The sequence below is a fragment of the Culex pipiens genome, chromosome 1 (genome assembly GCF_016801865.2).
Source record: "Culex pipiens pallens isolate TS chromosome 1, TS_CPP_V2, whole genome shotgun sequence".
Lineage (NCBI taxonomy): Eukaryota > Metazoa > Arthropoda > Insecta > Diptera > Culicidae > Culex > Culex pipiens.
Genome location: NC_068937.1, coordinates 129,478,018 through 129,550,106, shown reverse-complemented (window position 1 = coordinate 129,550,106; position 72,089 = coordinate 129,478,018). Strand labels below are relative to the sequence as shown.

Here is a 72,089-nt window from a genome sequence, read left to right as displayed (position 1 = left end):
TGGTGATATTAAATCGGGGTTTTGATGTAAAAACAGCGACATTAAATTGTTTATTTTTTTTTGAGACAAATATTTATTTAGACGCCATCCACAAGTGACAAATCTTTTTTTTTTTTACTACATTCGAACTTCAGATAATCGAGTCTGGACTGTACCTTAAATATATTAATCCGATTTGAAATGTCTTAAAAAGTCTCATTTTTTTTGAAAAAAAAGTGTATTTCCAACTTGCATTTGGAAAGAGCCGAATTAAACAATTTCTATTATTTTTAAATGAGACTGTGGTTTTAAAATTAGGTAGAGTGCATTAAGTGCATTTTTTTGCTAAAAATTTAAGTTTTTGATCAACACGCGGAAAAGGGCGGATAAGCATTTTGACAGTTTGAACTATTTTGATAATTCTCAAGCTTCTGGAAACTTTTCACAAAACTCGAAGTGTAAAACTATAGCTGGCATACCCAGCTACCTCTCAACACTTCGGGGTTTGCTAAATAGTTACTCGTTGTCTTGGAATTTGCAAAATAGTTGCAGCTGTCAAAATGCTTATGCGCCCTTTTCAAATGTTGCTCCAGAGTTGTTGATTGCCTAATAGAAAACCAAAGACATTTTTTTTAAATTTAATCACTGCACTCTTGGATATAAAAATTCTAATCTATTTTAGAGCATGTTTGAGGTCATATGCAAGTGCAACGATCGAAAACAAGACATCAAAACCATTGTTTTTTTTTCGTGGTTCAATTATCCGAAGTGATTTTTTCTGAGGTCTTCGGTAAATCGAGTCTGGACATTATACAGATTAAACTCAATTATCCGAAATCCTCGCCAAAATTTCAAAAAGGGGTTTTTCACTAGGTTTTTCATGACCGATTATCCAAAGCTTCTTAGTAGTTTTTTTTTTTTGATAATCGAAGCTTTGGATGTTAATCGAGGCTTCAATGTATCAGCACAGCATATGAAAATTTCCTTTTTTTGTTTGATAAATTATCTAGCTCTGAAAATGCCAAATACATTTAACTGAGAGATAAACTTCGTGGTAAGTTTGTTTTAAAAATATACCAAATCGAGATTCAATGTAATAAAATCACGGATAAAACGTTCAAAAATTCAAACCATAAATCTTGCGCAAGAACCGTAAAACCGTGGGACAGATCTGTCCCACGCCAACCGGGGCTTCTTCCATCCAGCCAGAATGAATGGACTTTTGCACGCCTTTTTATTGTCATTCTGTTCATCCTATTAATGGTCCTCGTTCCACTTTACAAAAAAAAGGATCCTTCTTACCTCTGGTCCAGGTCAGGTCAAAGTAAAAAAAAAAAGCAACCCGAAACGAAAGAGTATCAATATTCTCGTCTCGCGCGAACTCTCTGTCCAGCACCATCCTTTTGGACCTGGCCTCCCTCAAAAATTCTTAAGGTCCAGCCAGGACAAAACGACAAGTTTATGACCCTCTCCTGCTTCGATCCTTTCCCAAATTTGTACTTGGAAAAATGTGGCGTGGAACAAAAAGCTGAATGAAACAAAACAACAAGCGAAAGAAGGAATTCAACTTGTCCGAGCCAACTTATGAATGAAGCCCAAATAAAAAGCTCAACCAACTTTGCCAGACAGTCTGGCTCGGCCAAATCGAAAAAGAGCCCGTCGCAGCGAGTGAAATGATGGAAATTTCACTTGAAATTATTGATTCTTTTTTGTTTGCGTGAATCAAGTCTTTTACAATAAATCAGATCAGGTCAGGTATCCTAGTCTCCCTCAGTTTATTCATTCATCGATGCTTTTTCATTCAGCGCGAAAAAAAGAAAGGTGAGAAAAGAGAGTTACTTTTTTTCTTTCCTGGTCCTTGGCGTGGGAGCGATTTATTGATAAATTGTGTGATTCGTGCGGTTTTCTGTGTTGGCCATTATCAATGATCTAATTTATTGGACCTTTTTTTTTTTTGCTTGTTGCTTCGCTGAAACGGTTCTAGGAAATCTTTTCGATTAGTCGGTAATTTGAGAAGCGGCCTTTGGTGGTCGAAAATTTGTCTCGCGTAATTTTTAGGGGTACACTGAGGAAAACATTTACCACTTGATTTAAGATTTCGTTGGGCTCTCATATTTTCCATTAACTATCTTTTGATCGTCACTCAAGATTATCTTATCTAGTGATTTTTCACGCTAAATAAATGCAATTTTCACGGGGACCACTATTCTAAAATTTAATATTTTACGGAGTTTGAAAAATGATAAAATAACCTAAAAAATCTTATGCTGATCAGTCAGACAGATTTTTGTACACTTTATTATATATTTAATCTGTATTAAACATCCAAGCTAAGTGAGTTTTCAAGCTGAAAATTTCAAGTTAGTTAGTGTCTTTGGCCGGGTCCGGTGGCGCAGTGGTTAGCGTGGTAGCCTCTCAACCCCAGTATGGCCTGGGTTCAATCCCGGACGGACCCGGTGGCATTTTTCGAGACGAGATTTGCCTGATCACGCCTTCTATCGGGTGGGGAAGTAAAACGTCGGTCCATTAGCGTAAAAGAGGTTTTAAGTGACTCACCACACACCTTCGGACGCCTAAAAATGAGCAGAAACTTGCAACAGAGACCACAAAAGACCCGGGGGTCGTTAAAGTGGATTGCTTTGCTTTGCTTTTTTTGCGGGGACCTTCAAATCAAATATTGTGGGTTTTTTCAAGGGATTAAGAAAAAAACAAAAATAATCATGAAAAGTTCTGATTTGTAATGTTAAAAGAATAATAACAAATTCAAAAATCTCGTTATTTGTTATACTGATATTTAAAAAAAACATGGAATTTTTATTAGGGTCATAAAAAAACTCAGTAGGCGGTTGAATGAAAATTGGAATGAAATTTTGGAACAGGACACATTTAATTTAAGAAAAATGGGCATATCAATGCTTATATTGCAAAAAATGAGACTTTTTTAACGAAATTGATGTGGAAGCTTTTCTCTACAATGTGATTGATTCGAATATGTTTTGAAATGTCCTGGTGTAACATGGTAGTAGATTAGATTATTTTTTGGGAAAAAAATATAAAAATAAAAATTACAAGCCAGAATTTGAACAATTCAATAAAAAAAAATGTTGCAAAATGCATTATACACCTGTACAGTTCATTTGCAATCATCCAGCCTTCAAAAAATTTAAGATTTGACGAAAAATAAAATTTTGCGAAAAACAAATACTTTTGCGCTACCAACAACGAAAATTCACCAAAATACAAATTTTTGTATAAACCCGACCATGCTAAACATTATTCTAAACGCAGAGGAATAAATATAAAATTAATTTCAACTGATTCCTCTTAAATTTTCATAAAAATTTAAGTTTCATAAAAAAAAAGAATTTGCCCCCTGATTTTTCGTGGAAATTTTGAACAGGGAGGTGACAAAAACTTTAAAAAATATTTGCAACAGTCTAAAGAAATGAAAAAAAAAATAAACTAAAAAAATAACAAAAACGGTAAATTTAAAAAAACAAAAACAGATAAATAATAAAATTTCAATTTAAAAAATAATGATTAAAACAAAAAAATTAATTATAAAATAATTAAAGCAAATATAAAATTGAAAAAATTTTCTCATAACATTATTTTTATTAGGTCCTTTTCGGTACTGGGACCTGGTTAGAGCGTTATACGCACTTCGGAAGGTCCCGGTCAAGAAAAAAAATCAAATGGGCAGCAGCGGCAGCTAAAGCAAGCCAGAGAGGGTGAAGAAAAGCCCCAAGAAATCGCTCCCTCTCCTTTGTTCTGCTGTTCGTAAAGCCATTTCTTGACCCCTTTCCTTCCGATCAGCGTACTAGCCTTAGAACCGAGTCGGTTTTTGTAATTACATTTTACTTAAACAACCAATCAATCAAAACTTTTCACTAGCCAATCAATTTGATCAAAGTTTGACAAATTGCTTTATTCTCCTAGATTTTTTTTATTTCCAGCGCATCACTTTTTCACACCAAGATGCACTCTGTTGCTAAAAAATAAAAGTGCAACTGCCATTTTGTCGCTCGTTATCCTATCTCTCCCCGTAAAATACATTTATAGTCGCGCTATAAAACTTCTTTTCTTCCCTTTCCCCCGCTTCCCCTTGAACGTGCATCACCGTCACACAAAAGGATCCGCAAAAACCGTCACATAACCACAACTTTGCGTCCTTCGGCATGGCACACTGCGCGACCTTTTTCCCTCTTTTCCCAATTGTCAAAGTGTGTGACACATGCGACACAAGTCGAGGGGTGGTTTGGAAAAATATCGTCACATTTGCTTATTATTTATTTGTTCGAATCAAAAGCGTTCAACAATAGCAGAGAGAGGGACAGGGTGATGGAAAAATGGTCGCTGTCGAGTTAATGGTGTGATTCTGTGCTTGTGTGTGCGGGGCAAACCGCGACATATACACACATGCACGCAGAAAGGACCAATTTTGATCGAAAGATGCAATATCATACAGCAGGGAAAAGGGCGAATTTAATGCAAAAGGGAGCGACCGTGGGTTTTGTCGCGTTTGGGCCCTTTTTGGGAGCGTAAAGATTTTGGAGGGTTTGCTGAAAATGCGTGATGAATAAATCGTGAGGCTGTGGGAAAGAGGGTTTGTTAAAGGAGGTTGGAAAATTGGAGTGAGGAAATTTACGCTGGATGAAGATATTTCTTGCATTTATGTTCAACTAAAAAAAACATTTAAAAAAAATATGAATTATCAACAAGTCTTTTTGAGTTTTTTCTTACTTTTGTTACTGTCTTAGTTAAAGCAATAATTGTTTTAAAATGGATTATGATGCAACACATATCTGAAAGGAAATCCAAAACCTGGCTGCAGCACAAATTCAAAATCAGTTTGTTTTTACTTAATATCATATAAATATATTTTTTCGGTCCCATTTGGGGTCCCAAACAACCTCCCAAGATTTTGGAGAGATTTGACGCGAATTAATTGAAATTTGTTCGTTTGAGAACAATGGGTATCAAACCATCCGGGTTTCAGTGTACATAACTAACTATTTATTTTTGGAACTGGATAATTTGTGTTTTGATAAGTTTTTAGTAACAGTTCAATAGGGCGAATCTGCGATTGTAAACAAGCAGTATATCCCCCTCTTACTAGACGTGAACTGTCACTTGAGCAAAAGGGATATACTGCTTGTTTACAATCGCAGATTCGCCCTATTGACTGTTACTACGGAAGTCTTCTATGTATTATTTAAAAATCATGTTTCAAAAATGGAGCTTCTACAACTACAATATATCTTAAAGAAGATACTCGGACCACCTGCATGTTTTCCCTTTGTGTGTCTTACTTCCCAAGTAGCATGCTGCCAAAAATGAAAGGTAGAAAAATCAATTATTTACGATCAATTCAAGTTCACTTCCTCTCTCAACGATAAGTACTAATTGATCAATGATCTCCTCGAATTGCATTCACCCTCTGGATAATGCAACGGAAGAACATTTCAAACATGATCGACTGACCTTTTTCTGCCAAATCATATAATTCCAACCTCGCTTAATTTTTTTTTTCGTTATCCAAAAGTCACCTCAATCAGGGCCAAGGAACCTCAAAGAAAACAAGTTAATTCTTCCTGATGGACGATTCTCGGTATTGATCGTCCGTTCTGTAAAACGGACAGCTCACAATACCTTCCTTCCTAACGGAAGTAGAAGATGATTGTGTTTGCTTGTGGCCTTCTTTTTTATTTCTGTAGGCCCGTTTCGGGCACCTCCGGAGGTGACGTTTTGTGTGTTTGTTTACATTTGCGCACATTCAGTGTTGTTTTGTGCAATTTAATCCTCCCGCTGCAGTAGGTCCATTCTTCCGGGACATATTGAGCTGTTTTTGGGCCAGCCCTCCCACAGGGATCGTGTACACAGCGCAGTAGGCCATCGTTGCAATTATTTGCAACGATATGGTGATCGAGGAATTGGGTGGTAACAATTTAAAATAGTCTTTTGTGAGTACAAATTTGTGAAAAAATATGAATTTAATTTGGAATTTTAGAAAATTTGAATGTTTAAATTTAATCAAATAAGAGTAAAAAGAAAGAAGTTTGAATAAATTTGTGTCAGTCCTTTCAAATTGTTACTACCGAAAATTTAAACAATATTGTACGAAGATGTTAAACTTGGCGTAAAGATGAGCTACTCTTTCACAGCTGGACAGTCTCGTTTGATGAATGGTTACTTGGATCTTATAGAATTTTTATTTTGTTATTGCAATGGTTTATGTTGTGTTTACAAGATTTTACTTCACGCTGGTGGGTAAATTTTCAAATCAATAAATGATTTGTTTCAGATCGAATAGAATATTGGTTTCAGATAAATCTTAAACTATTTTAAACGGGAAACATTAAATGATTTTGTAATTTTGGCAATTATCAATTCATTTCTTTAAAAAAGTTAAAGTGGGAAGGAGTAAATTGAGCTTGATTTTATTTTCTTTATATCAAAATACAGAATCCGATGATCAAATGGTGCCAAACTGTCTGGCGAGACTTTCATTCAACCGTTCACCATATCCCACCCCTGAAGCCATTCATTTAATTACAGCCTCTCACGCAGAACTCCCACCGAGACTAGCTGAAAAGTGTCAAAAAATGTTTTATAAAATACTGCAAAAAACTGCCTTTTGTCATCGCAACGCACAAAACAAGCAGTTATCTTGTCCCATCGCATTTTGCTTTCACCTGAAATCCCATCGACTTGGATTTTCGTATGACATTTCTCATTTCTCCTTTCACCTTTCACACAATCACATGACACGGGAATTGTCTCTTGTCTATGTTTTGCAGCGTTTTTGATGAGGATACCCTTGCGTGAATTGGTTTGCAACACTTTTCATTTCTTTCCTTTTTGACTCAATTTTGCTACAGGGAAATAGTCTAACAAAATTGAATCGTAACCCGAGATCAAATTGAGCTTGAATTACAGCATCGCATTCTGTTTGGTTCTGACAGATTTAACAGTAAAAGTAACGGAGCACTTAGCATAGACCGATATTCTTGACATGAACCTCTCAATTCTACTGACTGTTAATTTTAGGAATTTGATTGTACATATCTGGAGTTTTTTTTTAAGTTCAATAGACTAAATTTGATTTTTTTGATTCTTGAGTGTTTTTGAAATCGTCTTGCGTTGAAAAACACCCAAAAAGCAAAAAAAAAAAAAAAATCAGTTTACATGACCTGTTGGTCTGACCTTCTTTGTGATTTTTCATATGAATCACGCTTGGAATCACGTCAAATCGGAGTATCTTCATGACTCACTACAGCTTTTTTGGACAGAATTTTTGTCAAAGTTATTGAGTCTAACAAACCGATCTATGCCCCGGCTGATCGATTCGAGGTTCGCAGACAATGCGGAGCCGAGATCCTCGAACAAAGCATGAATGAAGCAATGAAAGGACCCTCAAAAATCGAACCTATTACAACTTTTTTGCACGGTCTTTATGCGTGTCTAAATCGGGTTGTATTATTTTCACCCAGAACCTGTGGAAGATTCCAAGGATCGACTTTCTTCACGTTTTCTATTCAACCTTCGATTTATTGGCTGCTAGTTGTCCAAACAGAGCGAAGATCGATCGGACTTATCTCGGCGATCGAATCTCTTCCTGGGTGGTTTGGCGGGGGTCGACTCGATTGGTCCTTCCCCTTAAGGAGGACCTCTTAATTGCACCGTTTAGCGAGCGTGCGTGCACAACATTGGGCAGAGGGAAAGGTGTTTTGTGCGCGATTTGAGAACCCTGGGTGAGGGAGAGTCCTTTTTTTTGTGGTGGACTCTCGAGTTTCCAGTCCCGTTGGCCGCGAAATGAAAGGTGATCAATTTGATATAAAAGAATTTCGTTGGAAGGAGACAGACCACATTTTGTACAATTTATTGTCGGGCTGTTGTCGTTGGGCTTGCATTGTGCATTTTTTGATTGAATTTGTTGTAGAAATGAACACCTGGCTGGGATGACCGCGTGATCGTGGGCTGATTTTTTTTATAGAATTATTAGTTTTGTCTTTGAACGGCAATTGAAATTGATAAATTTTATGTAAAATTAGCTTTTTATAATTTTTATTTTAGTAATAAGCGATATTTAGCAAAATAAGTTCGTCCATACAAGACTGTATATAATTTTGATAGTTCTACACTAGGGTGACAATAAAAAATCGCCATCATGGATACCACCTGGCTCGATTCTTCAGGTAAAAATAAGTAACTGTGCCAATTTTGAGCCAAATTGGGTAGGGGAGAGTGGGGAGACTTGATCCCCGGGGACACTTGATCCCAAGCCTGTATCTCGTCAGCATGTGGGTAAAACAATTAGCTTTGTTCTAGAATGTTGTGCGAAATTAACTAAAACTCATTGTAGAAAACAAAGAAAAAAATTAAAAAATGTTTAGATTGAGTTACACACATTTTTCTAAAACGAGCTGCAAAAAACTTCCAAGAGATCTTTTTTTCTTTGTTTTGATATGTATAGAAAACACTCAAAAATTATTCAAACATATATTTTTTATACATGAATTGTTTGATAAACTTATCAACTCCAAAACCCTTACGCATTTGATGTTAAATTTATCATCATACTATTTTTACAATCAATTGTTTAAAAAAGTGCGTTTAGGGAGACTTGATCCCTGCATTTTTACAGTCACTGGAATCAGCCTCAAGATTAATTAATTGGGCTGGGTTTTCATACATAGTTTCCTTTAGTATAGTTGTACATAACTTACTGCAGTTTGAACCTTTTCAAAAGTTTTGTAAACAAAAATTTCCAGCTTTTGTAAACATGCTTAATTTTGGTCTAAAAAATAATAATTTAAGTTTTTAAATATTTTACATACTTAACTTGTTATATTTTGAACACAAACGTACAGGTTTTATGTGAAATTGCTGTAACTTATAGCAAAATATAAGTTTGGATAAATAAGAAACATTTTGCTTAAGATTTCTTCAATATGTTGAAAGGGGGATCAATTTACCCCTAACATTTTTAAAATGCCGGTTTAAAATATTTTTTTAAAACGCTTGGCATGATTCGAAGAGTTCATCTGATGCAATACCCTTATTAGCCAAACTTAGATGAATGTTTAAGCTTTCAATTCATGCAAAAAGTTTATAGTTTTGTGAGAAATTGACAGAGTTATGATCGATACAAAAAAAGGGGATCAAGTCTCCCCACTCTCCCCTAAGGTTGAAGAATCGCTATGGATCGTTATAGTTGGTGAAAAAAAATCTTTTCATACAAAAACGTCTTCTTTGAATCGATAATAACTCGTCAGTGTTAACTAGGATCGTTTTGGGGTCTTCGACAAGTTGTTTGTCATAAAATTATAATAAAAGAATCTCACACTTGACAATAATCCTACTCATTTTACGCCACCTTTTTCTTACATTTCAATATTTTTATACATTTCAATATTTAGAACTTGCAAACTGCGTCCTGCGTTTTTAGTACAGAATCGCAGCACCACAACATTGCCTGATATTAAAATCTTCAAAATACGTAAAAGTTTTGACAATTTAACAACCGTCAAGTACATGATGCTGAAAATCGGACCAAAATTTTCCGAGCTATCATTAGATGGAAAATGAGAAAAATAGATTGGTTTGCTCAGAATCAGTCTCCTCGAAAATTGGGTGGATTTCGGTTTCAATTTAGATTTTATTTAACGCGTATGTTTAAGAACTTCTTTGACATTTACCTTTTTTTTTCGTTTTCATGAGTTTTCTTTACAAAAGTCCAGCGAAAGGATATGAATCTAAGTCATTGCGGTAGGTATCGTTTTTTTATGGTTTGAATATGTTAAACATCATAAGCTTAATTATTGATAACAGGTTAAGTTAAAGCTTTCATCTTTTGTTAGAAAATTGATCGTCATTCTTACACGCAGAAAAATAAGGCATATTTGAATCAACAAAACGTTTTGTTGATTTGAAAATCAAGATTTTTGCTGAAACAACGCTAAATGCCAAAGCCACTTTTTAAAATGGGTAATTCTCTACCAACTCACACGAAATCGGGAAAAGTTGCCCCGATCCCTCTTCGATTTGCGTGAAACTTTGTCCTAAGGGGTAACTTTTGTCCCTGATCACGAATCCTTTTTTTGATATCTCGTGACGGAGGGGTGGTACGACCCCTTTCATTTTTGAACATGCGAAAAAAGGGTGTTTTTCAATAATTTGCAGCCTGAAACGGTGATGAGATAGAAATTTGGTGTCAAAGGGACTTTTTTCAGAATTCCGAAAAAAGTTTTAAAAATTCTCCCATTTTCCGTTACTTGACTGTAAAAAATTTTGAAACATGTAATTTTAACCTTCGGGAAGTCGCGTGTTTTCGCCTTTCTTACAAGTGCCCTTACAAACTGTGTACAAAGTACACGTACGCGACCTCCGGTGGGTTAAGGGAAATTTAATGCACTTTTCGAATCTACATTGACCCAGAAGGGTCATTTTTTCATTTAGAACAAAATTTTTCATTTTAAAATTTCGTGTTTTTCTAACTTTGCAGGGTTATTTTTTAGAGTGTAACAATGTTCTACAAAGTTGTAGAGAAGACAATTACAAAAATTTTAATATATATACATAAGGGGTTTGCTTATAAACATCACGAGTTATCGCGATTTTACGAAAAAAAGTTTTGAAAAAGTTACTTTTTGCGTTTCTCTTTGTTTCGTCGTCCGTGTCTGTCGTGTGACCATGAACGGCCATGATCAACGACGACCTGCAAAGTTAGAAAAAACACGAAATTTTAAAATGAAAAATTTTGTTCTAAATGAAAAAATGACCCTTCTGGGTCAATGTAGATTTGAAAAGAACATTAAATTTCCCATAAAATGAAATGTTCCAAAAAAATTTACAGTCGAGTAACGGAAAATGGGAGAATTTTTAAAACTTTTTTAGTGTTTTTTCGATGAAAAATACGTTTTTTCGGAATTCTGAGTACGCCATCAAATCGGGCGTCTAATTTTACATAAAAGTCCCTTTGACACCTAATTTCTATCTCATCACCGTTTCAGGCTGCAAATTATTGAAAAACACCTCTTTTTTCGCATGTTCAAAAATGGAAGGGGTCGTACCGCCCCTCCGTCACGAGATATCAAAAAACGGACCTCGGATTCGTGATCAGGGACAAAAGTTACCCAGTAGGACAAAGTTTCACGCAAATCGAAGAGGGGTCGGGGCAACTGCTGTGTGAGTTGGCGGAGAATTACCCAAATCAAAGAAAGATTTTTGTGGAATTGAGAAAATCAAGGTTTGTTTCAACGCAAAATCGGCGTTGATTATATTCAACACACATTTTGTTGAATCAAACCTCATACAGGCTGATCGTACAACATATTTTTCTGCGTGTAAATTCTATCTTCTTGAAGGTACTGGACGAATTTATGCTTTAAATCAATTGTGTTCAAAAATTATTTAATTTTGTAATTCAATCACTGATATCCTGGTTGACAACCATTTGCCAATGATGATTTTCATAACTTAACAAGAAAATTAAAAAAAAACTTCACCTAAAAATATCAAGGGTGAACAACTTGTAGAAGGAATTTAGCAAAATTTATGTTGTCGAAAGAAAACTCATGACAATGATGGAAGTCATCGCATCAAGATTACGTAGTTCGCATCCTTTTTTATTTCCTTCGAAAGTCAAAGAAACAGATAAATTTGTCCATCATGCTCGCGTGTTCCTACCCTGACCTATTCGAGAGAAGCTAATAACCCTCCAAAAGATACGCATAAATACAACCCAGGGAGTCCTCCCCGAAAATCTACCCAACTTTGGCAAGTTTTTCCGAAGCAATTTTCCTTTACTTTTTCTTCCGGAGGCAAAATCGATGAATCGAAGTAAAGCAGCGAGAAAAAAAAAGATGGCAGAAGAAAATTGTAGACTCATTCAACCGTTCAACCGGAGCGATATAAATGTGTAAGTTTTTGGCCCTTTTGGCGCGGAGGACTGCCGGAGGATGGAAAACCTGCGTGACGGGGCCAGAAAACTCACCCCATTGTGAGACGAGCTCACGTTAAATTGTCTGTGTTCTGTGTTGGGTGTGTGTGCCGGGCCTATTTGGGAAGCATTATCAGTAAGATTCGTTTTACAAAAGTCCCCCTTTTTTGCAGGATTCTTCAGTTGATTGCACGGAATTTCCGAATTGAGGAATTAAAAGAAAATTATTCCGGTAGAAAATACTCTTCTTTTCAAATCTTCAAATAAAAGTACTCGAAATTTATCATAAGAAATTAACCAAAACAAATAAAAATAATATTTCATTATGTCCAAACATGTCATAGATAACCAACCGTGCGACTCCATCGAATACTTCAAACTTCATACTATTTGGTGAAGACGCATGGTTGGTTTCCTTTATTTCATGCAAATTAACAAATTCTATCTTTCCGTTCCAAGCCGCACCGGTTAGAATGATGGCGTCGAGCGCGCGGAGGCCATAACGAGGCGCGCAGCGAGGGTTTGCCACTGCTGTCACGAAATTGCTTTTTGGCTGCCGAAGATCGCATAGGGAGTTATTTTTCTTCTTCCCTATAGCTCAGCAGTCAATCGCGCGAAGGGGACTTGTTAGCACTCCTTCCGGCAGGCCTTAATCTGGCATGTTGTCCCCTCTCTGGCTCTCTATCTCTATTGCTCGAACTGTTTTTGGACCGGTTTTTGGTTACGGTAATGAAAAAGAAACAGGGGCTGGATTGGATGCTGGCCTGGCCTGACTGGGCTGGACTGGGTTGGGTGATATTCAATTTAGCTTACAGAGATTTCCCCCTTTCTAGAATGGCAGCGTAAATGTTGGATTGATGGAAGTTAAGTGGAATCTTCACTGCTGTACTTTTGGAGTTGTGTTGTGGTGAAAGATTGTTGGACTATTTTCGGTTATCAGAATCAGAATTGCCTAAAACACACATTTAAGCTATGAATTGAAAACGTTTTATTTTTCGATTCCTCGAGATGTATCATATAAACTATTTTAGAAAGTGTTTATATAAATATAACCTAAACAATTTTGTTTTCTATTTTTAAATTTCAATCATAAATTATAAGACTAAAATGTTCGATTTGCAGGGCTGAGATAGCTTTTTTCGCTTGGAAGATGTTGGCGTTTTACTTGAAAAAGAACATTTCTCGGGTTAGTTTTCAAACTTTTGTCAACAAAACCATTTTTATCGGTTTTCGATCAATTTACGGACTACCAAATTCGAAAATGTTTTGAATTGATCATCTGCATGTCCTATATTACTCTTTATTGAAAAGCAATGACAATTTGAATTATTTCCGAGAACAAAAAAACAAATAAGTGACGTGTTACAAACTAATCAGCCCTATAAACAAATTTAAACGTTAAGTGTATCTCTTTCACACCTTATGTCAAAATTACATGCAATATGTGGGAGTAGCGAACAGCACTAATTCTCCATACAAACTTTGGAGAAAAACCATTCGGCCCTGTCTAAATATTTTTGAAAAATTCAAAGTGCACGTGTTTCTGGGGACCCCAAACTTCATGCTTCCCCTCGAGTTGAGCCTGCGCAGAAATTTTGTTGGTCGGTGTAATTTCTAGAAAGATTTTTATATTAAAAATAAAAGAAAATCAAGATGAAATTAAGCAGCATCGCTGAAGGCTATGTAGCAAAAGATAACCAAATATCGTTTGATTTTTTTTAAATTATATGTAGACTAAATTTTTTGAAATGAATAACTGAGATAGCTTTGTTCCTTGAAAAATAACATTTCCAGAGTTTTTTTTTAAAAAACGTCCTATAAACAAACACAATAGCTTATAGGACCTTTTTTTTTAAAAAAAAAATAAACTCTAGATTTCTATTCTTTTTAAAAGATGCTATAAGCTATGGAACCTTTTCGAATAAAAATCTTTAAATCATGACGTGCACGCTGATTTATTTAGTTTTGATATTCGTCTAGTAATAAGAGAATCGAAGGCTGAAGTTTGAAAAGAAATCATCGACAGATGGAGCAATATTGAGATCAAGAAGATCGACAACCAGAAAGTCAATTGTAACTTCATATCACTCCAGATTTAGACAAACCCATTTACAGAAAAAATAGACAATTAAATTGGATTTGTTGTTTTGGCCATAAATAAGAACGGCTGAGATGCCGGTAATTTCCCTTTATTTTTTTGGTAAATATAGCCGATTTACTGCTTGAACTTTAATACAAAATAGCCTTAAATTTGAGTATGAAAGCGAATGGAGAAGCTATAGGTTTGAAAATGTTGGTTTCAGTTAACTTGTAAAATCTTAAAAAAACGTTACTTAATCCACCTTTAGGTGCTTGGTGCCTTCCTCACATTTAGAGCGTAATGCTATCCAAAACAGATACAAAAGGGCGGACCTTCAGTGTTCTATCAACTTGATTCATTATTCATACCATCAGATTGGGTAGTCAGATCTTCATAATTCAGGGCTCTTATGTGCTTATAACTTTTGATAGGGTTGTCAGATCTTCAATTGTTTGAACTCGGTCTGTTAATTACCTATCCAACGACAGGTCGCATGATAGATCCGGACAAAGTTTTCATCGAAATATATGAGATCCGGCCTCTAAAAAGTTCATAAATAACACTTAAGTGCTTATAACTTTTGATAGGGTTGTCAGATTTGCAATCTTTTGGACTCGTTGGAAAGATCTTTCGAATACCTTTCTAAAAATGTATAACATGACGGGGTTTCTTACAAAAACCACCCTTTTTACAATCTTCCGGACATTTGTTAAAATCAAATAGCCAAATTTGATTTTTTTTAAATGTTCTAAAACGTTTGTTAGCACAAACAAATATAGGAGCTTGTGAATGGACCACGTGCATCTGGCCCTCCGTTTTTTTTTCTAGCGAAATTTCAACTTGTTGTATGGAGCGTGAGTTTTTGCCTGGTTTTATTATATTTAACTGATCAAACGATCCCCCTCATCCGCACTCCCCCGGTATTCCACGGTATGTCCACGTATCCTTCCTCTTCCGTTGATTCTGTGAAATGTCTGTTTTCATCATCGTCTCTGTGGTAGAGGCAAGGTAGTAGGCCTTGTCGCTTCAATTGTTATACGATTTCGGGATTTTTTCGGATGCTATGCAATCATAAAAACCTATATTGATAAGAAAGGACTTGGGGAGTAATCCAACTTTGAAAACTCCTGAAACTGTTCTCAATATTATAAAATTTCAGATATGTCCATAAAAACAAAACACCAGGAGGTTTTAATTATTCATTCTTTTATATTTTCTTTTTAAAATACTTAAAATATATACATCTACAACTATTCTCTGTACAAAAAAATACCTCAGTCAATACATTTCTGCGCACTTTATCAAAAATAGGTTTCATCTGGTTAAAAAAGTTGCCACTTCACTGGTCCCAACACATATCACTTGACAAGTTCACTTAATGCTACCCCGCTCTCTCCCGCTCAATACCCATAAAGTTGCGTCGCAACGGCCGCGGCCGCCGCCGCCGCTCCGTACATCGGCATCAGCATCGCTGCCGGCGCAAGTCCGTACGTGTACCGCTCCTGGGGCATGTGCGTCTTGGTGTGCTTCTTGAGGTGATCGCGGCGGCCAAACTTCTTTCCGCAGGTTTGGCACGCGTACGGCCGGATTCCGGTGTGGATGCGCTTGTGGCGGGTCAGCTCCTCGTTCCGGGTGAAGGTCTTGCCGCAGGTCGGTTCGTCGCACTTGAACGGGCGCTCTCCTGTAGGAATTGAAGTAGAGGGAATGGTGGGTTAGTCACGAGAAATGAGGTTGAGTTGGTATGTGGTAACTTACCGGTATGAATCCGGATATGACCCTTGAGTTGGCCGTTGTTGGAGAAGGCGACATCGCAGTGGGGGCACTTGAACTTCTTCGGCCGTTGCTTGCGACTGCTGAGCAGCTTGGCCTTGGCGTCCTCGCTGAGTACCCGGAAGTATTCCTGCTCCATCTGGTCGTACGTGAGCGGGTTCACCGGAAGTCCGGCAAAGTTGAATCCGGCAGGAAGTAGTTCAACGCCAAGTTTCTGCTGCTGTTGACTGCAGTAATAGTAGTACGAGGCAAGATCCGTCGGGTGGTTCAGGAAGGCCGCGGCGGTATCCAATTCCGGAGTTCCGATCAACGAATGCTTAGCCGGACTGTACATCGGAGACTTGGGCTCCGACGACATCGGACTGTCCAAGTCCAGCCGAGCACGGATGGTCGCTTCACACGGTTCACTTTTTATCGCGGTACGATCACTTCCACTATCACTGGCCTTGCTGGGGCTGTTATCCCTGATGCCCTCAGCCGCGGCATCCCACGGACGGAACAGGCGCGAATAGGTTTGCGGTGGTGCGATCGTTTTCACAGACATGATTGCCACACTTTAATCCTCACGAAGCACGATCGAAACGTCGAACGGAAAATAAGAAAGAAACGCAACCGAAAAAAAAACAACTAAGCAGGCGATGTTGACACTTTGCGATCTGGCTGCAAACTGAACATCTCGGTGCAAAGTCAACAAATTTAACCCAAATCAAACAATAGCCTAACAGGAGAAGACTCAGACGAAAGGACGAAAAGGAATCAAAACCAACAAAAAAAAAAAAAGGACGAAACTGCAAGAGCCTAATTGAAACATACGCGCGCCAAACGAACGAACGAAGGCAAGCCCATTCAAGTGTGGTGAAGAAGAAGGATGCAATGGAGGGCACTGCAAAACAAGGGGAAGTTGCTCTGACTGGAGTCCAAAAGTTCTAGGAGGGAGAATGAAAGGCAGAAAAGATAGGGCGATTTGCCTCCTCCCATTTTTTGGTATTTGCTTTGAGGGTTTCGTTTTTCACCCCCTAGTCTAGTCAGATGATGTGTGATGACGACGCGGTGATGAAAATGTGGTGAATTTGAGGAGGTTTATGGATGCTGAGTGGTGTGTTATTTGCAATTTATAATGGAGTCGTAAGAGTTTATGCTAACATTTGTTTAAAAACGATCAAAAATTATGTTACAATCGTCCTTACAAAGTGTATACAAAGTACACTAACGCGACTGCCGGTATGTTAAAAAGAAAGATGATCTTCAGGAAAAGTCTAAAGGCAGCACAAAAACTATGGATCTCACCTAATCCTTTTCGAGCTAAAATTTAAATTTATTTATCATGTTGGATTTGCTTCGTTTAGTCTCTCTTTGTAGAGATTAACAATCTAAAGTTCAAGCCCTATTTTCGAAATTTTAAATCAAAAAGTATAGCAATAGTATAGCATCATTACATTTATGCTTTTTTTTATCAATTTATCATTGAATTTATAATATTTTTTTACACCTGCCTTTTTCGAATCGTGGTCCCAAAATTCAAAATCTACTTATATATAAAAAATTTCGACGGTTTTGTTCGAACGCAAATCAGTTCAATACGGAGCGTCGGGTTGAGGTGCTCTTTGTTGCGTTGGGTTCGTATAAGCCCACACGGAGAAAAAAGAGTTCCCAAAATCGTGAACACCCGTTCATGAAATTGGGAACCACAAACAAAGATTTTCAAAAACGTACCATGGAATTTGAACACTTTGTTCGTGGTTCCCAATTTCATGAATGGGTGTTCACGATTTTGGGCACTCTTTTTTCTCCGTGCAAGGAAGGTTTATATGCTAAAAAATTCCCACTTTGGCCACTCTGAGACCGATTCCGGGGCATCTGCAGATTGTATGGGAAAATGTACGTAAACTCAAATTTTGATCACAGGAGGCTGAACAAGCAAACAAGCTATACGTCAAGACGTTCTTTGTCGGGTAAGGCTTGTTTGTAATAAAATAAAATGTATAATTTGATTTAAAATGCATTTACAAGTGTTATACAATTTATTTGGGAAAGTTTATAATCGATTTTACAAGATTGCTAAATAACAAAACTCAATTTTAGTCAACAATTTTTGTTGCCCTTGAAACTTGAAGTAAAATCTGCTATGGAAAAATCGTCACATAAAACCATGTTTTTCTAGTGTGATCTTCTGTCCGAGGCTGTATCTCAACAACCATTGGTCGAATTTTCAATATCTTTGAAGCAAATTTAAAGGAAATTGTGTTATCTTAAAAAATCAGAGGTGGTCTAGCTTGCTCATGACCTTTACAGATACAAAAGTTACGTTATCAACAAAAAACATTTTTAATTGATAGCTCTCGGAAACGGTGCATGATATCCAATTAAAGTTCTTTTCGATTGCAAATTTAATTTTACAACTCATAAAAATTGGCAACACTGCCTAATGAATTTTGACCTCGATTTTGAGCAACTTGGGATTTTTCATAAATGATTTTTTTAGCGCAATCCGTTTTTTTGTATTTTGCATAATAAATATTGTAATATAAAGTGAATTTACGAAACATGGAAAAAATACAAAAATAAGAGATGTTAACATTAAAAAAAATCAAAAATTTCTGGCAGACAATTAACAACCCAAGAAAATACAAGGCAAAAACATTGGAATATATTGCATGCACAGTTCAAGCAAAAACAAGAATCTCACAAAATAACGTGCAATTTGAGTTTTCCAAGCAATTGGGATGCCGAAATTTATTATTTTCAATTTTATACACCCAAAGTTTAAAGAACGAGGGGATATTCCTCACGAAAAGAAACGTGAGGAATGTGCTATTTTGCGAGAGTATAGTCCTCTCGCGTGTTCATTCGTTCATTGGAACAGTTCATCCTATTGAGTGGCTTTTTTGGACAAATGATCGCCAATTAGTCACTGAACCATGGTGGCCCATACGGCAAAGGCACGGTTCAATATGCCGAAGGTCTTGGGTTCGAGTCTCGGTACCAGTACTTTTAATCCATGAGTAAAGTACTCTCGGTAATTTCGGGATTTATCCTCTCAGTCCGCACACAGTACCATTTTACTACCGAATCGTGCTCCTTATCCTCTCGTTTGCCGAAGTCCAGTTCTGGGTGTATGGAAAGTTAGGGAAGTTCGTCACTGCTGTTCACAAGGAGTTAAATTTTACGTGAATATGTGATTTTTCAAATGCTTTCCTATGAATTTAGAAAGCTCAAAAGCAATTTGTTAGGTGCTCTCTTTCGATTCGGTTAATATTTAGAAATAGAATCTAGATGAGGCAACACAAATAAATTATTGAAAAAAAAGTCCAACTTTCTTATAAATACCACAAATTAAGGCAACATTTCTCTTTAGATTGTCTCAAATCCGATCCATCATACGCCAAGACAGCCGTCTTGAGGCGTACTTGGGCCTTCTAGGCTAAACCCACCTCTCATAAAACGGTCCTTTTTCGCACTCCCGCCAAAATCCAGCCTAATTTTGACGGATTACGCAAAGTGCATCCGACAATGCTGGACCTAATTGAATTTTGCTCTGTAACGCATCTTCAAAAAGCTGTCCAAAATGGTTTGATCGATCACCAGAAATGGGCGAAAAAAAATCCAAATCCAGAAATTTTTGCTCTATTCGATCCGAGTTATGGATTTTATTGCCACTTCACTTTTATGGAAGGGATCCTATTTTTTGCTTTTCTGCGAGGACGATGCCGCTTTGTCTGGCCGAACCGCATGCTCTATTGTGGTATCCGCAGGACATTCCGAAAAAAGAGGACCAAACGAGCATCGAATGATCGATGAATCTTTTAGCGTTTGGGTTCGCTTTTTTTCTTTTTTGGTGCATCGAGTATTGTTCGCAGAAGTGTTTTCAAAAGAAAGCGAATCAAAAATTGGATCATAAATTGTCATTTTTCCAGTCCCTAAATGCAGCATTTTTTTTTGTTGGGTCGAATTTTGGCAAACAGTTTGAAGTGCCGTGACGGGGAGGAACCCAAAGTTGGCCATGCCAGGACCGCGCGTGGCTAGCGGCTACCTGAGCACACGATTTCGGCGATCTTCGGAGGATTTCTTAGGAAGGATTTTGATTAGAAGAAGCTAGATCGCAGCAGGCTTTGGCGGCTGCCATCGAACCGGGTGTTTAACTCATCTGTTAAAATGGAGAAAAAGAAGGTAAAGGAGCCCTAGAACCAGTCTTTTTCTCTAAAGAATCAGTATTTTTTTTATTTTATGTTTTTGGTTACCGGAAACTGAATCCGAGCTAATATTATGAGATTCATTATAAACATCAAACATTATGGATTATGAATATTTTAAAATATTTTTTTTATTTTCCTATTGTAGAAACATCAAATTCGAGTTCTGCGACCCTATTTTAGTCAAATTTTAACAGTAGATTGCCAAATACGGATCAACCAATGTTCTGTACATCATAAACATTGATAACTTAACATAATAACTCGCTTTATAATGAAAACATTCCAAGTGATTTTTTTACCGATAGCAAATTATGTGACTTATGTATTTTTTTAACACCTAAACTCCCATGCTCGGGTAAAAGGTGGAACTCCAACTTTGAACAGCTGTATCTCGGCTTCCTGTGGATGGATTTTCGATATCAAAACAGCAAAAGATGCGGACAGATCTCTAGATAACGTAGCTTTTTTTGAAAAGTCAAAAACAGAGGCATTTACCCTAAGCTATTCCCGAAACCATAGCACCATTTTTTTTCAGCCCTGTTATTACTACATGTTTTACATGCAGTTATAAATATTTAATGATAATCTATGCCAAATCCATGTCAGAATGGTAGATTAAGCTCATTTATTATACTCATTATTATACTGCATTCAGAAATTCCGAACATTTTTACTCCAACAAAATAATGATATTAATGGCTGAATCTAATCAAACTCATGCTTAATTATGGTTTTTTGAATTGTCTTATCATTGATTTGTGAAATTATCATTTAAATTCAGATGTTTCGAAATTGTGGATGGCAGTATAATACCTTACTTAAAGCAGTGATTTGCTGCATTTGATTAAATAGACTAGAAATGCAATATTTTATTTAAAAAGAACAACTACCATCAATGAAATTTCAAAAAATGGCCTAAATCTCTGAAAATAGTAGGTAAATTATAACAAAAGTGTTGCAAGAATGAGCCTATTCCAAATATGTCGTAGGACCGTTTTAGTTTAGAATAAAACAAACGCAATAAGATTTATGATTTTCCAGAGACCTACTCACAAGTCTTCGGAAAGGTTTCTTTCTTACAAAATGCAGCGGCCTGCTTCGATCAAGCACCATAGGCTTAGGGCGCGCGTTTTCCTAGAAATGTCGCCACTCTCTATTGTGGTGTCCTGTTTTAGGGCTTTTATTGGGTCGGTCCCGGGCGCGCGGCATTGGCGGGCACTTCGAAGTAGGACTCCCGACTCCCGGAACAAAAGCAGTAACACCCGGGACACTGGTGACGGCCGAAATCGAAATCCATAAATAATCCTAATTCGAGTTACGCGCGGCGATACCTTCACACTTTTGTATGACCGAGGAGGGACCCCGCCAGAGTTTGGGTTTTGCGGTTGCGGCTGCCGGCCGGGTGTTTGTTTAGTTACGTGCGTGGCCAAAGTGGTCGGGATGGTTCGATTTCGAGAGGGGACCACAAATCGAATAAAACTAATCATTTATCATCGGCCCGGGATCTTTCAACGCGCGCGCTTGGATTTATGACAATTCCGGCCATCATCATCGTTGAACATGGCCCTTTGGAGAGGGGTTCGTCGCGGAGGATCGGGGCTGGGTTCGAGAAGAGGCACACATCGCCGCGCGTTGAATGGCTTTCGAGCATTTTATTAAGGGGTTTTCGGTCAGCTGTCTGTCTTACTGGGGTCTTTTATATTTATATCCATGGTGGTTGAGTGCGTTCTTTTAATTCAATTGGGTAATTTGTAGAGCGGTGGCGGTGTCGCGTTGGGGGTTCCTTCCGTGGCGTGTGCCATTCCAAGTGAACCACGTGGTATTTTGGTGGGTTGGTATTAAACAGTGTTGTGCTGCAGTGCTTAGTAACTAAACGGTGTCAACAAATTCAATCACTGTTTCATTTTGATTTGAATTCGATTGCAAAATCCTTTGCTGTTTTAATATATTCCGTTATCTTTCCAGTTAAGCTTAAATATTCATTAGCATCATGAAAACTGAATAAATTGTCTTGTAAACCTGCAATAAAAATTGAATTTTGGTACCCAATGTCAATTTTTTGAACCACCTTAACACAACGTAGGTCACCCAAATGACAAAAAATAACGGGTCTAATTATTTTGGCCAAGGAACCCCCAGAAAAATGTTGAGCCTGATTTTCTAAAATAGGTGATTGTAGATATACCATCCCAAGTAACATTAATTTAGGCTATATCAAAGCTGTTACAACCGCTATAAAACCTATCAGCCAAAACCAACATTTAAACCACATAGTCGTAACAAACTCCCCAGAACCTCGATAAACCCCACTTAAAACCCAAAAGGACCCCCGCAAAAGGTTGTTACGGCCTATTTATAAAACCCACATAGGAGTTCAGGGCTTTACAACTGAATCCAAACAACCTCCTTAAAACCATGATAAATCCTTTGTTAAAACCTTGTTGGGAGTTCGGGAGAAATGACATTTCATACACCTTCATGCGTCTTATGACAAATAGACTTTATTCTGGCAAAAAATAAGTCTTCGTCTTGCTAAATGAAATAATGGAGATGGTTGTTAAACATTGCGACGATGATATTATGGATATTGAAAGAAATTAAAATAATTTCAAAACTTATTCCTCGCAATTGGTGACTCAAATTCAGCTGCAGTTGAAATTTTATCGATAAATGTGGGGGAGATGGCGGTCAATCATATTCAATCAAACCACACGTTTAGCGCCATATTTAAGCATTACTATTTTGCTGCGTTAAATGCTCTTTTAGAAGCTTATGGTTTTAAGTGAGTGGGTTCCACCAAACTGAACTTTCACACTGAGCAATTCCAGCTCAAATCAGGAATTTTTCTGGTACTTTTGTACCCGACCCTCTCCGATTTCAATGAAACTTTGTAGACATGTTATCCTAGGCCTATATAAGCCATTATTGTGTATATGGAGCCAATAATACTCGTAAATAACATTTGAGAAGGGCGTGAAATATTTAAATATTTTTGTATTTTGCAATTTCAAAATTACTGTATCTCGAAGCCGTTGCATCGTATCAAAAAGTGGTCAAAAAAAAAACTTGTAGGAAATTGGACGAGCTTTCTGAAAAAGATACACTGAAACAAAAATACACGCCACTTCTATGAGATTTTTCAGTATTTTAGTTTAAAAGTTTAATTTGATGGTGATGTCACGATTTTTTTTCGCTCAGAATTTTTGAGGAAATAGCCTAAAATGTTACAAAAAGACTCACGAAAAATGCAGGATGGTATGTCATTCCTAAAAAAAAAATCATTTGCTATAACTGTTTTTTGGAAAAGTGGTCTAAACGTCAAAATTATTCAGAATCGATAATGGGATTCGATTCCCCAGACAATTTTACATAAAAAACCTCATATTGACCATTGTCCTAAGTCCAATCCTTGGGAAGATACAGCGGTTTTAAAAATAAAAATGTTGAAATTTCTCATAGGTTTGTCTTTGACAGCATTTCAATTCAAAAACTAATCACAGATCACAGGGCTTACAGATATAAGTTTAACTAAATTGGTCATAACTGTAAATAGAATATTTTTTTCAGTGTGGTAGAAACCTGGATAGTAAATAAGCTTAAGTAAATAATAAGACGAGTCAAATTGAAAAACTGTCAAAGGCAAACTTATGGGAAATGGGACGAGCTTTCCGGTAAAAATATTTACGAGACAGAAATTGCCAAAAACCACCAAAAAACCTGATTTCCAACAATTTTATTTTTAAAACCGCTGTATCTTCCCAAGGGTTGGACTTAGGACAAAGGTCAACATGGAGACTTTTATGTAAAATTGTATGGGGAATCGATTCCCACTATCGATTCTGAATAATCGATTCTAAAAAAATGACGTTTAGACCATTTTTCAAAAAAAAAAAAAACAGTTGTAGTAAATGATTTTTGTAGTTTTTCTAGGAGAGACATACCATCCTGCATTTTTCGTGAGTCTTTTTGTAACATTATAGGCTATTTCCTCAAAAAATTTGAGCGAAAAAAAATTGTGGCGTGTATTTTTGTTTCAGTGTATTTTTTCAGAAAGCTCGTCCAATTTCCTACATGTTTTTCTTCGACCACTTTTTGATACGATGCAACGGTTTCGAGATACAGTAATTTTTAAATTGCAAAATACAAAAAAAATAAATACCTTACGCCCTTCTCAAATGTTATTTTCGAGTACTATTGGCTCCATATAAACAAAAATGGCTTATATAGGCCTAGTATAACATGTCTACAAAGTTTCAATGAAATCGGAGAGAGTCGGGTACAAAAGTACCAGAAAAATTCCAGATATGAGCTGGAATTGCTCCACTTTAAAATTGCTGAAAAAAGCGAGTAACCTCGGCTCGCTTTGATCATTTTCAAGGCAATTTTTATTTTCGCGAGCCAGTTTGAAGTCTGGAGTCTGGAGTGTTTTTTTAAATGGTCCAATAAACCAAATTTCCAGTTTGGGACCATCCACAAACCACGTGGACACTTTATTGGAAATCTCAACCCGTGGACAATTGTCCATACAAAAAAACTTGTTTGTATGGAGCGTGGACAATCGCCATACCCCCCCCCCCTAAAGTGTCCACGTGGTTTATTGATGGTCCCTTTTTGGTTTTTGGGTGTTTTTGAAACCGCCTTGAGTCAGGGGTATTAAAAAACACCCAAAAAGCAAAAACTGAAAATTTGGTTTATTGGTCCTTTTCAAAAAAAACTCAAGAAGTTGCAATAGTGCGATCGATAGCATTAAATTAGTGCGAAGTCCAAGTTAGTGGGAACTGCGTAATAGTTGGTTTAAAAATGTTACTTGGGATAAGTCTCAACTCGAGTAGGCACGCTCACCTTAATCGCCCCAGAAAAGAAACCCACCTTCAAAAACAGGTTCATATTCATCGGCAACAGTCCGCCACACGACAGCAAGGAGGCTTGCTGTGATTTGGTCAGCAGAATGTGTATGGATTTTTGCTCCGGAAGGCGCATTTCGGACCAGGCTACGTCGTAGATCTTGGCCACTAATTGGTCACTCTTGAGCTCGTTCAGCGCTCCGAGAAAGCACAGCATGAGGGATTGAAAGGTCGCGAGGAAAATGATTAAATATCCCGGCATCCAATTTGCCTGAAAATTAATCAAATTTCAACTTAAATAGTTAATTTGAAAATGTTTATCACTCACAGTGTTCGCCACAAATAATGTTACAATAACTTGTAAAGCATTAGAGGAGATTTCTACGAAAAATTGCACCGAAAAACTCCTTTCTATTGCCCCACTGAAGCTAGTCAAGCGCTGATGGTATTGTAGTACTTGCAACAATTTCTGGTGAACGTCCGAGTCTAGTTTGCCATCAGTGTTTTCCTTAATCAACAGGTTTAAATCCTCTAGCCCGAGCAGCAGAATATCGTACTGAATAAAGACGTTAAAAACCAAAATAAAACACATGTTCTGCACGGCAATCAATGCGGGTGGAGTCCACAACATGCAACTAATCTGATACAAGTAGTTTAGCAGATAACCTTTTAACGAATCCGGATCTAAAAAGGGCAACTCAATGCCCAAGGGTAGGTTCCGTTGGCCTGTCCAGAGGTATATGACCGTAGGCAAGAGACCCGTAGCGACAGTGGCGGCAACAAATGCCATGCTGTAGAAGATGACACAATGTTTGAGCCAACTGGTGTAACGCTTCAGGATCTTAGCTTCACGTTGATTAAGCGCTGATCGTTCGTAGGTTTTCTTAGCTTCGTGCATCAGCTCACTGAATCGGGCCGGATTGGCCAACAGGTGACCTACCCGGCTAATCCCGATTAACCCGTAGGCCAACGTCACGAGGGCAAACGCAAAACTAAACAAATCTCCTAAAAAGTGGTGCAAATCGTAGAACGCTATGAAGAAGTAGCAGCTGATCAGTAACAAGAGTAGTACGCTTCTCGCCGAGGGTTTGAAACTCTGTTCGTACGCACAGATACCAAACTGCTTCAGAACCCGGCATTGCCAACCGCAAATTTGCTCAAATTCTTGTATAGGATCCATGACGAAGAAACGTGTTAACTGCCGAAGCTGCTGCCAAGAACTAAGTCCGAGATTTGTGGAATCGGTGACAAAGCATGACATTGTAGTTTAGCAGTTTAATTGCACACTGCTTAATTAAAATTTCAAACATAAGTTGAGTAACGGGGCTTTGTTGTGGCAGATCAATAGTACTAACGTCAGCCGCTAATATTCATGTTTCTTACTCACTGAAAAAATAATGTGGGTTCCTTTTCTGTTGAAATCGATTCTATTTCTTTAAATTGTTATTAATTATTCAGCAATTTTGTTTTAAATATTAAGCGAATTTATATTTAAAAAAACGGCAACTGATCAAGTGTTGCAAATTACTTGTTACAAAGAAATATAACTTAACTCTCAACTTCTAACCCGATGTCAACCATGCGGACAAATTGTAGCAAATATTAGCATACTTTTTGCCACAACTTTTCAATTGACCTAGTTCAGCTGCTCCGAAATTAACCGGCTGCCAAAGCAACAATGCTTTTTGCACACATGTTTGCTGAAAGTTTTCATCAGTATCCATTTCCATTTCCAAAACGTTCAAAGCTATAGAGATGCGAAGGACCGAAACTAACGTTCTGTTTTGGCATTTATTTGGTTTCGTGTTTTTGCAGTAATTGTTTTCGACTTCTTTCTCTTTTTTGTTTTGTTTTCAGCAAGAAATCCTTGCAATGCAAAACCAGTTTTCGGTTAGTTTTGTTTGCAATTTTCAGGCTTCTAATCTGATTTCCCTGCTGAATGCTACTCTTTCAGATCGGACCCGATTGATGTTTGCTCCTCATTCACACCTTGACTCTTTTCTCTGCTCCTAGGCGGCAGTTCTCTTACTGGCCGAACGGCTGAAAGGACGCTAAATTGAGCCCATAAACTGTTTATTTATGAATAGGATTATCTGATTAGGATCAGCAGCACCTCTCTGCCTCTCGGCTTCAGGGCCTACTAGACCTGGACTCCATTCAGCTCTGTGATGGGTGTTGCTGCCCATTCAAGGTATTCAAGGGTAGAAGGTGGGCGACATCGAGGTGAAGTCAATTTTGATGTACACTTTGTGGGTCGACTTCGCTGGACCTAATTAAGATCACACGGGCCGGGGATTACCATAAATAGTTTGTTTTTTGGCCTTTTGGGTCGTCGCATGCCACTGGCTTGGTTTCTGGGCGAAGTGCATTGTTGACCACAACTCGTGTCGAAAGGTGTTCGGACTTGAATGTCAATGACGTGGGATTAACTGGATTATGGCACCTTCAATGTATGTTCTGATGAAGTTGAAAATTCAGGGTATTATCCCTGCTTATTCTAGTTCTACAAGATGTAATTGAATATTTTTCCTCAAAAATAAACTGCAAGTCATCGTTGATCACACTTCTTCAGAAGCTCAATGAAACTTCTCACCTCGTAGGTGGCACAATTAAATCGTCACTCTTTCGTCACGCAGGGCACATTTCTCAATTAAAGTTCCTCAATGAACGGTTCGGACTCATCCTGGGATAACCGTGACCAACGCACTCCACTTTCCGAGTGTAATCCGATGCACTTTAAATAAACCACCGTCAGACCACCACCACGACCCCGACGAAAAAATGGGCTTAATGGAGAGAAGTCCTGCGGCCTCGAGTCAACCATCCGGAACAAATCCAATTTTCCGGGCCCTCTCGACGTCGCTCGATCCACACAGTTTCAATCTCAATCCAATTGTGGAGTCCTGTTGAGGTTGCATAACTATACATCAGCACTACAAACCGGGTTAGGCAAATCGTGGAAATTAATTGGTCACACAGGGGTGGTGTTTGTCCCTGGAAAAGGAGCGCGCAAAAAGGACGAATGTGACGATGTCGACGGGATGCTCAAAAGTGCAATGTATAATAAATAATAAATGTTATAAATTTATCCTTGCTCCTTTACGGTGCTACTCTTAGATGCGCTTCGTATTCCAGGTATTTTGTCCTGTAGGAATCCGATCCTTGTTGGATTGTGTCGCTTTCGAGGCGGCACAGTGTGGAGGGAAAGTAAACAAAAAAACATTCAAAAAATTGAAAAAAAAATACATTTTTGTATTTTTTTAGCCAAACAAAAAAATATTGGAAATCAACTCCAAACGGCTCAAAACATATTCAACATCGTTGAATTTACCAGAAATGAATACTAGAGGTTAGATAAGATAACACGAGATTTTTTTTTCTAAATTCTTCAGTTTTTTTTATTTGAAATTTGACATTTCACACAAAATTTCATTCTCTCTGAACACGCGAATGAATTTCCTGCGAAAGAATAAAGTTGTAAATTACGAGTATAAATCACGGTATAAATGCTATGAAATCATTCTAAAAAACCAAGCGCCTCCATTGATTTTCTCTTTCTCAGAAGGAAACCATGGAGGTACCTGGCTTCTTAGAAAAGAATCATATCATATCACATATCATCACTTACACAGAAAATTCACTAAAATTCAATTTTGTCGATTTGAGCAAGTTCAGAGAGATCAAAACTATCATACCTTGACGAAACTGAAACGTTTACTGATATTAACTTTAAAACGTCGAGTTGTGAAATTTGTACCTTGACTGCATTTTAATTTCAAACAATTTTACCCCAAATTGCACCACTGTGCTTTATAAGGATGCTGTCCTTACCCAGAACAGACGACAAGCAGTAACAAACAGGATGAGAATGCTTTATCAAATTCTTTCTGCTAAATTTCAGCCTCTCTGTTCTCTGTGTCGATTCTCTGCCGAAGCACAGAATAAAAGTGAAAAGCCAAACTGGCTGCCACTAGAGGACTCGAGGTCCTTCCATCGAGGGTTGTCCTTTTCCTCGTTGCCTTATTTTATTGGAATCTCCTCGGCAACAAAAAAAAAGTCAAAGAAGGCGGAGAAGAAGTTCACGGGCGCGTCGTTCTGTCTGGGTCTGTGAGACAACCGGACTCGACGACTGACTTTGGCTTCCAGCTGAGGAACCGCAAATCTTTTTTTTTTTTTTTAAGTTTATATTTATTCAAATTTCTTTTCCATGTACATTCATTCAGTTAAAATATTATTGAGTGTCCAATCACAAACGATGACTTTTCACCTCAATTTTAAATACTAGCAACTTTCATTTATTCATGAAATATTGTAGCTTTCGCTATTCATTGATTTCAAATGTAGGAGGTCCTACATGTACAAAAGGGAAAAGGGATACCTTAAAACTAACTTATAAACTATATAAAGAGCGGATCAATGCAGCTGAAGACTGCAATGATTTTTGTCGAAATGCATCAATTATCTTATTGGACATAACATCCAAAGTGTCAACTTCGGCTAATTGATGAAGTTCACTGGTGCTGAACCAGGGAGGAAGTTTCAGAATCATTTTCAGAATTTTGTTCTGAATCCTCTGAAGTTTTTTCTTCCTGGTTAAGCAACAGCTTGTCCAGATCGGCATAGCATAAAGCATGGCAGGTCTGAAAATTTGTTTATAAATTAACAGTTTATTATTGAGACAAAGTCTAGAATTCCTGTTTATAAGTGGATACAAACATTTAATATATTTGTTACATTTAACCTGGATACTTTCAATGTGATCCTTGTAAGTAAGGTTTTTGTCAAAACCAAGTCCAAGATATTTCACTTGATCCTCCCACTTTAAATTTACCTCATTCATCTTTATAATGTGATGACTTTTTGGTTTGAGAAAATCAGCCCTTGGTTTGTGAGGGAAAATAATAAGTTGAGTTTTTGCAGCATTTGGAGTAATTTTCCATTCTTTCAAATAAGAATTGAAAATATCCAAGCTTTTTTGTAATCTTCTTGTGATGACACGAAGGCTTCTGCCTTTGGCGGAGATGCTTGTGTCATCAGCAAAAAGTGATTTCTGACATCCTGGGGGCAAATCAGGCAAGTCAGAAGTAAAAATATTGTATAAAATTGGACCCAAAATGCTTCCTTGAGGGACGCCAGCACGTACAGGTAGTTGATCAGATTTGCTATTCTGATAACATACCTGCAGAGTACGATCCGTCAAATAATTTTGAATAATTTTCACGATATAAATCGGAAAATTAAACCTTTTCAATTTCGCAATCAAACCTTTATGCCAAACACTGTCAAATGCTTTTTCTATGTCTAGAAGAGCAGCGCCAGTAGAATAGCCCTCAGATTTGTTGCTTCGAATTAAATTTGAAACTCTCAACAACTGATGAGTAGTTGAATGCCCAAGGCGAAATCCAAACTGCTCATCAGCGAAAATTGAATTTTCATTAATGTGCGTCATCATTCTATTAAGAATTATTCTTTCGAATAATTTACTAATAGATGAAAGCAAACTAATGGGCCGATAGCTTGAGGCTTCAGCAGGATTTTTATCCGGTTTCAAAATCGGAATTACTTTGGCATTTTTCCAACTACTGGGAAAATATGCCAAATCAAAACATTTGTTGAAAATTTTGACCAAGCTACTTAAAGTTGCTTCTGGTAATTTTTTAATTAAAATGTAAAAAATGCCATCCTCGCCAGGGGCTTTCATATTTTTTAATTTTTTGATAATAAATTTTATTTCATTCAGATCCGTATCAAAAACTTCATCTGATGAAAATTCTTGTTCAACAATATTCTGAAATTCTACTGAAATTTGATTTTCAATAGGACTCAAAACATTCAAGTTGAAATTATGAGCACTCTCAAACTGCTGAGCAAGTTTTTGAGCTTTTTCCCCATTAGTTAATAGAATATTATCACCATCTTTTAAAGAAGGGATGGGTTTTTGAGGTTTCTTAAGAACCTTTGAAAGTTTCCAAAAAGGTTTGGAATAAGGTTTAATTTGTTCGACATCTCTTGCGAACTTTTCATTTCGCAGGAGAGTGAATCTGTGGTCAATAACCTTTTGCAAATCTTTTTGAATTCGCTTCAGTGCAGGATCACGAGAACGTTGATACTGTCTTCGGCGAACATTTTTCAGACGAATCAGAAGCTGAAGATCGTCATCAATAATGGGAGAATCAAATTTGACTTGGACTTTTGGAATAGCAATATTCCTAGCATCCAAAATTGCATTAGTTAAAGATTCCAAGGCTGAATCAATATCAGCTTTGGTTTCTAAAACAAAATCATGATTTAAATTATTCTCAATATGATGCTGATACCTGTCCCAATTAGCTTTGTGGTAATTAAACACAGAACTATTGGGTCTGGTAACTGCTTCATGAGAAAGTGAAAAAGTTACTGGAAGATGATCAGAATCAAAATCAGCATGAGTCACTAAAGGACCACAATACTGACTTTGATTTGTCAAAACCAAATCAATTGTTGATGGATTTCTAACAGAAGAAAAGCAAGTTGGCCCATTCGGGTATAAAACCGAATAGAGACCAGAAGTGCAATCTCTGAACAGAATTTTACCGTTGGAATTTACTTTAGAATTATTCCAAGATTGGTGTTTGGCATTAAAATCACCGATGATCAAAAATCGAGATCTATGCCGAGTAAGTTTATTCAAATCCCCTTTGAAATAATTTTTATTTTCCCCAGTGCATTGGAAAGGCAAATATGCAGCTGCAATCATAATTTTCCCAAAAGAAGTTTCAAGTTCAATGCCCAAACTTTCAATAACTTTTAACTTAAAGTCACGTAACGTGCTATAAGTCATACTACGGTGGATAACTATTGCAACTCCACCGCCATTTCGATTCATTCGGTTATTAGTTATAACTTTATAATCTGGATCACTTTTCAAATAAGTGCCAGTTTTTAAAAATGTTTCGGTTATAACAGCAACATGCACGTTATGCACTCGTAAAAAGTTGAAAAATTCATTTTCTTTCGCTTTTAAAGAGCGAGCATTAAAATTCATAATATTGATGGAATTACTTAGATCCATGATTAAACTTCAGGGTAAGAACAACATCATTCGCAAATTTTAATCCAATCTGGATTGCTTCCATCATGGATGTAGCATTACTCATTGTTTGAATCAAACCAAACAGTGAGTTTTGCAAAAAAGTCATTTTTTCAAACGTAACATCGCCGAGATCAGAAGATCCCAAAGCGTTGCCAGCAGAAAAATTTTCAAATGAAATTTGAGGTACCTGCCCAATTTGAAAATTGGTAGAGGATTTAAAATTCGTGGATGAACCCGAACCCGAAACGACGTTAGCATAAGAAATGCCATTGTTGTTACCTAACTTTTCCACGGTAGGGGTATTTCTAGCATTGTTCGAGTGAGACAGCACGAACGTTTGATTTAAGGATGCAGGTACAACCTGACTTTGAGAAAATTTCGGTTTGGATTTCGGCTGATGCTTGGCACGAGAATCCAAAACCTTTTTTCTGATGGGGCAATCCCAGAAATTTGATTTGTGATTTCCACCACAATTTGCACATTTAAATTGGGTGACTTCTTTCACGGGACAATTGTCCTTGTCGTGAGAAGAATCCCCGCAAATCATGCATTTTGGAACCATGGCGCAATGATCAGTACCGTGACCGAATGCCTGGCAACGCCGGCACTGGGTCAGATTCTGGCCATTACCGCCATGTTTCTTAAAATGCTCCCACTTTACCCGTACATGGAACAAAAACTGTACTTTGTCCAAAAGTTTCAAATTGTTGATTTCATTTCTGTTGAAATGAATCAGATAAAATTGTGAAGTCAAACCAAAGCGAGAAATATTCCCGTTTGATTTTTTCTTCATTGGTATTACTTGGGATGGGGCAAAGCCAAGCAACACCTTAAGTTCATTTTTGATCTCATCCACCGACAAGTCGTTGGAGAGACCTTTCAAGACCGCCTTGAATGGCCGAGCATTCTTGGTCTCATACGTGTAGAAATTGTGTTTGTGGTTTTTCAAATAACCAACAAAAGTTTGGTGATCTTGTAAAGATTCCGTCAACAAGCGACATTCTCCTCTTCGACCAAGCTGGAACGAAACCTTCAAATTGCAAGTTTCCTTGCAATTCTTCAGTTGCGTTCGAAAGCTGGCCAAATCGGAGACGGAAGTCACAACAATTGGCGGAGCCTTTACTCGTTTCTCGACGGCAGAAGGCTCAGTACGAGGAGAAGGTTCCTTGTCATCAGTTTCGGATAAAACACCGAAACTGTTTGTCAATGGAATTGGAGGATTGACCTCACATTCAGAATCAGAATCAGACCTCAGAAGAGGCTGTTTTCTTTTTCTGTTTCCGTTAGCCGGTTTAGCGTTCAAACGCTTCACCGACGTAACGACCAAATCTTCAGAAGATTTGCGTTTACCTTTGTTTTGACGCATTTTGCAAGCAAAGTTCTCTTAAAAAGATGGCTTCGTTTGTAAAATACAACAAAATTTCAGGTGGTGTTAGTCTTGAAAAGACTGTTTAGAATTTTGGAAAATAACTCAGGTAGTCTTTAAAAAGACTGTGAATTTTGTTTTGAAATAACTCTGAGCTTAGGTAGTAAAAAATACCGCAGCTCTAGTGTCCGTTCACCACGAAGGTTCGCAAGACACTGGGAACCGCAAATCTGGTGCGTGGGTTTGCTTTCCGTTGCTCTATGTGACGAGAAGTTGTTATGTTGGCAGTTGTTCCCTGTTTGAGCTTTCATGCTTGTTGTTGGTTGATTTTCTCTGATGGTCTATTTTTGGTTGAGCCCGGCGGATGAAATCGATACGTTATCAGAACGAAATAATGATGCAAATTGGCTTGACTAGACAACATTCAACATTTTCATTGCTGTTTGTCAAAAGTTTAGAAATCTATCTTGATCAATATATTTGGGCTCATTACAGTCAGCAAACAGATAACCAATCCATCAGCTTCAATTAGACCTAAAAGGGATTAGCGACGTTTACTCACCGCAAATGTTGTGACCCAATTTTTAAATTGCATCGTGATCGATCACTTTCAATTATTCCAGCAGTTTCCGGGGTATTCGAAACATCGTGTGAAATCACTCAGCGCCACCAACTGTGTGACGTCTCTGTGAGAACAAATTACTGCTTTTCCCAATAACTTCCCCAGCAGTCAGCGTCACAGTGTGGTGTTGTGGTAGCATCCTGCTGGGCCGATTATGGCAAACGGAATGTCCTTTTCGTGCCCGGACCACCACGTGGTCCGCCAGGATCAAGATCTGCTGCTGAGTTGTTTTTGTACATATATTTTGTAATGTTGCGGTGTGTGGGAAAAGTAGGGCACATCAGACGAAAAGGAAATTAATTTGCACACCCATCATTTGAATTAGTTTTCCAATTGCTTTTGTGCGGTTCCAGGTTCGCTCAACCGGAATCATGATTTATCTGCATGAGAAATCCATACGTGTGCGGACCGAAAATTTCGCAAGATGACTTTGGGTTGGGAGGCTTCCCGGTGGGTGGTATGATGTGTGGAACTATTTCATGAATTTGTGTGGTTAATTTTGAGTATAGTAAAGTAAATTATTCCCAGTTCCTGAAGGGAACACCCCTGAAGAGTATCGGGGCCGGCATTTACAAAGCGGATTCAGTGGCAGTTTATTACTCAACTAAATGTTAACATGTTAAGGTTTATGTTGACTTTGCGTAGGTCGCCTTCCTAAGGTGCCGTTGATAAGGTCCAGCTTGTGACGATGCACTATCTTCCCTTTACAAAGCAATCGAATCCAGAAGAGAAACGATCACCAGTTGTGTTGGTCCGAGCCGGGATTTGAACCCCGATCTAGCGTTAACACTAAGCTACGTGGCTCGGTCTTAATTTTCAGTAGAAAAGCAAATTATTTTTTTTTTCAGAAAAAAAAATGATGCAGCTTTCTTGCCCTTCTACAACTTAACCACTCTCCAGACGGGTTTCAATATAGAAATTCACTAATTTTTTTTTTTTTTTAATTTATATTTATTCAAATTTCTTTTCCATGTACATTCATTCAGTTAAAATATTATTGAGTGTCCAATCACAAACGATGACTTTTCACCTCAATTTTAAATACTAGCAACTTTCATTTATTCATGAAATATTGTAGCTTTCGCTATTCAGTGATTTCAAATGTAGGAGGTCCTACATGTACAAAAGGGAAAAGGGATACCTTAAAAAAATTCACTAAATTAATATCCCACAACTCACATTATGCTTCAACACATTTTTGCAACTTGAAGGCCTATGGAATATTTCTTTATAAGAGAATGCTGAATGTCTAATCCTGGAGAAGATACAGCGGTTTTGAAAATAAAAATGTTGAAAAAACGGGTTTTTTTGTGGTTTTTGGGAATTTCTATATAACAGACTTGGTTTTTCAGTCTCGTAAATATTTTTACCAGAAAGCTCGTCCAATTTCCCATAAGTTTGCCTTTGACAGCTTTTTGATTTGACTCGTTTTTATATTTACGTAAGCAAATTTACTATCCAGGTTTCTACCACACTGAAAAAAATATTCTATTTTCAGTTATTAGCAATGTAGTTAAGCTTATATCTGTAAGCCCTTACATCCAATTGAAATGCTGTCAAAGACAAACTTATGGGAAATTGGACGAGCTTTCCGGTAAAAATATTTACGAGACTAAAAAACCAAGTCTGTCATTTAGAAATTCCCAAAAACAATAAAAAAACCCGTTTTTTCAACATTTTTATTTTCAAAACCGCTGTATCTTCCCAAGGATTAGACATAGGACAATGGTCAATATAAAGATTTTTATGTAAAATTGTCTGGGGAATCGATTGCCACTACCGGTTTTTAAAAATTTTGACGTTTAGACCACTTTTCAAAAAAACTGTTTGAGTAAATGATTTTTGTATTTTTTTAGGAGTGATATACCATCCTGCATTTTTCGTCAGTCTTTTGGTAACATTTTAGGCTATTCCTTAAAAAATTTTGAACGAAAAAAAACGTGACATCACCTTTAAATTTAAGTTTTAGACTTAAAAATCAAAAAATCTCATAGATGTGGCGTGTATTTTTGTTTCAGTGTATTTTTTTCAGAAAGCCCGTCCAATTTCCTACAAGTTTGTCTTTGACCACTTTTTGATACGACGCAACGGCTTCTAGATACAGTAATTTTTAAATTACAAAATACAAAAATATTTAAATACCTTACACCCTCCTCAAATGTTATTTTCGAGTACTATTGGCTCCATATACACAAAAATGGCTTATATAGGCCTAGGATAACATGTCTACAAAGTTTCATTGAAATCGGAGAGGGTCGGGTACAAAAGTACCAGAAAAATTCCTGATTTGAGCTGGAATTGCTCGTAAGAGCATTAGCATTAAAAAACCACCTTATTCATGTAATAAAAGCAAGACTGGCTATAGCAGCCTTTGAGAATACATGAAATAAAAAGTGAGCTCGGTTTAGTAGGCCCAAAATAGGGACAAATACCCTATGAAGCAAAAACCTAAAAACAAATAATAAGAAAAGTTTTTGTAAGACCAAAGTTGCTCATTAATTCAAAAATTCAAGCTATACGCATAAAGTTATTCAATCAACTGGGCTAAAAGTAAATCAGAGGAAAACTTAACAGGGGAAATTCTCGTATGTTTGGCAGGTTAAGCACTCGCTCCTAATTCCGTCCAATTTGCTCATTTTCACTATTTAAACAACCAATTTTGCAAACTGTTGATAGAAACTTGCTTGTTCACTTCTTATTGAGCTATTTATCACTCGATTTCAATTGAAAACGCTTTTAATGAGCTGTAATTGAATGTCAAATTGCTGATTTGGCAACATTGGAGGCACGCTGGAATTAGATGCCGTTCCCCTAGTTTCGATTCATTATTTTTCTTTAACACTGGAACGCCCAACGCATGTCCAACTTACACGGACGCCCAAGCCTTCCAAAAAACGTGGAACGGTAACTTCAACTCGCTGGTTCTCGGGCATTACTCAACCAATAGGGACGATTCTTGTTTCTAGTGATTTGTAAGAATGTCTAGATGATCCTAAAATATTGCAGGACTTGATTTGAACAAATCTGTAATTTCGGTGACCAAAACCAACGTTCCACCTTTTTTTAAAACAAGGGCCTCCGCGGAATTTTCGGCGAATTTTTTTTTGCACTCGAAAAAAAAGTTGGAACGATGTTTTTGATCGCAAAAATTACAAATTTGATCAAATTAAGTTCTGCAAAGTTCTAGAATCATCTAGACAACCTAACAAATCACTAGAAAGAAGAATAATCTTGATTGGTTGAGTTATGCCCGAGAACCATTGAGCTGAAGTTACCGTTCTAACTTTTTTGGAGCCTTGGGCGTTGGAATGTTAAGGCAAATACAAATTTCATTTCAAGTTTTTGTCCACCCTTCTCAGAAATTCTTTAAAAAATAGGGCGCGATTTTTTTGCTTGACAATAAAATTTGTATTCGAAAAGCTGATAGAAATCGCATTTTATAAGAATTTTTTAATGCGAAATTTCGCAATTTGTTAAAAAAATGATGACTTAGTAAGAGAAAGTCATACACATTTTTGACATTTACAGTGCTAAACTATTTTAAAAAATAATGCAGTGTTGCCATTTTAAAAAGTATTTTCTTAACTTAAAACATGTTCAAAACAAATTTATTAAAAATTTTATGCTAAAAACTCCTAATGGCCGCAGACCGAAAATTTTTAAATTGTATCGTGTTGCTCAGCATAAGCTTTATCGCTATGTGTACACTCAACCCCCGGTGGTTGGTAACTTTTTCGTTTGACACTTTTATAGTTTGTACCCCGTTGGTTGGTCAAAGTCAAACTAAAGAGTGACGAACTGTCACTTTTTACACGGCGCTCACGCACATTATCAAATCAAACGTTTGATAGTGTGTGTGAACTCCATCTAAAAAGTGACCCCGTTCGTTTGACAACAGTTGGTGTCAAACCATCGGGGTAGTAAATTAGCAACTAAATTTTTAGGGCCAAGCAGGTTAAAGCTGCCAGAGTTAAATGAATTATCATTTAACAACAAACTCAATTTTCGGTGAATTTGTTTTTAAAAAATTCTCAATATTAAATATTGAAATTTAAAATAATGTTATGTAAATTGTTGTTGAGGTTAAATTTAAAATGTATATTAAGGCAATGCATAAAATACCGCATCAATTTGGCACAGTTGCCTCAAAACCCTGTCACTGTCAGAATTCGCAACCACATCAAAGGGGTCCGTAGTTTAAAAGTTCCAACTGACCGACCTTCTCGGTGTGTTTCATCGACCGACGCCGGCTCAGCAGCAGCTTTAAAAGTTTAGCAAACAAACATAAATAATGACTACTCTCTGATGCCAGGCGATGACATTTCAGGGCAGCAAATGGGAAAATTCGGAATCGGCCCTTTTTGAAGTGTGTTGTTCTGGCTGCTGCCCGGGCTACTTTGATGTCTTTTTACAAAGGTTAGAGGTTGATGTCTTGTTTCAGAGGTTTTTTTTTTTGTTCTTTTTTTGCACACTACCGTTTGCGACAATAAAGAGGTCGTACGAAGGGCCGATAATCGGTTGCACTCTGGAATGACGTTTTCGGGCCCTCTATGGCGAAATGCCGCCTTCGGCAGCGGCCTTTGTGAGGCTTTCTCCACCCACCTCCGGGGCTCTTTTTGCGGCGAAAGGGCATTAATGTCAGATGGAAAAACAGAGAGGCCGCGCCGACTTTGCGACACAATGGACCATAATAGGTGTTAAAGCAACAGTTTTTGTTGATTGTTCGCTCCGGTTGCAGTTTTTGACAGCTTCGTTTAGAGACGAAGTGACCTGCGGAAAGTCAAATCCATTGATTCCGTGGCGTGGCAGGGTTGGAAATTGTCATGGCATCCTTTGAGTGTAGGGTGAACTTTTCCACCCCTGGTCCAGATCACTTCAGAAGATCGATAGCGTGGACCATGACCTTGTTGGATGTAACAAAAGGACAATACCGATTCGAGGCTTGTAGGAGGAGTTGCTGAAATTTGCCGAAAAGCGTTTCTAGCAAACTCATCGACGGATGGAACTCGAATTTTCCCGGAATCGCCGCATCTCCCGACACAATCGTACCACTTCCAGTTCAGCAGTCAATTAGGGGGTACGTTACGAATGCAAACGACAACATCCATTGAAGCCGGGATGGAAAGCGTTTTCCGCCTTAAGGCTTCACTTCTCTCTGGCAGAGATCCCTTTCGATAAAAGGGTTTGCTCGACTGTCGGCGGCTGCAGGCGTCTTCTTCTTTATCATTGTATCTATGAAATTCACAGAAAGCAGCCCTTTTCCCTTCACATTTCCTTTTATTACCCACTTTTGATAAATATTTCCAACCAATTTTTTATTCTTCTTCCACGTTGTCGTCGCCCATGTTTGCGTTTTCTTCTTTTTCGTTTTTTTTTATTTTGTAAATCTTTGAGCACGACGGTGGTGAAACACAACAATACAGAGAGCTCTTAGGAACCCCTAAAATCCGGGAGGGTTGTGTCGCATTGTCAAGAGCGAGCGATTTTCCATTTATTAGATGACTTTAATTTATGGTAGCGCACAGCACAAAACTTTAACTTATTGATGCCGGCCTGTCTGGGCTTTGAAGTGGGTTTGCTGGTTAGATTATGAAGAGTCTCGTTTTTTTCTTCGCTTGTGGTTGATTACTCTGAACCATTCGTGATAAAAATCGCAGAAAAAATATTTAAAATAACACATTCTCATACATAATTTAAATTAATACTAAAGTACATTGAAATCCCGATTGTTTGACACCATTTGTTGTCAAACGAACGTAAATGTGACCAATTACCGGAGGTTGAGTGTAATGCCAACCTACTGTATGGTTCCGGGGTTCGCCTCATAAGCGGAAAGTCATGGGTTCTTCTCAGGATGGCTGCCTTAGATTTAAATTTCGAGGTAACAATACAACCGTATGAGTATGAGATTTTTTTTAAATGCCGTTTCTTATTATTTTAGTATAGTTAAAAGGTAGAAAGAAAAAAGCGGTTACAAGTTTCCTTCCTCAGAAAATACATAAAAATATATTTTTCCAAAATAATCGGCAACACTGTCAAGTTATATTTCAAACATCCTGTGTCACAGCTCAATAAATGGTCTTTTTGTCAAGTTATAGATGTCCAAAAATGTGTTTAATGTTATGTTGTATAAAAACTTACTCAAATAGTGAGTATTTTTGACAAGAGTCGCCCTTTATTTAACTATTCAATTCCTACTAATTTCCTTTAGATAAATGTTTTGATTAATATCTCATAAAAGCCTTTTTGGCGAAATTTCTTTGGTTTCTATTATATTAACTTCACTAAACTAAACGTCAATCACAGACAAACCGACCTTTCTATTATCAAATTCATCAATCCAACATTAAACAGTTCTAGATAAAATTTTCAAAACAACCTATGAGTCATGGGTTTCCTATGCAGATAGGACCTTTTGCAATTCAATCCAGAGTTGAAGTTTCTTGGAAGCAGTGGTTGCTATTTATTTATGTACCATTTTTAATTGACTTACGTCTGACCTTTGCTCCAGCAGACTTCCCAACCAAAATTGACAAAAATAAGTCACTGGCTTCGCCACGTCGCCGTTGCGTCGGAATCAAATTTGCTTTGCTGCTCACAGCCGTGCCCAACGAAGGACACCGGGTGCCTTTCAAGGAAGCAAGCGCCTAATCTGCTGATAAATCGCCAAGATCGTGCAGAATTCGTAATGAGGTCCCATCTGACAACATCAGCACAAAACCGTTGAAGAGCAGTGGGAAAATGACATCGAAGAAAAAAAAGGAAAAGATAATGACTATGAATAGCGGTTGAATCGTCACGCGGTCAATTTGTTTAGCGGGGATTTTAAAAGTAGCAAAGCTAATCTTGTTGTGAGGTTAAATTTATTAAATGTTGTGGGATCACATACATCGAGGCGTTGCGTTGGCGGAAGTTTGCGCCGCGATGCACGCAACCGTGAAGCAGCGCCCTTTTTTCCTTCTATTGAGTAAAAACATGTGATTGCGTGATTACGAACCTGATATGGTCACCTAATTGGTTCCGAGAATCGTTTACACGGCAGTTGACATGGTTGGCTTGTTGTGCTGCGTTTCCGGGAGTTATGAATTGTGGTAATTAAAATCAGATTGAAAAGCTGAGTGATATTTTAAAATTAATTAAACATTTTTTGATAATTTTAAAACATAAATCAGAGAATGTCACAGAAGTTTTTTTGTCTGTGGTATTCGTCGCGACCAAAACCAAAATCGACACCAAAAAAATAAACAATAATTTCCCACCAAACCCCTACCCCCTTCCCACGAATGATTTCCTCCCACACAGATTTGTCGATTTATGACATCGCCACTCGAGTGGTGAGGAGCTCGCTCTCCCCAAACAAGAAGAAAACTAATTCCATCAACTCATTAGCATTGGCCACTAATGAATACGAATCGCGTTAGCGTACTATTAACGATTCCGGTGGAAGTGGTGATGGGGGGGGCTTGGAGGGCCGGTTCCACAAGGGTTGTGGATACTCTGGACACATAAATATCGGACAAAAATACGATGTTCGATTTGGACGGGGGTGCTTTGAGATCGTTATTTTGGCAACTTATGGTGGAAAGAGAGCGAAAAAAAGCAAACATAGTGAGTGTCTTTTAAGGCTAGAAACCTGAGAAGAAACGAAATGGGAATGAGTGATTATCACAAGAATACGTTGAGGAATTTTTAAACAAAAATTCTTGATTTAACACAAGAAAACAATAAAAAACAACTTCTCGAAAAAAAAAATTGAAGAATTGAAGTTTTACGAAAAAACAAATCATACATTATTGCAAAATAAGAAAAAAAATACATGTTCTGAATTTTCATCCTAAAAATTTTAATTTAAATTAAAATTATAAAATTTGTCTATCAAAAATGTTTATTTTCCAGTTCCGTCGTAAAACTTTTTCTGTCGTTCTCGAATGATGAAATGGCTCACTTTTGCAAAATAAAAGTTGTAACTACTAGTTGTAAATCTAGTTTTTTTTTCAGCAGTCGTCGTATTTATTCAATTCGTTGTTAAAAATGTACGACTCGTGCTCAATACTTACTGATGTTTATGTCATTATATAAAGATGAAATAGAGTACTTTTCATCACCAAAAATAAATGTTCTAAAATGAAGCACTCATTTGAGTACTGAAAAATTCTACTTTTCAGAACTTGTTTCGAAAAGAGAATCTTTTCTACATGTTTTCGTTTTTGAGTTATCAATTGATTAACTTGTCGAAATGGAACAAGATTTGATGTTTAAGCCGTGAATTTTTTTTTTGTTGTTTTTGTATGGATAATTTTTTAACTTTCTTTTATGAATTGCGTCCACTGTGCAAAAGGCTCTCTTCCTCTCAGAAACTCATTTCCCAACCACTCACTCTCCTTTCTCCTCACTCAGTAGGCTCTCATTTCCGGAGAAATTCCGATGCCCCCGCTCGCGAGTAGCTTTCCGTGGCGAAGAAGCTCCCCCAAAATCGTCAAGGAGGCTCCATCCAGAGTGGTCCGAGTTCAGTCAGTCAGGCAGTGATCGTGGCCGCGCCAAGGGGTGTCTCTTCCGGGGGTTCCGCACAAAGTAGTAAAACGAGGAAGGAGAGAAAAAAAAAAACGGTTCCAGTCACACCAGCACCCACACAAGGCACGACCACCACCCATCATCACCCACAGGATTGGAGCATTTGGTAGGATTTGGGGCATAAATTGGGCGGAAAAAAGTTTCGTGGGAAAAAACCCCGTAAATCTGTGAAAAGAAAAATCTGATTTCCCGTAGGAAGAAAAGGAATAATAGAGTGAGTGCATCCCACTCTTTCACACGCGTTCCCCACATACACCCACGTGAGAATAATTCGCCAGTGAGTGTGTGTGTGAAAATCGTCCCAAATAATGGATCTATAAGCAGCGAAAATCGAAAGAAAATCGACCGATTCTCGATTCTGCAGCAGCACCTGCAAAGTATGCAACTGTGATAGCACACTGGGTGTTGGGGCAAGTGTAGTAGGATTAGTGCGATCAATCAAATTACAGTGGGTGAACGTGTGCAAATTTATCAAAGAAAAGCGATAATTTTCGACCCCGAAATCGACCGAAAATCGAGAACCCACAGCAGGAGGAGGCATCGGCCGACCATCGAGCGAACGAGTGAACAGAGCTCTCTTCTTACATCATAGGATACGCGAAAGCACACGAAATTAGGTGAGCTTTTCCCTTTTTGGCGAGGGGGATTTTCCTCGTTCTTTTCCTTCTCTTCCTCGTGTTCCGGCTGTTGCCTACCATCGTGGGGAGGAAGTAAGAGAAGTCTGCGGCATGCTGAGATCCTGACCAGGCCTGCAAAATGTTTCCAACCCAGCGTACACATGGAGCAAACCAAAATGTCAGTTCACTGCTAGCATTTGACTGTAAGCCTACTGTGTCCGTTCAACCACTGCCGCCTGACTCGTGCCGGTCGGCTGCTGGAGAATGAGAGACGTGAAAAAATGAGCTACACTCACTCAATTCGTGTCGTATGACTGACTCGTAAAATCCTCTCTAAACACTATTTTGACTATTTTTCAACAATTGAATTGTTCTAGACTGTGCAAAACACTTAAAACAACCATAACTTATATTCAAAATTACATTTTCACGCATAAATACCAACTTTTTGTGTAAAAACTTGTTTCTTTATGTGTGTGCGTGCAACGTCGAATGAGCGTTGGTCGACTACTGCCTCGCATTGCAGCTGCTCAGTGAGCTAGGGCACTCACGACTGAGTCGGGTTTGTTTATGTCACGGTTTTGCGGTTTAGTGAATGGATCTAAAAAATTCGAGTCAGCGTCACCGATTTTCGAGTCAGGACCCCTGACATTTTCAGCTCTGATCCTGACAGAGTTGTGCGAGAGAACGAGTGCATGAGAGAATAATTTGCAGGATCTCACACGCGAGAACGAGAGTTACATTTTATGATGAATATGAGCAAACAGAATAACACGTTTGGATTATTTTTTTAAACCTACACACTTAGATTTTTTACCGTACTCGGTAATTTTTTTACCGAAATCTCAACAGCCGAGCGCTCGATAGCCAGCCCGGTAAAAAATTAGATTTACTGAGTGCTCAGTAAACTTGATTTTGTCAGCTCCAGTTAATCTGTATCGAGGAGCTCGGTAAAATTTTAACGGGCACTCAGTTTAATTACAGAACAATTACCGAGCTTACAGTAATTCCTTTTCCCCTTTTTGTTCATATGGATTTTGAAGGTTAGAATAACAAAAAAAAACATTTATTCGCAATAAAATTAACGAATATTCCACAAATTTAAAAGCACGCATGTTCCAGAGATCCAAAATAATAGTTTTGAAGTTAGTCCGGAACCAAGTTCTTAATAAACATTACTTTTTAACAGAATCATATCGTCTTAAGAATATCTCTGCATTTTATCTTGCCTGAAAGAAAGTTTCTATTCAATCAGAACATCAATTTGTTTCTAAATGAAAATTACCTTACCTCTATAATAATAGCAAAAAAATTTCATAAATATGTTGTTTTTATAACTATTAAGCAAATTTTCATCACACCGATCTTTTTTAACCGTTTTCTAAGCGTCAGCAAAACACATTAAATGACAACTAAGTTTCGACAGTAGAGCTCAGTAATATTTGCTGAGTTCCCAGTAAAAGTCACCAAAATTTATCGAGCAATCAGTACTTCAATTATCGAGCTGTTAAAAATAACCGAACACATGAGTTTACTGAGTTAATCAGCAGAATGAAATACCGTAGTTTGGTAATTTATGCTGAACTTCAGTAATTATTTTACTGTAGCATGGTAATTTTGACAAAAACTACTGATAGCTCAGTAAAATATGACTTTTACTGAGCAATCTCAGTAAAAAAATTACCGAGTAGCGAATTCCTGATTTAGTGTGTAGATAGTAAAAAAAACAAATTGATCAATTCAAACAGATCAATTCCTAAAAATTCTAATTCAAGCTAAGTATCCTAAAAAATATATAGGGGAAATATACCCATTTTAATCACTCTAAGCCATTCGACCGATTCTCATCACTTTTGCCTTTTTCCGCTATTAAATCAAAATTTTCAGATGTATTAACAATGGAGAGTTGCTTGCTCATTTTTATTTGAGCTATTTATTACTTTGGAACAGTCAAAAACACATTATGGAAGCTGTAATTCATGGTCAAAGTGATAATAGGCCGATGGTAGAAGTAGGCTGAGAAAGGGTATAGTTCCCCTAAGGTGTAATCAATGATATCTGTAAATGACACATTCGGCGTCACGAATATGTCCTCTTTTTTCGAAATATGTCTGGTATAATATCAATCCCTTTCTAAATCTTAAATTCTACAAGAAGTGGCTGCGGAAAACTAATTTTAAGTTTAACTTTTCATTTGCCACATCGATTTGCCATGACGTTGTAACGGTGTGAGAAATAGCTAAACTTCGATCCTTTTTGGTTCAAAAAAATCAATGTTTACGAATTCGAAAATATAGAGTTACCTGATATTGTGTCCCAGATCACGAATCCGAGGTCCGTTTTTGATATCTCGTGACAAAGGGGCTGAATTTTGAGTACGCCATTTAATCGGGCGTCCAATTTTACATCAATGTCCCTTCGACACCAAATTTCCACCTTTTCAGGCTGTTACCACTTAGGACATTTTTAATCCAGCTGCGTTTGATGATTGGACCAAAGAAAAAAAAAACAAATAAATAGTTAAAATGTACAGCCTGTCAGCCAAAACGCGTCATTTTTGTCGCTGGAGAATGTGTCAGATGAATATTTATAATAAAAATTAAGCTGATTTTTGGTTGCACTTCTACACGGTATTTAGGATCTCTAAAGCAAAATTTTACATATCCAGTCCGAATTGGTCCGTGGGTTTAAAGTTATGGCACTAGCAATACGGTTTTTGATAAGTTACATATCTGTGATCTATTTTTTTTTGTATTTTATCAGCAGTGAAGTAATTTTTCTTTCATGTTTTTTATAACTAGGAAATACTTTAACCGTAACCAAATCCGTAAATAAAATGTGGACGAAATTGAAAAAAGGTTTTTTTTTGTTTTTTGGTTATTTTGTAGTTTTTTTATTCAGTAGATTTACTCGATTCTTTAAGCACCCGCAAACTCTGGTGCTTTACACAAGTAATGCTTAAACAACGAAATAAATTAAATGAAAAACAATGCTTCGAAATCGAATTGTTAACATTTTCGGGAAAATGAGACTTTCTTTAAAAATCAAGTTTCTTGAGAATCTTTAAGCTTTGGAATTGTTTGCGATGAATATTCATCAAAAATTCTAATAATAATAAAAATTTTCCGACATTATATCGTTGAAATTATGCCGTTTACAGGACGTGCAGATGAACAAACTAAAGCATTTTTGAAGTGAATAATTCGTAAACTGATCGAGAAACGGCTTAATTTTCTACTGAAATTAATGATCTATTGCAAACAAACTCGAGAAATGATCATTTCGATGCATCTGGCTGCTTTTTGCTGTAGTGCACTTCAGTTAAACTTCTCAGCAATATGATATTCCGTGCATTTGTAAAATTTGTGGAATCCTACAAGATTGTTCAAGTTTGCTCACGAATAATTGATTGCCGAGCTTTCCAGGGAGCAAACACAAGATGATCACCAAATTACAGTCCCGACTCGATTATCCGATAATCTGATTTTTCTTTGTCTTATTTTGGGCAGTTGAGTTTAAAAATGCTTATTTTAATCCAATGTAGCGGCGATGGCTATTGAAAATATTTGTTTTGTAATGTGAATAAGTGTGCATTCAACTAAAATTAACATTTTTTGTTCAGAGTTTTCAGTCACAGCTTCAGCGAAAACAGAAATAAAATAAAATAGAAGTTTCTCTAAACACGAAGGACACATCAATAGAATTGAAGTGAGTACCCGATGAGCGCTGAGTGGCCAGTAGGCAAGAGAAGGAAGCAAAAATCGAAAAAGCGACTAACCGCTTCAAAATAGAAAATCAATGAAAATTTCTGCCCTTTTTCCCTGTTCCATTTGACAGCGCCAGGAGAGTAGGCCACGCACGACCGGACAGCCCGCTGTGACGCCGATGTGAGTGTCGTCGCCTACTGTCACCCTAGTGTTGGTGCCGTCATCCTGCTACTGTCATGAAAAGCGTCCGTCGTGTGAAAAAGCGGGATGAGAAGCGGAAGAAAGCGGCAAACAGACACACATGAGTTTTCCAGTTTTCTCGTGAATGGGCAGCTTACTCATTGAGAGTGAACGCATACGCGCACATACGTACAAATGGTGCACACATACACACACTCCTACACAAAAGCATGCGTGATTCAGGGGCCGAGGCGCACAAAGACAAGAGGAAAAATCTAGATCCTGCACGATGACGTTCTTGACGTTCTGTGTCGATTTGCTGAAGTGGAGCCTACTACGATTGGTCGAGCTGGATTCCGTGACGGAGCCCTAATCCGATTACTCGGGGACTGACATATCTGTCCGCACACGCAGTGGAGTCTTGTTTGCTAGAGGAGAAAGGTCCCGGCACAAGATTGAGCCCCACTTGGGTTGTCCTCTCTGTAACAATAGACATGTTTGTACATTTGCTTGATCCTAGCGGCACAATGGTCTAGGAATAAATATTTTTGCATAGCTTAGATTGATTAAATTGTGATTTTTCAGTGGATTTTCTCTACAAAAAAAAAGATATTTTCATGATTTTTTTTTATGAACATAAGTTTCAACAATTTTCTTCAAATGTTAAGCAGGCGACGTTCCCACATATGTACATCAAACCTTCTCAGCGGAAGCTGTCAACTTGATGTCGAGCTCTGACAGTTAGAAGGAGGCGAATCAACATTCGTGCAAAACATTCGCTAATGTGGGACTGCCGGCAATCCACATTTGACTCGTATGTGTTTCGTAGAAAGGCTCTGCTCTTACAGGGTTGGTTTGGAAAACCTCGACCATAGATTAACGGACAAGTTTTAGTAGAATTATAAATTCTTTTATTTTTTTAACATTTTGAAAATTTGATTTCAATTAACTGGATGAATTAATTGGATGAAAATTAAAGATTTTTAAACATTTTTAAACTGTTCTTCTTCCACTGAAAAATCATAAAATAAATCTGGAGTTTTTTTTTTGAAAAGGTCCAAAAAACCAAATTTCCAGTTTTTTGCCCCCGCCTTGAGTCAGGGGTATTAAAAACACCCAAAAAGCAAAAACTGAAAAATTGGTTTATTGGACCTTTTAAAAAAAAAACTCCAGAAATAATGATTTGATGTCATTTTGATAACACGAAACAAAGGCCATTGCTTCGACTGTGAGAAAAAGTGACGGTAAAATGACACTCGTTCCTCCTTTCACCGTTTTAATGATTATGACGAATCAGCGAGATAAAAAGGCTCAGATATCGAAAGTGTGAACCAAAAAAAAAAACGACGACTACGACGTCTCGGCGGTAGTCAATGAATGTTCGTAGAAATCCTTTTGCCCTCCTACTGAGGGTTGGTTGGGCACTGTGAGAAAAAATCACCGATTTTCAAATGTTCTAAATTAAACTATTCTGCAACATCACATCATTCTATTCTAATTAAAATTATTTGATAGAAAAAAAACTGATTAAATTTGTTTTTATTTTATTTTGTATAATACCAAATTTCCCACAGTATCACAACTTGCCGTCAAGCTGACTGATATTGATTGCGTACAGAGCCTTTCCTCCCACCACTGGGTGGAAGAGGGTAGTAGCAAAATGTCAGATTGGAATGGGTGTGGGTGCCACCGCTTAAGAAGAGAGGCAACCAAGAACGGTGGGACGGAGGTGAACGTTAATCTCCGTTATCGAGTGATTGGGCAAAATCAGTGAATTATTGGGTTTAAACGAAATTGACGGAGCGAGTTTTTTTTTTATCTGCTGAAGCAAATCGAGCGTGGGACGAAGCGAGTTGTTTACAGTTTTTGGGGACTGAATTTAATGCAATTATTTCAATTGGGTCAATTTGTTGAATGACATTTAAATAGGAAAATGTAATTATGTCTGTTTACAGAAAACTCAAATAAATTACACAAAAAAGCGGATGTATTTAATTTCTTCATTTTTAATGTTTTAAAGACTGACGTAGTTTTCTTTTTCGACTTAAAATTTATCTGTCAAAATTTTTTATACTGGCGTTCCCAAAATCGTAAACATGCGTTTATAAAACGCATTTATAAACGAACAAAGTGTTCAAATTGCAAGGTACGTTTTTAAAAAAAATCTTTACACCAAATCATGAAAAAACAGGAGTAGTAAAAAAAACTTCTCCAATATTTGTTTTTCAAAGCAACGAATTAATCCAGCCCGTGTTCAGCAAAGCCTAACTACCACTATTTGTCCGTAACAAACGTCCCGGAACTGCTTTCTGGCTCCCGACAGAGGAAGTAGATTCAAGCCCCAAAATTATACACGGCTCAGTGAACACGTGCGAGTACATAAGAACCGACCCCGATTCAGGCCAGGCAGGATCGATTTCCGATCCAAAACAGAACCATTCCGGTGAGGTTTTTTTCTCGCTTCCGAGAAAAGGTGGATAGATGCCGAGTATGTTCCGATGTTGTTCGAATGCACTATTTATCCAGCCGAGTAGAGTAGCAAACACATTACACTGATGGGAAATTTCCGATTCATGGAATAGTGTCTTCCAATACATGAACGTATATTTTTGAAATTTTGACCACTTTACAGAACAGTGTCCGCCCAATAACGACGACTTGAGTTCGTCGCGAAATACGCTAATCGTAATGCTTTTTATTACTCGACCAGCTAGCAAAATAAAAAATGGAGAAAAAATGGGAACTTTGGAGAATAAAACGGCAAACACGGAAAAGCATAACAAGGGAACAGCGTTTTTTTTTTTGCTTCATCTTCTTCTTTAGAAAACAACCTATAAATACGTCGCTGCGAATGCTGTTCCAGGCGGACATTTTCCTTGCTTGTGTGAGTGTTTGTGTGCAAACATGTACGCTGGTACTTCTTTTCCATTGAGTGAAAAATACGGGGTTTTCACTCTGAGTAACATTGGAGACCCAGAAGCTCTATGTGTAGCAAAAGTGCAGGAGCAAAGTTCGTACAGGAACCAGCTAGGACAAATATAGACGGGACTCGGAGACTGGCATCGCTGAATAGCGCCGACTGTGGCTCCCGCGAGACGTGACCCCGTTAGTTCTGTCCCGGTTGGAGGTGAGATCGTCGCCGTAAATGTGGCTGAATTGAGCAATGTTACAAGTTGATACTTGGTAGGATTTATGTTTTTTGAGAGCGGATAAATAATCGAAATGAAATGAATTATATTATTTTGAAGAGTTTTCAAAAACTCGGCGATTCTCCACGCAACATAAAAAGATTTGTTTTGTATGAAAATTGACCATGGGGGATTCTGAGATTTAAAACAAAACGTCCACGTGGTTTATGGATGGTCCCATAATAGAATTATGGAGAACAGCATTCACGCATTTCTAAATTTTATTTAAAATGATCAATGTTTGGATACATATTTATATTGAATTTTTTGTGAATGCTGAATTTCGAACGATTTTTTTTTATTTAAGAGCAATTCCATGTCAAATAGGGAATCGGTTGTACCCGACCCTCTCCGATTTCAATGAAACTTTGTAGACTATCCAGGTGACTATACTGCACTGAAAAAATGTCATGTTTTTAATTATGAGCGAGCAAGGAGGTCTAAAACTGCATCTACCAGCTTTGAAGTGCAGGGCGCTGTTGATTAACCGGCATCTCAGAGAGATCGAATCCATTCCTTTTTATAAATCCTTTATTGTCCAAGCCAATCCTAACCCAGCAAATCTTCCTTCGCAATTTCCTTGCCTCAAATATATTTGTGTGCAATTTCCTCAACTCCCTCCAATGATCCAGCAAAACCCCTCTGCCGATCTTCTTCATCGCTTAGCTGTCGAACAACAAACTCCAGTCCCAAAAGTTGAACGAGAAAACCCGACTGTTAACTGGCAGCAGATCTGGCAGAACATCTCAATGCGGCAGCTATCATCACACCAGCGTAGCATGCTGTACTTACTTGTGAACGGCAAGATTGAGCATCGGAAGCTGATGCTAACTATGCGGAGAGCTGACGGTGAGAATTGCCTGCAGTGTGGAGCAGCAGTCGAAACATTGAAGCACAAATTTAGCGAATGTCGGCGGGTTGCTGACGCCTGGCTGCTTGTACAGAACCGCATCACAACTATCCTGCGGGGGCGAGCTTCACCCTCCTTTGACGAATTCATGACACCTTCGCTAGAAGGAATTGGAAAAACAAGGAGGAAACGTGCACTAAAAGTCTTTATCGAGTTTGTAATGTTTGCATCAAACGCTCGAGATGCAATAGACCTCCAATCGCTGGAGTTTCACCTGGACTGTGTGTAACCACTGTCGCGCCCGGAGGTCCCGGGGCCCCCCTGACCACAAGCTACACGAAGAGTGGAACAGGGACCACCCTCCGGCTCCTCCGGGGCGCCTGGTAGTACACATCGACACATCACCGAAGAACCCACGGTGGCGCTCGGGAGACCCGGGGCCCCCCTAACCACAAGCTATACGGAGAGTGGAATAGGGACAACCCTCCGGGCTCCCGAGACCCCTGGAAGAGGACGCACAAGGGGTGACCCCCCGTTCCCTTGGATGAACGAAGAACGCAGAAGAACAACCACCGAGGGACCAATGGAAGGCCAGCAAAACGTCGAAGCAAATCTCACTAGTATTTACAAATTTAGGTTATCCAATTATTAAGTTTATGTTTTAAGCAAGTCAAATAAACAACATTTAAAAAAAAAAAAAAAAAAGCAATGTAATTAGCTTATATCTGTAAGCCGATACATCCAATTGAAATGTGGTCAAAGACAAAGACTTATGGGAAATTGGACGAGCTTTTCGGTAAAAATATGTACGAGACTGAAAAATCAAGTCTGTCATATAAAAATTGCCAAAAACCATCAAAAAACCTATTTTTTCAACATTTTTATTTTTAAAACCGCTGTAACTTCACAAGAATTGGACTTAGGACAATGGTCAATATGGAGACTTTTATGTAAAATTGACTGAAGAATTGATTCCCACTATCGATTTTTGCAAATTTTGATGTTTAGAGCACTTTTGAAAAAAAAAATCAGTTTCAGTAAATGATTTTTGTATTTTTTTAGGTGAGTTGCTCCATCCTGCATTTTTCGTGAGTCTTTTTGATACATCTTAGGCTATTCTCACAAAAATTTTAAATGAAAAAAATCGTGGGCTCACCTTAAAATTTGACTTTTAAAGTGTTTTTTTGTTTCAGTGTATTCTTTTCGGAAAGCCCGTCAAATTTCCTACAAGTTTGTCTTTGACCACTTTTTGATACGAAGCAATGGCTTCGAGATACAGCAATACTTAAATTACGAAATACCAAAATATTGAAACCACTTACGCCCTTCTCAAATGTCATTATCGAGTGTAACTGGCTCCATATACACAAAAATGGCTTATATAAGCGTAGGAAAACATGTCTACAAAGTTTCATTGAAATCGGAGAGGGTCGAGACAAAAGAACCTAAAAAAATCCTGTTTTGGGCTGGAATTGCTCTTTAGTTTTATCGGTTATCCAAAGGTTTGTAAGAGACTAAATCGGATAATCGAATCCTTACCATTTTTTTTTTGTTTATTTTTCACTTTTAACATCTGCTGACACATTTAAGTCATATTTGAATGGTTGATGGTCTATAAAATTACCAAATGCATTATCTCATCGCCATCTTGGATTTAAAAATTCTAATCCACTTTGGAGTGAAATGTTTCCAAGGCCTTCAGAAAATCGAGTCTTGACTGTGTTCAACAGTTGCTAGTTCAGAGTTTTCATTAAGGATCGAACATAAACCACGTACATAAAAATTGAAAATCAGAAATCTGATTTTTCGGGCATTTGCGAAGGAGGGGGGAGGAAGCAAAAACATTAAATGCAATGGCCTAATCGAGATCGAATAACTCTTAAATTTTCTAAGTCACGGTTCGAAAACTATTAAAAATGTAGGAAAAAATCCTCAAGACAAAAAAAAACAGGAGTCAAAGAAACAATATTGATTTTGCCTTTTTCAATCAAAATTTTCCGTAACAATGCATACCACTGAGAAAAACAATATAATAACAAAGGTAAACAATCAAAAGCTCATCCATTCACACGGATTGCAAACACGGAAAATCCCAACCCAAGCAGAAAAATTCAATCTAATCCTCTGTAACCACACAGAACACTGACTGCTCTGCTTCCGAGTCTGGCCGTAACAAAATTACATAATGAAATTTCATCCAGAACGATTTGCTGCTACTGCTGGGCTCTGCTCTGTTTTTAGCTCTCTTGCGACGCGATGTGGGTTCTTCTTCGACCGGGCGCGCGCTTTCGCATGAAAATATCGATTTTCGCGTTGCTCCTCCACACCACGAAAAGCTCCTTGCTTCCTCTCTGGCACCAGCCGAGATGTCGTTCTGTGTGTGTGTTTGTGTGTCATTTGTGGGAAAAAAAACTCGAAAATAAAACACCATCCGATTATGGTGGCCATTCATTATGCAGAAGCATCTTTGTCATAATTCGTCCTCTCGCACACGTGCTTGTGACATAGATTGATATTCAAGACATTGCTCAAACTTGGCACAAGCACAGACTACGAGACATTTGACAGTTAGTTCAACCCTTAGCCCTGAGTCCGCCCCTGTTGCAACTCCCATTAAACGGGCACCATTCGCAGGAAATAGCTCATAAAATATGGAAAAGACTGGGACGAAATCCCATCATTCGCCAGAAAACACAAATTTCGTGGTGCGTGACCGTCCCGGCACCAACCTGCCTCCTCCGCATCGGAGCACCCCACAAAAACTTCCTTCCGGTGGCGTGGGTGTGGAAATGGGCAAAGGGAACAGCGAGGGGGGAGGGCAGCAAATGGCGTGAAGGAAACATTGGTTTCCTTTTTAAAACTTGCGAAACTTGTGAATATATGGTTTTTGGAGTTATTACGGAACATATTCAGAGGAACGTGACGGCCGTTGCATGACCTTGGCACGTGACGGAAGAGATCCAAAAAATTGTGTTGCTTTGCCATAGAGTCATTGGATAAAAAAATTAAAAAAGAAGATTTATCAGTTATAGTATTCACGAAAAATAATTCATATAATAACACAACTCGAAATTTTCAAAATTGATGTCTTTAAACGCTTAAGTTTTGTTAAGGTATGAAAGATTTGGGCTCGCTGAATACGCTCTGATCTACAGAATTGAATTAACATAAAATTGAAAATGTTGGGTATACATAAATCTATACAAACATCTAAAGCAACCATGCGCACCCCCTTATTTTTGGGACCCTCACAGATAAATCGATGTCTTTGTGCTCTCTTATGCTAATTAGATAGACAAACCAGCAAGCTTAGTACAAGAGAGCACACACGCAGAAAAATGTTTTGTAGATATAGACAGCAATTCCATTTGAAAAGAGCCTAAACTGAGAAAAAAAAGTTCGTGATTAAAATGTGCAACTTTTGGTACCCTAACATGTATAGGTCATCGCTGAAATTTTTAAGTTATCGCAGTTTTAGTGAAAAAAGTGTATTTTTTGCCGATTTCGTCATTTTTCTGTTTTTGCGCGTGGCGTGTCGATAAACTCAGTATTTTTTTTTTTTTTAAATCATATCTCGGAAACGTACGGTTCGACATCGCACATATTTGATATGTTACGTGAAATTTTTCGAGGAATCCGAAAAAAATATTTTCAGACATAGGCTCTTTGGTCCAGACACGGTCAAAACACCATTTTAAGTTTTCGTACCACTTTTTCAAATGTTAAGCTAGATTTTTGAAACTTCTTACTATTTTTCCCAAATAGCCAAACTAATCACCTTTTTTGCGTATAAGACGCTAAGATCGGATGAAATGACGTGGAGATATGATTTTTTGAAAAAAGTGGTTTTAGCGAAAAATGACGAAAATTGCCATTTTTCTAACCACCCTAGCACGATGTCGGTCACCAAACAAAAAATACGAGTCTAATTATTTTGGCAAAGGAACCCCCAGAAAAATTTTGAGCCCGATGGGAGAACTATTTTTTTCGGTTTGGGCTCTTTTCAAATGGAATTGCTGTAGATGTAAATACGCCTTATTTTTCTGCGTGTAGAGGCATCGGAATATGGGTGCGTAGGGTGTAATGACAAAATCAATTTTGATTGATTTTGATATTTTATTTAGCCAAAAAAAATCACTGCGTCCTCAAAACTGGTCTAAAACTTTTTTTATTTTTTTATTTTTATCCAGACTATAGAGGAGCTCTACCCCGCCTACTAAGCGGTCGTGTCTGATTGATACTGGATAGCTGGAGTGTTCCTTGAAATGTACTAGAAACAATTACACCAACCAGTAGAGCAGCTTTTTGTGAACATTTCATTTGACTTAAAAAAAAAATATTCGTATTTCTTTACCAACAATTTTACAATCTTGTGTTCTTCATTTTCATTCGCTTCTCGTTCTGGTTTCGCCAGCCATTGATTAGAATAGGTAAACGTCAAGTGATTTCGTGCGTTTTTTTGTATATCGCTTGCTATTTAATTACTTGTTTTGGTATTATTTTCAAGCGAGTGGCTAAACCGTTTTCAAAAGTTAGTTGGAAGGAATTTCATATATCAGTAACAACTTTTCAAAAGGACGAAACCCTCAGATGTAATTTACATCATGTAAACAAACTGAGTTTTCGTCAGAATCGTGTAAAGCGAACAAAACCGGTAATAAAACACCCTCCAACATCTCAAAATTCCGAAACAACTTTGTTTTACAAGCAAAAAACAAAAGGGCTAAACAATAACATCAATCAAAACAAACCAAATTGAGTATCCGCCCTTGTGTTTTCATCCAATCACGTGGGGCGAATGTATTGTTTTCTGCAAGTTCCGACCTATATTTAAACACTAAATGTTCGTTCTAATTTAGTGAATTTCAACCAGACAATCGTCAAAATTGATCAAAATGTATGTTTCTGATGTCTCTGACCACAATTCCACAACAAACACATATTTGTATGATCCCAAATACATAACTGTTTAATTTCAATTACTGTAGTATCGGATCTGGTCTGGTATCACAATCTAGACATGAAGGTCAATAATTCACCGGTTCTTGGGACATCCGGGGATTCTGGGTCGAGCAGTTGCAGGACAAAAAGTAAGCGTATAGGGAAGTTTAGGAGGAATGCCGTACAAAATCATCGCCTCTGTAACCATTGAAGCTATGCAAAGGTTGAGAAGGCAGGATGGCGTCGCGGGGTGGCTTAGACGTCAGCTAACACGCCAAGGAACGTCACTTCAATATAGACCACGTCGTCAAACAAACGTGTTACCTACGGTGTATCAACGAGTCTTGGCCTGAATCGGACTCCTTCTAAAGACCAATTTTTTATCACTGAGGTCGCAAATGTCACTGTATTATCACTGACTGCAACGTTTCACAATGATAAAATAGTTTTTTAACCAAATTGTTCTCTAAAAACACGAAAAATGAGCAAAACACAAAAGGGCGAATCTGTTGTTTATTTATTTATTTATTTGGGTGGGTGGCGATACGGTGGAGCGAAAATGTAGGCACGCTCTTCAAAACAGCGTAATTTTTTTTTCTCATTTTTAATAGCAAAAATACCTTAATTAATTCCAAATTGTTCTCTATGGTGAAATTATTGTTATTTTCTATTACGTTTTGACAAAATTGATGGTTGATGTATCGAAATTTTACAAAATTTTGAATGTTGATTTTCCCGAAACGGCAGGATTGTAGGTTTCGCCCTTTTGAAATGTTGTTAGTAATATGGTCAATTCTATCAAAAGTTTTAAGATTTTTAAGAAAAAATTGGGGTCAAATGACTACCCGACCGTTAGGAAACATTAATTTTGAAAGCTAACCAATGTGAATGATGACATTTGTTTTGCAGTTTTAATTCAAACTCAAACTTTACACCAAAGGTCATTTTAATGAGAAAAGCCTACCCCTCTCGGTACACCACAATTCCCACACGCATACGCCACAATCAATTAGTAAAATGGAAATCACTTTGCGCCAAGGCGGGGCGGGTGGGGACCTGAGCAACCTTTTCACAATTTCCCATGAATATTAATCCGGAAGGCAAACGAGGTGACACATGCACACGGAAAATGGGGAAGGAAAACAGATCCCTCGCAAACACGCACACCCACACACACACACACACACTTGCAAAAACACACATATTTGCTCAACAACAACTGCTGTTTATTTGAACTTTGGGCATGTTTGACGAAGGTAGGCAATCTGTCAAAATGGATTAGTTTTTAACAAAAATCGAGTACTTTTATGGCATTTTTATGTTTTTTTAACTTCTAGTTTTTGCATGACAGTTTCGCCCGAAGGTAGGCAAACCGATCAAGCATTTTTTTAGAGGTGTTGAGGAAATTGATTTTCTTGGCACCCGTAAACTAAGCTCCCCCCGAGCGCAAAGAGGCTTATTTGCATATCATCATCAAGATGCCGTCGCCTTTTGCCTCGTTTTGCGTTTGCTTGCTCAATTCTGTGGAAATATTTATAGAAAGGATAAATAATTGACGCCACCATTATTGGAGATGCTGCTGCTACTGCTTGAATGCCATGTGCCGCCCGACATGGCGACGGCTGTCTGGCAACACTGCACTCCGACAATAACTGCTGGCACGTGTCTGCACTGTAGAAATCCGATTTGCTAGATTATCTGGATGGTTGGATTTAATTTTGTTTGCGAAGTGTTTTCCGCGCTGTTTAAAAGTTGGAAAGTTTTGAAAAAGTCTCGTTTGTTCAAAAAACCGGTAAAACAAATCGTTCATTATTTAAGAATCTTCTCAAGTAAAAATAAATAATTCATTACCGTTCGCCAAGTCCCAGGCGCAGCTTAAATATTTAAAACTTGTTTGAAGTGATGCTACCTTCTTCTCTGGACCCCCTGGAGGCAAACGATCCGTCGAGAAGAAAGGTGAACGGATCATTTAAAATTCATTACGGAATAATGCAACCCATAAAAAATGGGCCGAACGGGCCAAGACGACTAGCACGCGATGATGAAGTGGCGAGATTCATCGACGGCCTGGTCTAAAGGATTCTTCTCGGAAGCGACTGTCCTGCGTTGAAGAGCCTGTAAGTAGGAGGCGAATATTTGCTCAGAATTCGGTTGATAACAGAAATATGTCAACTCAATATTTATGTTCCAGGACTCTTGCAATTCAATGAGAGAATTTTAGAAAAATAGATACACTCTTTAAAATTTTGTGTTTTTACGCTTAGGTCAACACAATTTTTTGTTTAAATTTTGGTTCTTCTCCTTTAAATTTTTCAAAGAAAATTAAAGGGATTTTTTTGCGAGAATATACAGTCCAGACTCGATTATCCGAAAGCCTCGGAAAAATTTCACTTCGGATAATCGAATCACGAAAAAAAATGTTTTTTCGCTGTCCTATTTTTGATGGTCGAGCTTAAGTATGACCCCTAAACTACGCTAAAGTGATTAACATTTTTTTAATCCAAGACGGCGGCCAATATGGCGGTGACGAAGTATTGAAAAAATGCATTTTATTATTTAATGACGATCAACTATTCAAATAAGCCTGAAATGGGGTCGCAAAACTCGAATTTAATCGATGTTTAAAAACAAGAAAAAGAAAAAAACGAAAAAAAAAAAATTTTGTTTGCGATTCAATTGTCCGAAGTCCCATACAAAACTTCGGATAATCGAACTTCGGATAATCGAGGCTTCGGATAATCGAGGCTGGACTGTACATTTTTAATTAAATAAAAACATGCACAATCGATTGTAAACTATTTAAAATGCATTATACACTAAAATCCCGAAGATTTAACACCAACTGTTGTCAAACGAACGGGGTCACTTTTTAGCTTGAAACCCCTTTTACACGGAGTTCACATACACTACCAAACGTTTGTACACTCACGCCGTGTAAAAAGTGACAGTTCGTCTCTTTTTAGTTTGATTTTGACCAACCAACGGAGTACAAACAAAAAAAAAGTGTCAAACGATACCGGAATTTCTTCAAATTTCTCATTCGTCGAGAAATGAGCCTTCTCCTAAATTCGTATATTTTCTTCTTTTTATGCAAAGATGTTAAAGTCATTTCTTACAATCAAATATGATTTTGGATTTTGTTTGTCCGATTTCGTCTCTCCAATGCAAGATCTCTAGTCTCCACTGCCAACCAACCGAGAAATAATTGGTTGAAAACAGAGTAGGAAAAATAAGGAGAAAAAGCCATAGTTTCAACTGTTCTCTGGCAGATAAGGGAAAATTTATTTTCAAATTCGCTGTTTGCAAAAGGAACCACTTTCAGCTATAGCAAAGGTTTCGCGATTTTTCGCCTTCTTCTCCTTCTCAAGAATGTTGTAGAACACGTGGATGGAAGGTTGAGCCCCAAAGACTTTGCTGATTGCTTTATTTTAATTTCGAATTTTCTGATGAGAAACGCTGCTCTGTATCTCTTCTGCGGGGTAGGTTATTGAAAGGGATTTCGTCGTAAGTCTTTATTCTTACAGAAAAAGGATTTTATTACGGAAAGAAAATAATTTTGAACCAATTTTGGAAAGAATTTTCGCGTGGCAAAATTGTGGAAACAAAACAATTTGCAACTCAAGAATCAAGTACGATATATTTCCACCAAAACGTCGTTTGGCCGGAAATTGACTCGTTAGCTCAAAATCATTTCCGGAACCATTCGGAGAGGGTGATGTGTGGTGGTGTGACTTGACGTTTCCCTTACAATTACGTCAACCCGTCAATAGGGACCTGTCGGTCGGTACACTAGACAGGCATCGCGAATGTCTCATCCATTGAGGGTTACTCCCATGTATTGAGAGATGCTTCGATTAAAGGGTGGATGAGGCAATTTTTGATTTAATCAACGTACTCTTCAAAAAAGTACCAACTCTGGCCAGATCCCATCACAAAGAACTCTTTTGCAAGTTTGATCGCCCACGAATAGCTCAACGGGATAACGAGCGAATTTACCACCCCCTCCTCTCTACCTGGATATGTCGGTGTCGGAGGTTCGGTACATAAACCCAGAAACAACACTTCACACATCCATCGAGCCCAGCGCAAAGGTTGCACGCGACGACGACGACCTTCCCCGGGATTCGACGAGCCGTGTAGTGTGTTGTTCAACCGCCCCCTTCATGTATTATTCAATTTCTGGATACATCATCGTGTGGCGGTGGCGCCACAAACTTGGGCCTGGAGTGTCAGGAAATCCATTAGTCTCTCTCTTTTGCCTTGCGAGGGCGCTTTTCTCACACGGTGATTGTTATGGTTTTCCGTGAGACGAGCTTATTTTGAGTCGGGGTTACCGAAAATTTAAACTGTAGGCAACCCCAACGAACGTCACATGACTCCGACGTGGCCGACTTCGCCACTACACCCAAGCCATGTCACGTCGTCTAATTAAACCGGTGACGGTCGGGGGAAAGGTTAAACCGTTAGTCTAGTAGTACTTGCTACTAGGTTGGCCGTTGTACGTCCTTCCCCGAAGGTTGACGGTTGCGTTGGTGTCCCTTATGTCCATAAAACATCACTCTACAGTAAAACATCGCTGGTTTGAAAGTTTCTGTTGTCATACTTCTTGTTAATTTGACAAAATTCAAAGTGAGATTAGCAGACTTTAGCGGCATTTTTTTTTAATTGTCCAACCACCGGAGTTTGACTGTAGTGCCAGAAGCCCAATACCAGCAGCAGCGGACCGGGAGCGTTAATTGTTGTCCGCCACACGGTCCTCTCGAATGGAATGGTGGTGGCGCCCGGAAGTCAACACAGACGTTATATGGGAGGAAATGGGTTGTAGCAGCCGGACAAAGAAAATATGGATTCCGGTAATTGTTGATTGCTCTCGGGGATCAATTGTGATTGATTGGACGACTTAATTGTCGATTTAAGTTGGTCGAACATTATTTCAGTTTTACAGACAGCAACTCAGAACTGAGTCATTTGGAGGGTGACGCATGGTTGTTTTTTCTTCAAAAGAGAACTGCCATGCGTCTCCACGAACATGAAAATAAAACGCCTGAAGAGTATGCAACCGGGCATCACGATTTTAAATCAAAACGGAGTTGAAATGATTTGGTACAGGGTGATCCATAGCAAATGCGATATTTGCTAAATTTAACTGATTTCTTGAATAGAAAAGAAAACAAACAACGAAAATTTTGTTTGGACCTTTGACTTAAAAATAAGTTTGAAGTGGTTATTTTATTGTATACACCGAATATTTTGCTTAATCTAAGTGCAATTTAGAACTACCACAAGTGGTTAAACATTGATTTTACCATGATATCGCATAATGATGAATTGTCAATTGCCTTTTTTTTGTTTAAAAATACAAACAAGGGTCTAAAAAAGTAGAGCAATTCTCTACAAAATCGGTCATTTTTTTCAATTTTTTTTTGTGCCTTCGGTATGCCTAAAGTAGCCATTTTGCATCATTAGTTACGTTACGATATCGACGTTAGAAAATTGTGGGTTGTGTGGGTGAGACTTGGAAAACATCAATTTTCATGTTTTTAAACTTTTGCATGGCAATATCTCAGCAACTAAGGGTCTTATCAATAAAGTTCAAAAAAGCAAAATATGGAGAATTTTTTCAGCTATTCAAAAATATTTTTTCCAAAAGTGGGCAAACATGTGCACTAATTTTAAAAAATGAACATCTGCGACATAACTCGGTCAAAGATTATTTGCACAACCTGGAAATTTCTGAATTGGCATTTGATGTCCTCTAAAACACATAAAAAAAAAATAAAATAAAAATAGTGTTTTTTTGCAAATCAAGTTTTAGTGACACAAAGTTAAATAAAAAATCACAAAAAAATAATTTACCATGTTTCCAGATTCCAGAGATTTTTTTAAAAAAAAAAGTGTCCACGTGATTTGTGGACAGTCCCTAAGGGGTTACATACATATAAATTGGCAAAATTGTCAAGGGTTGGTATGAGCACACACTAAAACTCTTTTTAAATTTGATTTCAGTGCATTAAAATAAACATTTACAACTGTTACCAACATAAATTTTAAGACAATTGATTGCATCATTGCCGATATACAGCTATTTGAAGTTAGCAGTTACAAAATACGGATACCACGATATCTCAACACTGCTTTGGCCAAATTGGCTCAAAATTTTGGTGGAGACTCATTTAACCGGTTCTGTGTGCATGTCGAAGGCTGATTTTCATAAAGTTTATTTATAAAAAAGATAAAAATATTTTTGTTTTTTTTTTTTCCTAAAAACTAAATTTTAAAATCGGGCTTCGTCATGCATACGGGATATGTCTTGAGAGTTCTCACTCCAAATTTCAGCCAATTCGGTCCATTCGGATATCGTGACACCCATAAATCAACTCGGTGTTTAGAGAAAAACGCTCACTAAGTTTGACAGTTCGCTTTGCGAACCTCAATCGTCTTCTACTCACTTTAATCATGAAATAGCTTTATGGAACTTCCAGGCGTGATTGGAAATCCTCTTTTGAAAGGATTTAACAAATACTAGGAAATATGAAATTTTAAGATTTTTTACATGTCTGGAGTTTTTTTTGAAAAGGTCCTATAAACCAAATTTTCCTTTTTTGCTTTTTGGGTGTTTTTGAATACCCCTGACTCAAGGCGGTTCTAAAAACACCCAAAAAGCAAAAATTGAAAATTTGGTTTATAGGACCTTTTCAAAAAAAACTCCAGATGTATCTATGAAATTAGAGAGAGAATGAAGAAATTTTCAATATGTTATGCTTTTGACTGGTACTCAAAAGTGAGAAGACTTTATTCCTTTTTTGTATCGCGCAAAGCTTAGACTGGTATCTCCCCTATGCCAACAATTTGACCCCAAAAAAGTAAGACAAATCCATCCATAATCCTTTTCCGGCGATGGATTCTAGTCCCGAATTCAACACTAATAAAAAAAGAGAAAAAAAAACAAATTCCCCATGCAATCAACAACACAGAAAGAAATACACGCGGGGGAAAGGTTGCAAGTTAAACTTTTGCCCAACTGACCGGAACAGAATACCAGATGAGAAGGATATTCAAAGCATGGCAAAAGTTATTTTCCAGGAGGATAAAAAAGTTTGTGATCTTAAGCAATGTTTTCCTACTACAAGTTTTGTTTCATGTCAAATGTGTTTTTTTTTTCTTCGGGAATATAGATCGTTTGTTAAAGACTTGGAACAACTCACACAATGTAAGATTTTTTCTAGCAATAATTAGCTATTCAGAAGCTAAACAGAGCTTTCCACTCAAGAGGCCACTCGACTACGACTCAAAAGAGCATCCAGGTAGAAATGCCAACGCTTAGTCTGTCGAGCATTGCTTCTGGCAACAACTTTTAAATTCTATTTCCACGAACATCCACTTGTACGCTACACACCCAGCTCTTGACGCAGAAGAAGAAAGGCGAGTTTTAGAAGACTTTAGTGAAACTCAAGAGAAAGATTCTAACTTTGATTGAAGTCAATTGACTAGAAATATTATTTTTAAATTAAAATGATCAACGCAAATAAAAAAAACAAAATGTTCCCTTTTAGTGTTTAATCCATCAAACTGGAAAAAATGCTGATGTCTGCTATCTACAAGTTCAGCGGAAAGGAAATCCTCTTTTCACGCCCCTTGAACACGCAGGAAAGATTTGTTTCCTTAAATTGCACGCAGTTGCTGTTCTGTTTTCCGCGAGATGGCACGCGCGTGGTGCCAACGTAAATTTCCATGTGTTCGAGACATTTCTCTTTATTTTTGTATAACGTTTGCGTCACGATATTTATAAAACTTTAGAGAAACAGCAAAAGATTTTTTTATGGATGACCCAATTTCTACACAAGAATATCCGACATCGATTCAGAGTAATAGGTCTCGTTTTCTTCCCATTTCTACGGAGCTTTTTGCTTCCTTCACCCGTCATCTAATGACATTTATCCTTTTAATGAAATCATCCTTTGCTGTGTACGATTACGCGAGATGGGCTGCCATTGCCGGTTATGACGCCTTCCCATGGAAAAGAAAGCTAGAGAGCGAGCGTGCCTCTTGATGACTCGTTGAGCATATTGATTTATGTGATATTTATGATTATTGCTGTGCATTGTGCGCGCTCCCATTATCGGGTGTAATCTGGAGAGTCCTCTCCAAGCCGTCAGATGTCGTTATGTGGCACTAGAAAATCATCGACGTTTTCTCCTATTCTCTCTTCCCCAGCAAGCCCCAGTAGATCAGCACGATGAAGCGAACACGCCGCGGCCGTTACTGGCACATGGGCATCGTGTTCCTGATCTACTCCAGCTTCCACGCGTACTCGGCCACGATTGGCGGAAACGGCGGTGAAGACCTTGGCGATGACTCCGGCGATCTGGCCTCGGACCTGCCCCCGAACGTATCGCCCAATCCGCTGCTATACTCGACCACGGGCACCACGGACGGCAGCGAGGAGGAGGGCAGCTCGACACCGGAGACGGCCACCGCCAGGATCCACCACGGCCATCCGACGTGGCGACCACTCCGCGAGAACTGTACCCCACCAGCGATCGAGCAGTTCCCGCGGCCACTGATGGGACCGTACATAAGGAGGCATGGTGGCCTCGTGCTGCACGTGCTCGTGGCCATGTTCACCTTCCTCGGGTTGGCCATCGTGTGCGACGACTACTTCGTGTCCAGTTTAGATAGAATCTGTGAAGGTAAGGAGGATAAGATCTGAGTTTGCTTTCAGCAGATATTCATTAATATGTCTCTTTTTAGAATTGAAGCTCTCGCCGGATGTGGCCGGTGCCACGTTCATGGCTGCCGGCAGTTCAGCGCCCGAGCTGGCCACCGTCGTGATCGGTGTGTTCTTCGCCAAGGACGACATCGGCATCAGCGGTGTGATCGGTTCGGCTGTGTTCAACATCATGTTTGTCATTTCCGTTTGCGCGCTCTGCTCCGGAACCGTTTCCCAGCTGAACTGGTGGCCGCTGGTGCGGGATTGTACCTTCTACTCCATCTCGATCCTGGTGATGCTGATCGTGATCTTCAACGACGTCATCTCCTGGATCGAATCGCTCGTCATGCTTATGTTCTACGTTCTGTACTGCGTCGCACTGCACTTCAACAGTCCGCTCGAAAAGTGGGCCCACACCTGGAATCTTCCCATCAAACTTCCAACCAAGGAGGAACAATCGGCAATGGTCACGTACAAGAATCTTCCAGACACTACGTACACCCAGGGACAGCAACCGGGCGCGGAACAACAGCAGCCACCACAACCTGTGGAACAACCTCCGGTAGATCAAGGTTACGCCGATCCCAACTCTGGATGGGATCCCAACGCGGCCTGGGGTGAACAACAGGCGGCTCCCGCGGTCAACAACAGCTACGCCCAGCCCTCTTACAACCCCAACGACGCCTGGGGAACAGAGGGACAGCAGAACTACGGATACGAGGACCAGTACGGCCAGGATGCAGCGAAATCCCAGCAAGTCGCTCAAGCTCCCCAACAACAGCAGCAGACGGCGGCCGTCACGACCGGAGCGGTTCAACCGGCCGGCGGCGACGACTACTACAAACCCAGGGAACCTCGACCGCAGGACTCGAAGAACCCGCTGGAGAAGCCAGTGGACGGAGGCATCTTTGCGCAGATCTCGTGGGCCGTTGTCTACCCGATCCACTACACCGCTCGGCTCACGATGCCCGACTGTAAAACGGAGAAGTATAAGAACTGGTATCCCTTCACCTTTGTCGTGTCCATGATCTGGATCTCATTTTACTCCTACTTCATGGTGTGGATGATAACGATTATTGGCTCGACCCTCGGCATCCCTGATACTGTCATGGGACTAACGTTCGTAGCTGCCGGTGTATCCGTCCCGGACGCTCTTAGCTCTATTGCAGTGATTAAGGAAGGTTACGGCGACATGGCCGTTTCCAACGCCGTCGGTTCCAATGTCTTCGACATTCTCATCTGTCTCGGTTTGCCGTGGTTCATCCAGACGGCAATCATCAAACCGGGCTCGCATGTTAATGTCATCAGCAAGGGCCTGACCTACTCCACCCTGTCGTTATTGTCCACCGTGTTTTTCCTTCTGTTCGCGACCCACATGAACGGCTGGAAGCTGGACAAACGTCTCGGTATCATCCTGATGGTGTGGTACCTGCTCTTCATTACCGTTGCCTCGCTGTACGAGCTCAACTTCTTCGGCCAGCTGAACCCACCCGAATGTCCCAGTAAGTGTACCATCAAACTTGTTTTCTTACTACATCCAAAAGCAAGTCCTCTGACACCCAATGCAACTCTCTTGATTCTCTCGATTTCCATCGTTTCTTCTGCTCCACTTTCAGTGCAGAGGATTGTGTTGCTGTTTGAACATTCATGCTCAAACTCAATCCTATCCAACGAATCATCGCTGCGGTAAACTTTACGCAGTAGGCCTGGCCGCTTTAACCCACCACCAGTCGCATACGTGTAAATTTAAATGCAATTTGATATAAATTTGCAAAAAATTATACGTAAAGAAACATGATTTTAAGTGTGATTCAACCTGATTCAACTTGATCTTTTCCCGGATCTCTTCCTTCTTGTTTATACGGTTTGACGTTTGCGGGGAGAGTCAAAAAAAAATTCGCCGTCGTGCTAACTTGTCGTACGTGCATTTTGGGCCAAATTGAGTTAAGAACGCCATTTTTGTCAATCCTGAAATATTGAACGAAATTCGAAAAAATTCCGTGCTTTTTTGTCACTTTACATATGAAAGTAGTTTCAATCTTGTCGTGCTATCTTGTCACTCCCTAAAAATTGATCCCTTTGGCGACAACTGGCCAAAGGGATTTCAGGTCAGAACGACACACGTATAAGTTATTTGTAAATATAACTCGGGACACCAGCAACCAACTTCAACCAAACTTCGGCACAATGCAAAGAATGGTCAGCCAAACAGAACGTGCTTGTTATTGTTTACATTGCGTGCTTTCGTTTTTGTTTCCAACATTAAAACGCGTTTTTCTCGGAACGTCGAAATGGCGGGTGCGACAAGATAGCACGACGACGACGATTTGTCAATTTATAGATGAATGTACACTGTATACGCTTATGCAATAACTATTCTCTTTTTGGGTTATTGTTATATGGTCAACGTAATTTATACATTTATATTATTTGTCATCGATTGTCACAATCGTATCGTAATTCGATGTCAGAGGATCTGTTAAACTGTTTGAAGAAAATTTGATTAAAAAAAATAATAACTCTTACTTTTTTACTTCCATTCCAGGCATCTACTAAATACCAGACCTCCGTTCAAGCAACCCCGTTCGGTTCCAGCTCTACACACGCCTCATCATACGTCAATTTTAGTCTCCCCCTCTCTAAACTATCCTTGGCACAACCACACCTGTCTACCCTTTTGTTTACCAACACAAGCACATCCAATGCCAGTTCTTAGCGTTAAAACTGTTACGGATCGCATAACCCCAGACGGATATACTAATTAAGTCCCTAAGTTTTCCCGATTCTGTTTTTCTAGGACAATAAGAAGAAGAAGAGCATATTGAACATTCATTCTGTCTAAGTGTGAGTGACTGTGTATCGCCAGATCTATCATCGTGACCCACGGTAGGTCCGTTAACCTATTAACGTCAACCAACGGTTCTTTCCATACGATTTTACTTTAACCGTTAGTTAGTTTCTATATATTTACATTTTACCATACAAATCAAACTGAACTGATTGCTTCCCTCGTTTAGTTATACCGTATAGTATGTTTAAAGTTATGTTTAAGTACCTCGTTTCAAGTATAGTCACACACAAACATACACAAACTCTCACACTTGTTGCTCGAAGTTCACTGAATCTCACAAACACTTGTAGTGACAAGTTTAGTATAAAATACTGTTAATTAGTTTTGTAGCTTTCGAAAAAGGTTATTTTTCATTCTTTGGTGCCAATAACCGATTGCTATAAAAATCACATGTCTGGCAGGTGGCAGAATTATAGCAATCAGCCATTATGGCACCACGCGTAGCGTCTTCACTAATACAAACACAACTTTACAAGCAAGCGCAGCAGCGGCTGTGCCCTACTAACACAATCCCACACATCATTACACAAACAGTTGCGTTTGTTGTAAAGGCACATTTTTTGCGTTGTATCTTTTTTTTAGGTTAAAATCAAAGATGATTACTTTTGGTTATTTTTTCACCAAATTGCTCTCTATGACCTGTAAATACACCGCGCGTATAACTGATCTATGTAAAAGTATGTAAAATATTAACCTTTCGAGTCTCCGCTAAACTTTTCCTCCTATCTGTTGTAATTGAGACTACTAATAGCTCAAACCACTATCAAAAGTAGAGTTTTACTCGGTAATATCGAGAGGTGAGAGCTTTGCTAGAACTGACAATATTGTTTCACTCGAATAGATTTCATTTTATCTATGTAAGCTTAGCCAGTAACTATATACTGTCAAACTTAAATCTATTAAGCCGATAGATCTTGACGACTTAGCTTCACCACCGTAAATGTAATCTGTTATGTTTGTTTGAACTTATTTCAAGTTACAAGACATGTTCTTTCTATCTTCATTAGATATTAGCAAAAGTAAAGTTTCACCACAAGAAAAGCAAACAAAAAACAATTTGCAAAACCCAAAACAGCGAATATTAAGTAAAACGGGCAGATGAATTTTACATAAGGAAATCATATATACATAGATATTAATATATTTACCAAATTGCGATCAAAAAGACGGTATCGAGAGAGTACATTAAGTGAGTTAGTCCTAACCCTATAGATCGTTAACATTCCTCTCTGACGTAAGCTGAGAAAAACAAAAAACTGAACTTATTTACCTTACTTAAAGTTATCCTTAAATAATCCCCAACCACACCGTATATGAATGTCAACGTTATATTTACAACCAAGTTATTCTAACTAAACACAATCGATTGTTTCATTTGTGCATCCTATTACTTCCGACCAATGAAGCAACTTTTACGACTAGTCACGAATCTAAGTTTAATTAAGGCTTTAGCGAATTCTTCCCAACTCGCGGACCACCTGGTTTTCCCCCCTCTCCAAGCATTATTCAACTTCCGCCGACAAACTCAAATGGACTCGAAAAGGACTTCATCGCATGGCGCGTTTCAAACACGAAATCGATAAGCAAAATAAATCACCCCCCAAAGAGCAACGCAAAAATGGATAATAACCCTCACAGCACCAGCATTTGATGGATTGTTTGTATGTTTTTGTCCCATCATCGATTAAGAAATTGTTATTTAAAAAACGTGCAAGTCGGAAACACGTGACTAAGTTTCAAGCATTGTACTAAATTTAAGACTGTATATATAAAGCAGAAACAGCAGATTTAAATTAAAGTAAAATCATTAGATGAACGCAAAAAGGAGGAATCAAGCGATATTTTATATACAGATATGATAATTGCACCGCCAAATAGAAGAAAACTAAAAACAACACTCACAATGAATGGAAATCTGTTAGATGTCGCCACTCGATCGCAGGCAAAACAAATGCGCCTAACAGTATGCAAAACAAAAAACTCACATGAAATCCCCTGACAATAGACGTTTACTGGGCACACCTATTGAAAAATTTACTACAACATGTTTTACCCTTGAACAAACTACACTCACACGTAGCGTAAAGATTAAAAATTCTTAGTTGATGCTGAATAAAGTTTTAACAAAATCTAACAACAACAAAAACAAAAACTTTAAAATAGTAGCAACCGGAGCAGCACCAACCAGTCCTGACGCGATTCCTCTAAGTATTATTACAAGTAAATATAAATATATAGCTCTACATATGAATAATTGTCAATTTGGAGTTTTCAAAAAACCCTGAATTAAAAAAAAGAAGAAAGACACAAACAAAATCAAAGGTACTAAGCCGAACCTGAGTAGCCAAACAGCGGAAGACGACGAAGCAGGAAAATAACAACAAAAATGAAAACAAAAAATCATTCGATTGGGAGACGAAAACGTTAAATGTTACTTTTCGTTTTATGTAGTGTGTAAAACAAACATCACGAAAATATATCTAACCTGTCACCGCAGTGTACTCATTTGCGAAAAAAATAACAATGCAAAACAACACAACAGCATAGATATGTGATTGCACAACAGAACACAAACCGAATCCGAGAGAAATCAAACCCAAACACATGCGTGCACTACCCTCCTGGATGGAAATCATTATCAAACTTATTGAACAAAAGAAGGAGAAAGAGTTTGCAAAGCTAATGAACAACTGCGCTTCACTTAAGATTGCTAAGAGTATGTAACTAAACAAAACAAAAAAATATTCACATTAAACCTATATACAACACACCGAAAGAAGAAGGAAAACATACACAGTCAAAAACTACACAAATTCGCGCATAACAAAAAAATATCTCCACATTCCACACAAAGAAAACCAAACGAAAATCACTAAACTTAAACACAAGTGAAATGCTCATACCATGAGATGTTAATTGTTGAGAAGTTAAATAAAACTGTATTGAAAACCTACACCAAAATGAACCGAAAACATCTGGAAAAAAAACATTTGCACGTGAACATTCGATTGGTCACAACATTTGAATTAACCTTTCCTATTTGGCATACGGCATCGTGATTTGTATGCTTGTCTGTGGTTTCGTTTTGTTCGACAATATCACATCTCCTTATCAGGTAAAAATTAAAAAACATACACTCAAAAAAATATTCACGTCGAAGTTACGTGAAAAATCATATGGTATTTTTCCACTAGGTTTTTTCATGTAGCTTTCACGTGTTTTACAATGCAACTCAAACGAGACTCGAGTGCGCCATATCGGTCATATTTCTACGTGATTATTTTAGTATGAAAATTGATGGCGATCGGCAGAGGTCTGCTGCCGGACTTTTGCTGGCAAAATTTCATCGAAAATGGAAAGGACGGTAAGTTTAATTCGGGTTGAAAATTTTAATATGTAACTAAAAGTACATTTTTGAAAGCAATATCGGTAGCAGTAGGTATATATTGATAAATAAAACAAGTTCATGCGAATTTAACTGACTTCATTTTAATTTCTATTCGAAAAAAAATAAAATAAAGTGAAGCAAACACCAAAATTTACTATTACAAAGTTCTAAGAACATTTACTAAAACATACATGTTGATATCATCGATTGATTCATTTCGCTTTTACGGCCAAGCATATTCCGTTTCTACTAGAGTCACCTCGTAGAAATTCCGTGAAAACTCTAGTGGAACATCACCACATAGCATTTTACGTAACTTCAACGTGAATATTTTTTGAGTGTATTTAATATATTGGGGGAGTTTAGGGTAATATGGACAGTGGGGGTAATTTGGACACCCAACATATTTAACAATCGAATTTTCTTCAGGTATAAAGTGAAAATGGCAACATGCTGGAAATGGTCTGGTAGTTTTGATACCGTCTGTACAAGTTTTCGAAAGCCGGCTGGCAATGCCCTTGATTGTAATATTTAAAAAATATTTAAAAAAAAAACAAAATAAAACTGGTAAAAAATGGTTAAAATCATCACTTTTTCAGAAAACTTGTTCGTAAAATACAGTTAACTCGTGAAGAATACATGCAAACCCCTTATGTCTACAAATCAATTTTTTGTCTGCTCTACAACTTTCTTGAACATTGATACCCTCTAAAAATAACCCAGCAAAATTACAGAAAACATGTAATGTTTAAATGAAAATTTTGTTCTAGATGAAAAAATTACCTCTTTGGGTTATTCCAGATTCGAAATGAACATTAAACTTCTCATAAAATCACATGTTAAGGCTCACGATTTTTGACAGTATTGTAACGAGAAATGACACTTGGTCGTTTGTCCACGAGAGGAGGGGGATTACATTTCCAAAAAAAAAGTGTCCATGTGGTTTATGCCACTTAGTAAAAATCCAGAAAAATGAAAGGGGATCCGTGATCAGTAGGGTTAGTGAAATTTCACGATTTCGCGGACAGCGTGAAATCCGCGAAATTTGGCTTTTTCCGCGAAATCCCGTGAAATTTTATGTTTGTGTGAAAATGTAACGATTTTTCTCAAAACAATTTATCAAACTCAAAAAGGGATAACAATAATCTTATGAACTACTGTAGAATTAAGCGAGTGAATACCCTGGTTTAATTACAAATATAGATTTAGTAATTTT

The 72,089-nt window shown here is 38.1% G+C and overlaps 3 protein-coding genes across 3 annotated transcripts; 1 reads left to right on the top strand and 2 right to left on the bottom strand.

Moving 5' to 3' along the window:
• Nucleotides 1-15,231: 15,231 nt before the first annotated feature.
• Nucleotides 15,232-16,739, bottom strand: LOC120424265 (zinc finger protein 578). Its single transcript, XM_039588327.2, has 2 exons — nucleotides 15,759-16,739; nucleotides 15,232-15,684 (listed from the first exon to the last, which is right to left on the bottom strand). The coding sequence occupies exons 1-2, from the start codon at nucleotides 16,315-16,317 to the stop codon at nucleotides 15,404-15,406; spliced, it is 840 nt and encodes a 279-aa protein (XP_039444261.1). The 5' UTR covers nucleotides 16,318-16,739; the 3' UTR covers nucleotides 15,232-15,403.
• Nucleotides 16,740-24,769: 8,030 nt separating this feature from the next.
• On the bottom strand, nucleotides 24,770-25,990 carry LOC120424242 (uncharacterized). The gene is made up of 2 exons (XM_039588305.1): nucleotides 25,139-25,990; nucleotides 24,770-25,081 (listed from the first exon to the last, which is right to left on the bottom strand). The coding sequence occupies exons 1-2, from the start codon at nucleotides 25,988-25,990 to the stop codon at nucleotides 24,770-24,772; spliced, it is 1,164 nt and encodes a 387-aa protein (XP_039444239.1).
• A 16,391-nt stretch (nucleotides 25,991-42,381) lies between these two features.
• Nucleotides 42,382-69,183, top strand: LOC120424237 (probable sodium/potassium/calcium exchanger CG1090). Its single transcript, XM_039588300.2, has 4 exons — nucleotides 42,382-43,058; nucleotides 64,139-64,614; nucleotides 64,676-66,136; nucleotides 67,180-69,183. The coding sequence occupies exons 2-4, from the start codon at nucleotides 64,161-64,163 to the stop codon at nucleotides 67,188-67,190; spliced, it is 1,926 nt and encodes a 641-aa protein (XP_039444234.1). The 5' UTR covers nucleotides 42,382-43,058; nucleotides 64,139-64,160; the 3' UTR covers nucleotides 67,191-69,183.
• The last annotated feature ends 2,906 nt before the right edge of the window (nucleotides 69,184-72,089 follow it).

What these genes read in the sequence shown, in the direction of transcription:
- LOC120424265 (XM_039588327.2), bottom strand. Translation starts at nt 16,317, where the DNA reads ATGTCTGTGAAAACGATCGCACCACCGCAAACCTATTCGCGCCTGTTC. An exon ending in TCATATCCGGATTCATACCG is followed by an intron (nt 15,685 to 15,758) that starts GTAAGTTACCAC and finishes CAATTCCTACAG; the next exon opens with GAGAGCGCCCGTTCAAGTGC.
- LOC120424242 (XM_039588305.1), bottom strand. Translation starts at nt 25,990, where the DNA reads ATGGATCCTATACAAGAATTTGAGCAAATTTGCGGTTGGCAATGCCGG. An exon ending in CATTATTTGTGGCGAACACT is followed by an intron (nt 25,082 to 25,138) that starts GTGAGTGATAAA and finishes ATTAATTTTCAG; the next exon opens with GCAAATTGGATGCCGGGATA.
- LOC120424237 (XM_039588300.2), top strand. Translation starts at nt 64,161, where the DNA reads ATGAAGCGAACACGCCGCGGCCGTTACTGGCACATGGGCATCGTGTTC. An exon ending in TTTAGATAGAATCTGTGAAG is followed by an intron (nt 64,615 to 64,675) that starts GTAAGGAGGATA and finishes GTCTCTTTTTAG; the next exon opens with AATTGAAGCTCTCGCCGGAT.